We start from the raw sequence: 59,315 nt of genomic DNA on the forward strand, positions 1-59,315 counted from the left end.
AGGGGATAAAAGGTCCTCCATAAAGTTTGGTATCGTAACAACAATTTCGATCAAAGTTGGAGTATTTTTCACTCTTTTCCCTTTTTTTTTTGTTTAATAACTCTCCAAATTTCACTTGAGCCACATGAATTGGGATAGAGTAATTAACACATATTATTTTAAAATAATGTAAAAAGTACTATAAAAATCATAATAATTAACAACTTCAAATATTTCAATAATTAAAAAAAAGAAAAATTGATTAGTTTCCAAATTTATATGTATCATATAAATAAAAACATAAAAAATAACATATATTGAGCTCGTACTAATATATACTCCTGTGTCTAGTTTGTGCTAGAAATTTCTATGACAAACTTAAATTTATTTGAATTTGTTAACCACCGTATGACTCATTAAAGGGTAGTTGACCACTAGTTGCGATGTGTTTAATACGTACATTCACTAAAATCCGAGATAGTACTCTACTTGGTGGACTTTCTGGAGAAGCTTTTACTAAGTCAGTGGTGGGGATTGATTTGCCTTGTCATTAAGCTATTAGTCATTCAAAATACAATATTAATTTAGTTAATTTTCTAAGTCAGTGGTGGGCTAAGGGTGCACTGTTAAGTATAAAATTGATATAAGAAAATCAGAAATTTTCAAAGAATTGTTTTCACATTCATCTATGTCGATTGTGATATAAAAAAAGTAAAAAAAGATCTATGTCGATTGCCTGTGTTTTTGTTAAACGCCAGCCATCCGTGACCCAAATTGGAAAGACTCTAGATGTCTCCTTTTTTTATTAATCACATTTTGAAAATTTAAAATTTGATATATGTAACACTGATAAGATATTATTCATGAAATTTGATTGAGGAATATTTTTGATGAAATGATGATTTTCGCTTAGAAAATTTTGCAACAATTGTATGAAGTATCCCTCACCTTGTCCATGAGCTCATATAACTATCAGAAAACATGAAATTAACAATGAAATTTGTTGGGAATTTCTAACTAATTAGTTGCTAAAAAGCTTTTAGCTAATTGATTTTTCTTGTATCCTGTTGCTTATTCATAGCTAAATGAAATCAACATAGAATTTTGACGTTTAGCTATAAAATTTTATCCGTTTATAATTTCTTGTTTTCTAATATATAGTATATGGTTAATATCATATTTATGACTATCTTTTACTTTTTCTCTATATAACATAATAAATAGAGACATAAAAGCTCATATTATAAAAACTTGAGTACACTTAAAAAATGTTCTCTTTTATGCATCCATCTTTTGATATATTGTAGCAACTCTTTTCCATTGATTTTATAACACTTGTACCAAGTATTTGTTCTTGAACATAGTGATTTTTGAAAAAATGAAAATAAATACTCGTTAAGTTGCTAGTAATACATGTTTTTCTTACTGAGACTTTTAGTAGATTAGTTAGCGGATTATCTAAATTTTTATTCATGAAATTTTGACCCATATTGTTGCGTTTACATTTAAGAGATTGTATGAAGAATCCCTCACCTTGACCAGAGCTCATATAATTATCAGAAAACATGAAATTAACAATGAAATTTGTTGGGAATTTCTGACTAATTCGTTGCTAAAAAACTTTTAGCTAATTGATTTTTCTTATAACCTATTGCTTATCCATAGCTAAATGAGATCAACATAGAATTTTGATGTTTAGCTATAAAGTTTTATCTGTTTATAATTTCTTGTTTTCTAATAGTATATGATTAATATCATGTTTATGACTATCTTTTGCTTTTTCTCTATATAACATAATAAATAGAGACATAAAAACTCATATTATAAACACTTGAATACACTTAAAAACGTTCTCTCTTATGCATTCATCTTTTGATATATTGTAGCAATTCTTTTCCAGATTTTATAACACTTGTACCAAGTATTTGTTCTTGAACATAGTGATTTTTGAAAAAATGAAAATAAATACTCGTTAAATTGCTAGTAATACAAGTTTTTCTTACGGAGACTTTTAGTAGATTAGGTAGTTGATTATCTAAATTTTTACCTTATTGTCAAGCGTTCGATTATTCTTAATCTCCTTCCTTGTTCCCTTTTTCCTACCCAAAAATATTCTGTTTTATTTTCAAGAAAATAGAAATACCAAGTTGTCTTTTAAAAGTGTGATAGCAACTAGCAAGTCCAGTGGCAAGATTTTGGTGCCCTAGGCAGAGCCGCATCGAAAGTCTTCGTTATGAATTAAATAGTAAGGAAGAAAATTCTCCACATCACATGTGAAATTTTGACCCATATTGTTGCGTTTACTTTTGAGAGAAATATATATCCTGATTGAATTCGAATGGCATACTGCAAAGTTTATTCGGATATAACCCTTTCAATAATTTGTTTTTATATTTAAGGCTCGAACACGAAACATTTAATTAATGATAAAACAATCATTAACACCATAAGTCCATAATTTTTGAATATAAGTAATTTATATATTGCGATCCATCCAGGGATGACATTATTCCCAACATAATCTTCTTTATATTTAGGGTTTGAACACGAGACCTCTAATTAATAATGAAACAATCATTACCACCATAATATATGAATATGATGTAGTTTATATATTGTTTAAATGAAAGAAGTTTTTCTAAATTCTATTCCCACCGCTTTTGACGGAAGAAAAAGATCCTTTCACACTAACAAAAACTCCGTACAAATTACAGTCAAATGATCAATGGTTAGTCTAATATACAACAACATTAGATACTTAACAGTTTTTTTTTGTAATTGTATCTCTAAATTTCAGTTTTCGTAAATTAATAAACCACCCATTTCAGGAAAAAAAAACAGCAAAAAAAAAAAGAAAAAGAAACGAAGAGGCCTAAAAGAATTACCAAAGTATATATCTCTCGAGATTACTAAAAAAGTATTCCCCTTCCTATTCATCTTATATTTTTTAAAAATGTTTTTGGACATCTTAAGAAATCACTCACCCCTAAAAAGTAAAAAGTGTTTACACTAAATTATCTTTGATTTAATATGCTTTCTTGATTAATAACTTTTTGATTTAGTAAAAAAATAATTTATTTTAAAAGAAATATTAAAATTAAAACACCATATAACATAGGCAAAACAAAAAAAGTAGATATTCTACCGACCACTGTTCAACTCTCAAAATAATATTAAATTTATTATATTTAAAAATAATATAATAAGATTATTATCTTATTTATTATATTCTTTAATAAGTGTGCTAAGTAAGTATTGAATCAGTAGCGAGGGACGAAAGACTAATAAAATCTGAGTTCACCTAGTTTCATTTTTATCAGCGTGTGATCACTTACTACTATACGTGTGAGTTCAGACGGTATCAAGAAATATCAAAGATTATGCCTAATAATTTATCTCCATCTAAATTATATATGTACTTATTATATTAAAAATAAATTTTAATTTTACTTGTTCACTTTTATATATTAAAAAAAAGTAAATTTATTTTTTTATTTTATTTTTATTAGTAACTATCTATTGTAAATGATATTTGAAGTCCACTAAATACATTATTTATCAATCAATAAAATATCATGATAAAATATGTATTTCATTTATTATTTTTTAAATAATATACAAAGTCTATGGTCAACAAAAGCAAGGTGAAAGAGGATATCGTTTTCAATTTGCTTATTTTGTTTTAACTTGATAGAAAGCTTAAAGCAATTAAAAAGACTTTTAAATTTTATAATTTTAAATTAAAAATATGTTAAATATATTAAATTATTTTGTAATAGTATGATATTAAATATCCACATAAAAAATAAATTATATATATTTTTTAAAATAGAGTAATATCTTTTGAATTGGATTAGAACAAAAGGGAGGACCATTTTATTTTATTACGCGCAAATATATGAATGTCACGTGTTCACATGTATCCTTATAATTCGGTTGATAAGTGTACGGCTTGTTAAGGACCCATCATTCATGAGAAGAACACGCTACTCACCGACCTAGTCTACGCGGCGCATCATTCTTTTTCATATGCTTCCTTTATTTCTAGTTATCTTGATTTTTTTTTAAATAAAAATATTTAAAAGAATTTTAACTAATATTTTATGATATATTTTTTCATCATATTTATATCAAAAAAATTATAATTTATAGGAGTACTACTTTTTATATAGTTTAATTTTTTATTTAAAAATATTAAATTAATATAAGATAATTTAACTTAACAAATCAATCAAATTAATTTTTTAAAAAATGCAACAATTAAAAATAGACACCCAAAAAAATTATAATTTATAATTCTTTTTATATATTTAAAATATTAAATTAATATAGACGTGGCGGGAAATAATAATCAACCAACATCTTTTGGTCTTTAATTGAGAAAAGATTACTAATGTTGGGTCCCATTTCCCAATTCCAATTCCTTTATAAATCCAAACACCATTCCCCCTAATTTACTCATATCCCCCCAACAACCCATTTCAAATGGCAGCACTCAAACTTATACTGCTAGCAGCTTTCCTCTCTCTCTTCAATTTCAGTGCAAATTCAACCGCACTGCCCACAAGCTTTATCAAAAGTTCATGCAAAATCACCACATACCCACAAGTATGCGTTACTTCCCTAGCAGTTTACGCACCAAACATCAAACGTAGCCCGCAGCAGCTAGCACAAACAGCCTTGTCAGTAAGTCTGGACAGGGCACAATCCGCCCACACTTTCATCACCAAACTAAACAAGTTTAAAGGTTTGAAACAAAGAGAATACGCAGCTCTAAAAGATTGTTTGGAGGAAATGAGTGAGACAATTGATAGGATCAATAAATCTGTTAAAGAACTTAAAAGTATGGGGAGTGCACGTGGGAAGGATTTTCAGTGGCGTATGAGTAATATTGAGACATGGATTAGTGCGGCTATTACAAATGAAAATACCTGTGCAGATGGGTTCGCTGGAAGGGCTTTGAATGGTAGGATTAAGACTTCGATTAGAGCCAGAGTTACTCATGTAACTCAGGTTACTAGCAATGCTTTGGCGTTGATTAACCAATTTGCTGCAAAGCATTAAGAGCTATAGTTTAATTTATGTTTTCACATTTTGAGCTTATGTGGTTTGGGTTTTTTTTTTTTTTCCTTTTTTGTGTAAAAGTTTTGGTTTGATGGAAACTATATTTATATAAGTGAGAATGAAATTTTACTAGTATAAAATGGGTCATGATGTGGATGCTTTAATCTCTTTGTCCCTTTAACTTTTGTGCGTAGATAGTGGGCAAATACACCGATGTTTATCGGAAAAATAGTACAATTGAATTTATATAAGGTCAAAAACACACCTTTTTTAATTTATCAGGTTAGCTTTGATTATTTACAATTAAATATATCTGAAAAGAGAAGTAAAAGCGAAATAAAGATAATAAAGAAAATAAAAAGAGTTGAATGAAGCTTTAATACTCCGATGATGAATGTTTTCACTGGATCCAGTGTTATTAAAGTGTTTTTGAGCTTTAGATCTAAAAATGATTAGTAGATAATGTAGAAAACCTCACGTCTAGGATTAGAGAAATCAATGATTGTATTGATAAAAATAATGTTGAGTTACAACCTCCTTATATAGGAGAGAATTGTAGAGTCCTAAGTTAACTATACTTAGAGTCGTACTACAATACCTATTATTACTATATAATAATAATAATGCAAATACAAATAATCTAATCCTAGTTGTACTATAATCCTAATCATAATCTAATCCTAGTCGTTATATAATCCTAATTAATTAAGTAGTCTAATCCTAGTGCGACTCTAATTCTAGAGCAGTGTTGTAAACTCGTCAATCAGCTTCGTTGGACCTGTTCCTTTGACTTGTTCCAATCGTCAGCTTCCTTCTTCATCAACACTTGCGGCAGACACGTCAGTCAGCTTCGTTGAACCTGTTCCTTTGACATGTTCCAATCGTCAACTTCGTCCTTCTTCAACGGATAAATGATGTAAAATGAAGTAAATTGCTATTGTATTCCTTGATATCAAATGCCTTACAATTGTGTACAAACTACTTATTTATAGGTTGTAAATGTAACACATTAAGCAATAAAAAAAATGTTATCTCTCAATACACACAAGTGTATTTGATCGTAATAAAGTGATTGTAAACAATCTAGTTAATCGATCCCACAAAGACTTAATTATTGACAAGCTATTGATTTAACTATTATGATTATGCCAACAAACGATGTCCAATTCAAGAGATTTGTTTGGTTATTTATACTAGGGGTACTAATTATGACTAAAACAAGAATAGTAAATAAGATTAACGTCGTATGATTTTTTCCACAGAGAAGACAGAGCCAATTGTTAGGGTTTTGCTCTGATTTTCTTACCTTATTTGAAGTTTATTTTTTCCTTAAAGAAAAGTCAAAGTATTACCATAAATGCTTTAACTTTTTCTAAAAGGAAAATATAATTTTCTTCCATATTTAGTTTATTCTTTCCTTAGAGGAAATGTTTGGAGATTTATAAATTGAAGATCCCTATTCTCATAGCATAACACAATAGTATCCACAATGTAGACATTTAAAGAGTTTAGTTTATGGGGAGATTTATTCTCTCAACAGTTATAATATTTTTCTTTTAAATTAGTTTTCATATTAATCATATTATGTTTTAGTATCACTTTATTTGTCATCTAATTTATCACTGTCTTGATTGCAATTGTAAGTTTTCGCATGACGCCCTAATCAACCTTCAGAACCCAACACCAATGATTATGGTGCTAATTACCTAATTTCATTATATCTAATTACAATTATTAAGCTAATTAATTAAGACAACTACAGAATAGCATAACTCATTGTATAAATGTTAAGACTTCTACTGTTTCGAAGTATCCAACGAAAATAATGATTGATTGCTTGAATGCAGGGCCATCTACTAGCGAATCAACCCGGTCTGAGACATGTAGTTCTCATTTCCTCTGTTGTAGCTAGGTATAAAGGTTCTGAGTGCGTTTATTTCTCCTCCTCCATTTATTTTCAGAATTGAGTATGTGATTGACAAGTATTAAGACAATTGCTAAAAGGTGCATTTGTTTCCCTTGACATTCAATTTAGGCTTATGTGATTATATCGTCCTTTTCCCTGTTTTCTGTTTCAAGCCGTAGTCAGTTTAAAGTTAAAATATGGGCTTCCATAATTCAGCAGCAGTAATGGGCTTCAAACTCAAAAATAGACTAGGACAGGGATATAGTCTTTGGGCCAAAGGCCTGAACACAATACTGATTGGGCCTAGAACCTAATTGGGTCCCCTCTCTCTTCCTTTAAGTAAAACTTACAAAAATTCCACTAATTTAGTACGTACCTAACTACCTTCCTTCCATCTACTTTTCATTATTACGAAACTTCCCATTATTTTCCCCTCAGATAATGTATTTGTTGCGTCTAAATACATGTATCTGAGATAGATTTCAATCAACGTTCTAATTAAGGGGACAATATCTATTTGATTAATCTAACCATTTTCCCTGCATTTATCTGAGAACTTTTTCATCTATGTACCAACTACACTTACATCCTTGCATGTATCATATGTCTATCTTATAAAATGTGCATGCATCCAAGGTTATTTTTCTTTAAATGATTTCCTAAAGTATATTTGTATTTACTTTACATGATCATGTATCTGAGTTATATCCTTTAAATACACTTGTATATAAAAATATATATAACAACAATATCTAAAAGTGAATAATTTAGATACACATGTATCTATTGTACATTTATATTAACTGTGCAGTAGGTATATGTATATCGTATAAATGTATATAGTATTCAGATTGTACCATTCTTTTAAAAGGCTGTTTCGATATCTTGATCAATCAAGCCCTAAGTCGAAATTTAATTATAATTACATCTTCCGTTCCTGGAAAACTCAAAGTACTCATCTTCTAAACGTACCAAACGCAAAATTCAACGCTATTTTAGAAAATTCACCTTCAATCCCTAGCTTTAGGTCCACTTAATTACTTGATTGGGAGTATTGTAAGAACTATATAAATCTGAAAAATTATTTATAAGGCGGCTTTGAATGTAAAAAGTATAGCAATTAAGAATTAAGAATAAGGTGTAATGTAAAAATAAATAAATCACAGATTGGCACTCTCAAGTGCGTACACATTACAGATCAGGTTTAGGAAAACAATTCTAGTAGTTAAAGTGATACGTATTCCATGATCGGTTGAGGATTGCGTAGCAGGAACGTACAAGCACATGGACAATCCCCTAATACATGGCATATTAGACATCTGGGGGTTTCCACTTAAGTGGAAATGATCATTGCGGAATTATTATTAAAATATTATTATATGGTACTGGTTATATAATAACTTTAGTCAATATTTGATATGTGTCGATAAATTGGATATAAAATTCTAATTATTTTTTTAAAGATTTTTTTTTCATTGAACTCATTATATTTTAAAAATTATGGATTCATATCTACTGGTCTCTTTCCTTTTTAAAAGAAGCATGCTTTTGCAATGTTTTTTTCTTCTCACATAAAATTTACAACCCCCAAATTCCTAACTCTGACATGTCTTCCTTCAAGCTTGAGCATCAAGTTAATTATCAAAGATATGTATGGAGGACACTCAACACATAAAGACGGTTCCTTGTGTCAATTCTTAGGGTTGACGTAAACAAGCAGGTAGCCGCCAAATCCATATTAATCATATCAGAGGGAGAACAAGTGTATATGCAATTAATTCATGTAATGGAAACCCTTTTCTTCATTAAAATATATAGGGTTAGCGCATAGAACGCTAAGCAATTCAGCAAGGTCAATCTACACGCTGTAGAAAGATTTATATTTACATTGAAAGACTGCTACCATAATTTAAATATTATACCAAGATTTTCTTTGACATTACCAACTATTCACGTTATAAATTATTTGTTCTGTCTCAATTTATGTGACACCTTATAAGTTCGTTAAGAAAAAATCCTTATCTTTTATAATTAGCCATAAATAAACTTTAATAATCTCCTTTGTATATTCACACAAATGGTCAATGAGTGTTTTAGACCACAAATTTCAATAGTTTTTCTTTTCTTTTTTAAACTTTATACCAAATCAAATGATGTCACATAAATTAAGATAGAAGAAATACAAATTTAACTAGTAATTTTAAAGTGCGGCTTCTCATGGATCATGGATATAGACGGATGTAACCTAGGTAAATGTTATTGGGACATGGGTATATATAGGTAAAATATCACTATATATAATCTTATTAAAAACATTATGTTTTGAATTGATGATAGTTTCATATAAATATAATAATTATCACGAAGAATTTGTAAAAGTTAAATTTGAATGATCAATTCATGGACGCAGCAATATAAGACCAGAAAGGGCACACCCCCTCCCACCAGATATATTGAGTACATTTGCCGTGATCGACAGAAGCAAGGATCTCAAAATGAAGTAAAGACACTATTGTTTTGAATATCAACCTTGACTTTAATTATATCTTGTGATTGCATTTCTTGCTTCACATTTCAATAAGCCAACTGACATTTGACATTAGACATTCCTTTACAAAATTAATTTGTTTTCCACTTAGTATAAAAAGACACCAACCCCATCATTAAATGATCCTTCATTCCTATTTCCAAAATACTTCTAAACAACAAAACACAACACAAAACAACATACTACTGTACCACAATGACAACTTATAATTATAAGCTAGTACTCTTTATATTCTTTTCCTTCTCTTTCTTCCTACACCAATCCTATTCCATTGAAGAATCCACAAGTGATGATATTAGCTGGTGGTGTAGCACCACTCCTCATCCTGAACCATGCAAGTATTTCATGTCCGACGCCACACTCCAACGTACTTACAAGCCAAAATGTAAAGCCGATTTTCTAACCATGACTACAGAAGTTGCCCTGGAACAAGCTCTTCTAGTACAAAACCATTCCAAAAATAACGGCCAACACTTTCGTGGAAAACGAAAGAAACTAGTCTGGATGGATTGTGACAAGCTTATCGACGATACCATCCATCAATTAAACCGTACTCTTCATGGCATTGGATCTAACTCAACTTCTTGTACCGAATTCGATGCTCAAACTTGGCTTAGTGCCTCGTTAACAAATATTGAGACATGTCTATCGGGTTCAACTCAGCTCAACGTTTCAAATGTACTACACCCAACTTTATCCGCTAATGTCTCACAGCTTATTAGCAACTCTTTGGCTATAAATGGAGAGTTAGTTAATTCACAAAACTCAACAGAAATTGGTGGATTTCCAAGTTGGGTTACGTCTAGGGAAAGAAAGTTGTTACAATCTTCGACGAGGAGCTTGGCTTCCAAGGCAATTTACGTGGTGGCACAAGATGGATCGGGAAATTTCCGATCCATTCAGGCTGCAGTTAATGCGGCCGCAAACAAAGTTTCAGATGAGAGGACAATTATATATATTAAAAAAGGTGTTTATAGAGAAAATGTGGCGATAGGACCTTCAATGAGTAAGATCATGTTAGTTGGTGCTGGTTTGAGATACACAATAATTACAGGCAGCCGAAGTGCAGCAGGAGGTTTCACAACTTACAGTACTGCAACTGTTGGTAAGCTCCCATCTCTGTTCCTAATTCATCCTTATTGTACTAGTTTAAACAAAAAATCATGAATTCACGTGTACCATTATTTTTAGAATAGATATATCCCCGTTAATATCAGGTCATTTAAAGTGTAACTTTCAATATGACCCCGTTAATATGAGGCTCCTCCTTCATCTTTCATTTGGTGTGACTGTTTTTTATTAATACCGATTTAGTGATCAAGAAGAAAATGCCGTAATAAAATTGGTGAAACCTATTCTCACCTCTTCCTCTCATTCCTAGTAACAATAGGTTAAAATACAATATTCCTTCAATTTCAGTTTATATGACATAATTCAGATTGCGAGAGTTAAATTTCTTAATTTTGATCGTGAATTTTGACATATATTAAATCTTTAGAGTCTTTAAAAAAAATTAACATATATATACATAAAAGTATTATAAGTCACAATAGTAACAATTCAAACTATTTTAAATATATATGAAAAACTAGCGGTAAAAGAAAAATTCATTAACTTTTGAAATTTGAAAGATGTCATTAAATTTGGCATGGATGAAGTACTACTTCTTCTGTTCAACGATAGTTGTCCACTATTGACTTGGCATAGGGGTAATTTCACTAAATCACCCTTATTAAATATAAGTCATCTAAACATTGAAAAATGAATAGTATTTAATAGCAAGGGTAAAATAAACACAAAATGATAAATTATTCAATGATTTTATAATGTTGGACATCTCAAAATAATTTAGTGAACAAGTAAAGATAGACGGACGGAGTAATAATTTTTAAAAAGATCTTACCCTTTACTTCTTTTTATTTTTACTTTTTTGGGTGAATTAATTCTTTAATATTTTTAGCATGGATACTAATTACTAATCAAGAGTTGAATAGTATTAGAGAAGTTGCAAGTAATTAGGCAAGCTCTAATTTACTTCAAGTACTTGAAGTCTTGAAGTAAAGCTAAAGATATGCTATATACTTTAATTTGGCGGGCCACTTTGCTGCAATATTTGCATGCTTCACGTGTTACCATTCTAATTAGGCTTCTTTCCGAAGGCAATTATTTTCAAGTTATTCAAATATAATCTTTGATATTTTTCAAACAAAAAGCACGTATTTACTGATTGATTTCATAAGAAGTTTTATTTCTTTAAAGCAACAAAACAATTATGAATAGTGTCGTCAATTTTGTCCCCAATGAACTACGTAAAAAGGAAAATTCCTTAATTTGTCGATAGTTTCAGTTATAACTTTTTGGCAAATATCGAAGAGGGGAAACTTTAAATTTCAGCCAAATGAACTTTCCTTTAAATTGACCACTTTTTGTGAAGTACTCCACTTTTAATTGAATTAGTCTTACTTTCTTTTTTTTTTGTCTATTTATGAAAATAATATCACTTTCTACATTTAGTAAGTAATTCTTTGGACAAAAATCTTACATACAGTAGTGTGTGTATATATATATACACCACAGATTCAAAAGATATTTGATATATTACACAAATCTTTAATTTAACATCATAAAATTTAAAAATCTTTTTTATTTTCTTAATTTTTTTAACAGTCAAACTAAAACAACCAGGCCAATATATTGACACTAATATCAAGGCAATTTAGCAATGTTGTCATTTCATCACCTTATAAGGTCGGTTTAGAAAATGTTATTCTATGCAATTTATATTTGACATTATTGTTATTGCATGCCAAGTTTTGTCCTACTTCCAAGTGAAGGATCCTCATACTAATGATCAAAGTACGTAATAATGACCTGGAACATAAATAATTTCAGCATTATTATATTTTGCTTCTACATCAATTTATTCCCACGAGTCGTAACCTTACTTTGTCCAACTAATACAAGTTTTTAGTCCACGTTAACCATTTCTCTAAAATAACACAACTTCTTTAATTAATTACTTATTTTCCAAAATAACGTTATTTTAATTCCAGGTGTTGATGGAAGTGGATTCATTGCGCGTGGCATCACATTCCGAAACACAGCCGGTCCGAAAAATGGTCAAGCAGTCGCTCTCCGATCAGCCTCTGATCTTTCGGTATTCTACGCATGTGGTTTCGAAGGATATCAAGACACAATATTTGTCCAATCCCAACGACAATTTTACAAAACATGTCATGTTTATGGCACGATAGATTTTATATTCGGTAACGCTGCAGTTGTTTTCCAAAATTGTGTCATCTACGTCCGAAGACCCTTAGTAGGTCAAGTCAATGTGATCACAGCACAAGGCAGGGGTGATCCTTTTCAGAACACTGGTATATCAATTCACAATTCAAGAATAACAGCAGCACCTGATCTTGCGCCTGTGGTTCGAGCATTTAAGACATATATGGGACGTCCGTGGCAGGAATATTCAAGGACAGTTATATTGAGGTCTTATATTGATCGTTTGGTTAGTCCATCAGGATGGTTACCCTGGCTAAATTCGGATTTCGCATTCAAAACTTTGTATTATGGAGAGTATGGTAACTTTGGACCAGGGGCTTCAACTAGGTATAGGGTAAAATGGCCTGGTTACCATGTTATTACCGATGCAAAAGAGGCTTCAAAGTTTACTGTTGCAAATCTTGTAGGTGGTCGATCATGGTTGCCTTCTACTGGTGTGCCATTCACTTCAGGGCTCTGAATTTGGTCTATTTATTTATTTGTATAATAATTATTATATCCATTCATTATTTTGTACATGTGTGTAATGACATTATCTAAAAGTTATGTACACGAGTATAATATTGATTTTATCTATTACTTTCTCTAGCTCAATTTATATACTAACTCTTATGATTAATTATTGGGCTTTCAGTTAAGTTTCAATTCATAGCTGAGAAAGGAGAAGCTGAGAAACTATATTGAAATCATATTGTTTCATTATTACAAAATATCTATTCTACATTACATAAATAGTACATCTCACCGACTCAAGACCTTGACCATCTAGGTTAGTTAACTTAACTTAACTGTACCTAACTGTAACTAACTCTATTACTAATTTTGTGACTTTGTTGTTCACTGTAAGTAACTCTTAGCTCCATTGTTCATAACACTCCTCCTCAAGCTGGTGGTTGAAATATATCTTTCAATCCCATCGTAGCTTGGTCATTGGTGGGAGAATACTTTCCAGCTCGTCGCCGTTTTTGTTCCAAGTTCGCTGCCTGCAAAAAGGTAAAAACCTCTCATTTTAGTTCTGCTCATTTAACCTTAAGCTGTTCTGTGTTTCTTTTGTTCAGGTGTTTGCCGGAGATCCTTTGTTTACATCCCTACTCTATTTAAATAAGGTAAAACGTTGCGGTGACTCGAAAAATAATCAATTAATTCAATTCTTAAAAAAATTTAAGAAAAAAAAGAGTTTTAAAGGAGTCGCCACCTAATTTTAGGAAAAACTAGGAAACCAATTAAAAATGTCTACGAAACCATTAGATTCTAGGTAAGGGATTCAAGTCATTCCAAAGGGAAGGTGTTAGGTCGAAATCCACAATTATGGGTCCCGACTGAATTCATTTTTTTTCAAATTGAGGAGGAGATAAAAACAAATATACAAGTAATTTACACAAATAATAAAATAAAACAATAATAAGAAACGACCTAAGTTTGCCTGACGTCAATAATATACACAATAATAAATAAAAATTATAATTCGAACTCCGTTCGAATAGCTTCAATGGGAAGCAAATCTGGATACCTGTAAAGACACTTAGTAAAAGTGTTAGTACTAAATAAATATGAACAAAAATAAACGAATTAAATAATAATTAAAAAATAAAAATCCGTCTTATTAACATGGAAGGCCTTGGAAATCAACGGTAATTTCTTCATCGACCAATTTTAACATACAACATATATAAACTTTAACTAAATTTCTGTCTTTAAAAAAAAAGGGAGGCCTCGAAAATAGACGGAGAAATTTTTTCATTGGCCAATTTAACATTTACTACTAGAGATCAATTTAACAAAGAACCAAAAGAAACAAAAAATAATAATTAAGATAACAAATAGTCTAAATTAATCCTAAATGTGGTTCTAACATTTTTAACAAAAGTTTTGCAAATATTTTCTATTAAATTAACGACAAATTACAGTGAGCAAAGAACGTGGACATTCATCAACAATAATATATTAAAATAATGAAGATTTGAAGCAACATTGATAGCCACCAAATTGGACAGTAACAAACAAAACTTATATATTCACCATAACAAATAATAATAATAATAATAAAAAAAATAATAAAAAGTAATAATAACAATCATAATAATAGAATAGTAATAAAAAGCAACAACAGTAATATGATAATAAAACTAACAGTAATATATACAATTTAACAAATAGTAAACTTTAACAAATCACCATACGATATATTTATCAAATAAAACAAAACTAAAACATAAGTGTACTCATCCAAACAACATAACAACAATAAAATTAGTCTAATAAAAAATAGAACATCAAAGGTGGTGATTCCATCAAAAATCCAAAATTTCTCGAAATTATAAAAAATGAATAACATGAACCATAAGAACCACAGTATCACAAAATAAACATAGAAATAATATAAAAAGGAAGCAACACAGTCAATAAAAAATATATAAATAAATACTACAGCATCCTAAAACAAAACCAAACAAATTTGTATGAAATTAGAACTAAAATAGAAAACAATAGTGATATTATTGGAGTTTCAAACCTCTGTTGGCAGTCCTATTTTCGGATTTCACCAGAATGAAGCTGTTGTTGTCGTTGTTGGTTGGAGTTTAATGGAACTTGAAGCTCTAGTTCGCCGGAATGTGCAGATTTGAACACCTACAAAATAAACAAAATATCGCAAAAGGGGAAAGGGGAAGGGACTAGTAGCGTCTTGGGTCTGCTTTGCTCCGGTTCATCGGAGTTTGAAACTCCTCACCGGAGTTATTGTTGGTGAGTCGTGAGTTTAGCTCGCTTGAACTTGGAAAAGAGGGGAAATGGGGTTTTGTTCGGGTTCCTGGGTTTTAGCCGGAGATCTGGTTGTGAGCTTTGAGCTCGATGGCTTGCTGGTTTCAGGTGGGTATTTGGATGTTGCCGGAGTGGCGGCTGATGGTCGTTTTCTAGTGGGTTTTTCGCTGAAAAAGGTGAAAAATGAGTGGGGTTTTGGGTAGTGAGCTTTTAACTCGATTGTGTGGTGGTTACTTATGGTTTCATGGTTGTAGGTGGCTGGACAGTGGTTGGACAGTGGTGGCATTTGGTGGCGTGGAGAAAGTGGTGGTTTGCTACTGATTTGGTTTTCCGGTGGTTTAGGAGGTTGTTTTCGGTGGGGTTTGGGTTGGGGTCGCTGGTGGCTTTTGGAGGTCATCGGTGCTTTGCTGGTTGTTCACCGAGATGTGGACTAGTGTTTCGCTGGTTCATGGAGTTCACCGGATCTCGAAGCTCGCTGTGTTGGGTTGTTTCTGGTGTGTTGGTTGTTGTTGGTCGAAAAACATAGAAAAATGGGGTCGTTTTGGTCTATTGTTGGCTGGAGAAAGAAGAAGATTAGCTTTGGGGTTTTGGGTTTGGTTCGGTGACTTTTCACCGGAAAAAAATCAGAAAGGGAACATGTCAGAGCAATTGGGATCTTTTGGGTGGTGGTGGCTCGTTGGAAAATGCTCCGGCGAGGGTGGTTGCCCAAAAAGGCAATGAACAGTAAAGAAACCCTAAAAATCTGAAAATTATTAAATCTTATCTCAAATATTTTATCCACCCTTTGCTTTTGACCTAATAATTACTTAAATAGGCAATTGTAATACAATGGGCTCAAATGATGGGCTCGAGATTGTGGCCCAAATTCATTGGTCAATCTGTGTATGCAAATCTTATCCATATTTGAATGAATTTCTAGAATGTGCAAAATATCAAAATAAATATTAACAAATGTAACAAATTAAATGAATATTAAAAAATGTATTGAACGTAACTAATGACATGTAAAAATTGAATTTAAAATTAACTGATAAAAAATCCTAAATTTTGATAAATAAGGATAGTTATCGATAAACTTATTTTAAAATTATAAAAAAATTATTTTGAATTATTAAATAAATAAAACTTAAAAGTTACGAATTTTGAAAATGTTAGGCCAAAATTGGGTGTCAACAACTGTCCCTTTCGTTGGATATGATTGATGAAAGAAATCGTGGACAACAAAAATTGACAACCCAATTTTGGCCGAACACATGACCTTTATATAAAAGTGTGGTTGGAATGTGGTGGAAGTCGATCCCGGACTTGCCTCCAAAAGGTTTAACGCTGTGTTGCATCCTTGTTGAAGTAGTCCGCACCTGTGGCTCAACTGAGAATGCATCCTCTTGGATGTTCTCGAAAAAACAAAGATGAAACTCATTAGTAGAGACAAAATTACAGGGAAAAAGGTAGCATCTCTTACGATACGACAAATTAAGATAATCCATTGGTAGGATAAAAATGCATGTCCATCGGTAGAACGAATGAAGAAAGATGATCCATCAATAGGATTTTGAATGTATGTCCAACGGTAGGATGAATAAAAATTCTTTCAACGCAAGTCTCCTCCGACTTGAACATTGAATGGATAGGGTGCACATCCTTCACCTTCGAATAGATGCGACTTAAATGCAAATATCTTTCAACGCATGTTTCCACCAACTTAAACGTTGAATAAAGAGGGTGCACATCCTTCACCTCCGAATAATGCGACTTAAATGCAAATATCTTTCAACACAGGTTTCCACCGACCTGAACATTGAATAAATAGGGTGCACATCCTTCACCTCTGAATAAATGCGACTTAAATGCAAATATCTTTCAACGAAAGTTTTCTTCGACTTGAACGTTAAATAGATAGGGTGTACATCCTTTACCTCTGAATAGATTTGACTTAAATCCAAAAATCTTTCAGCGCAAGTTTCCACCGACTTGAATGTTGAATAGATAGGGTGCATATCCTTCACCTCCGAATAGATGCGACTTAAATGCAAATATCTTTCAATGCAACTTTTCACCGATTTGAACGTTGAATAGATAGGGTGCACATCCTTCACCTTCGAATAGATGCGACTTAAATGCAAATATCTTTCAACGCAAGTTTCTACCGACTTGAACGTTGAATAGATATGGTGCGCATCCTTTACCTCCGAATAGATGCGACTTAGATGCAAATATCTTTCAACGCAAGTTTCCACCGATTTGAACGTTGAATAGATATGGTGCGCATCTGTCACGACCCGAGCCTACACCCTGGACGTGGCCGGCACTCGAAGACCATCGCTGGTCCCCAAGCGAACCCTCATCCTGGCTGACTACAAGCGGAAAACTGATTCAAGCATACAAAGCTTAAAAACTGAAATAAAAGTTCATAAAACTTAAATACAAACTTTAAGTCCAAAGAAAACTCTGTATAATAAAATATATACAACTCGCCATAAAAAGGCAACTTTAGTCTTTAAAACATTTAACAAAATAAATGAAGACTTCTAAAACTCTACTGTCTATCTATGAAGACTCTAAGTGACAATGATGGAAGTCTGGACAATACCCACGACCTTCTAACAACTGAAAGTAAATGGAATCCTCCGGAAGCAATGAGGCTCACCATAGCTAACTCGAACTCTCGGATGTATCAACGAAGCTCCTGTTGATGATCCTGAATACCTGTGTCTGCATCATGAAAAGATGCAGGCCAAATGGCTCAGTACGTGGAATGTACGAGCATGTAAGGGGAATTCTAAAACATAAACATAAGCTTGAAACTTGATAAAAAGGAAACATACTTGCCTCTTTTCAATCTTACTCAACTCAAGGAATACTCCAAACTACTCAAACTTACTCAACTCAGAAGTACTCAAGGATAAGATACTCAACTCAGAGATTAGATACTCAACTCAAGGATATGATATTCGACTCAAAGATATGATATTCGACTCTGGATACTCAACTCTGGATACTCAACTTTGAATACTCAACTCAATATGACTGAACTCATTTCAACATAAAGCAATTTAAAACAAGTGCAATATAAAGAAACAAACTGTTTAAAAACATGCTGTGAAATCTGTGTGTATGCAAGGATACAACATAACTCTGAAATGTATATAAAAATACAATAAACTGATGTATATAAAAATACAATAACTTCTGTGGGAGTTTCTCTAACCGACAACCATCACATAAGAGCTATAGTGATGATACAGCGATCTACCTCACGCTGCCAGCGCATCCTATACCCGGCCAAAGGTATAGGACCTGAACTGCCTAATGGATCCACTAGTCTATTTCGAAAAAGGTTCATCTAAAAAGTATGACCCTTTTCTACCCATGGTGGCTACATGGTTTATGGAGGCTGTGAGTTGTCTAAACTCTCCCCCATATCGGTGCTCAATACTACTCCCAAAAATATACTAGCTCTTATGTTTTAAAAACATACTTCTTTCTGCTGATTTGAGATAATTGCTCAAAAACTTAGCTCAAAGGCTATCTTGGAAATCTCAGTTTCCCTGCTTGCTTCATTTAGAAAGCTATTACTCTTTTCTGAAAACTAGCCCGAAGGCCCTTTGGAAATCTCAGTTTCCGTTCTTATTTAAATGTGAAAACATTTATAAACTCTTTGGGAATACTTAGTCCCCATATACTTTTGAAGAAAAAGACTTCAAACTTTACTCTTTACTCTTTACTGAACTCAAAACTTAAGTCTTAAAACAAAGTTAAAACGTTTGTAAAAGACTTCTTAAAATATGGTTCATACCGAATTATGGACATGAACTACTCAATGCAAGGTTTTCAATAACCATAGATAGAACTCAAATACTTGGAACTCAAGAACTTCAATGATATTACTAATTTCAAGAATGCTCAACTCAGAGGGTTCGTGCGGAATTATAAGCATGAACGACTCAACTCAAAGACTCAAAGATACTTCTCTTCTCAAGACTGCTCGACTTATAGGATTCATGCGGAATTATGGGCATGAACAATTCAACTCAAAGACTTTATGGGTAACATGTAATAGTCCCATGCTTAGAAATATAATCTCAAAGGGGATTAGGAACTCAATACTCAAGACTTAGAACTTGAAGATACTACTCCTCTCAAAGATACTCAACTTCTGGAGTTCATGCGGAATTTATGGGCATGAACGACTTGACTCGTAGGTCTACATAACATTATGAAACTCATGTATGTGACTCTTCTCATTCTCTGACTTACTTCCTCAAAACTTAGTTCAAATCGATAGTTGATCTCAAAGGATTCACAATTGAACTCAAAGGCTTCCTTGAACTCTACTCTTAACTCTCTCTTGAATTTGAATTATGAATTCAAGAGTTATGATTCATGATATGAAGGATCTCAATAACAATATAGCTATTCGATAATTAGGAATATAACTTTTAAAAGAAACGTGAATTCAAGAACTCAAAATCAACTTATCTCAAGAATACTCAAATCTAGGGAAAGTTTCCTAGATTACTCTTTTACTGATCTGAAAGTAGATGTAGGGTGTGAGGACGAACTAGTCCAACACTATGATAGCCTTACATACCTAGAAGAACAAGATTATTGAAGAATCTTGAAGAATCTTTAAGAATCTTGAAGAAGAACTTGATTAGAAGCCTTGAAACCCTAGCTTGAAGGTAAACAATCAAGAAGACCTTTCTTGAGATTCTCGAGTTAGTTTCTTAAAATCTCTATAGCCAAAAATTATGATTTTCATGAGTGAAGATGAAAATCTGATTGTTTTGAGCTTTTTATTAGTCAAGAAATTCGTTGATGGTTTTCTTGGAGGTAAAAAGACAAAAACCGATTATTTTCAATATTTTCCCGTCGGCTAATTCGTAACAGCACTGTATAGGTTACTAAAATAGTCATAACTTTTTACTCAGATATTGGATTGACGTGAAATTGGTGGGGTTGGAAAGTAGATTCAATTACCTTTAATTGGATAGGTTATGGCTCACGTAACTCTTAATATTCTAAGAGATATGGTCGTTTAAAGTTGACCTAAGCAGAATCTTACTTCAAAACTTAATAAACTTCAAGAACTCATCAAGAACTTAAATCCATAAATTTCAAGAACGAAATTACGCTGAATAAATCATGATTGGCGTGTGGGTGAAAGAACCCAACACTATGGAAGCTTACATACCTCTTAGGGATCAAATCCATGGCGAAAATCCGCTACAACACGCAAAAATCTCGACGAACGCTTGATCCTCTCCTCTTTTCTCCTCTTTCTCCTCTTTTCTCTTCTTGAACTCTCAACTAAAACCCTAGGTGTATTTTAGAATTATAAAACTGAACCTAATCAGATTAGACCCCTAAAATATTACTAAAAATGAATTAAATCTGTTTTGGTAAGGAAAAGACCAAAATACCCCTCTAAAACCCGGTTTTGACTTTCCTTAACTGGACAGCCTAACTTCAAAAGGCCATAGCTCACTCATCCGACCTTGAAACTTATCAAACTCGGCGGCGTTGGAAAGATAATTCAAAGATGTTTCCTACGGTAACTGGTAGAACACCTAAATCATCCTGAGCTAGGAGTTATGGTCGTTTGAATTCAACCCAAAACTCATACTTAGCTTAACTTGTAAAATTTTAGATTTTGCTATTTCCAATTTAATTCTTTTTGGAACTCAAGGTGCTACATCTATTGACCTTAACACTTAAGAAATTTTAATTCCTCGGTAAAATCTCACTCACTATGATGAACGGTTCGAGTCTTAGTTAAAAATTTTTTTTGGGGTGTTACAGCATCATTCACCTTTGAATAGATGTGGCTTAAATGCAATGGCCTTCTCGGTGAATGAAAATGCAATGGCCCTCTCGGCAAATGAAAAATGCAATGGCCCTCTCGGAAAATAAAAAATTGCAATGACTCAATGATTGTCCACTGTAACGAGGTAGATGGTTTGATGATTGTCCACTGTAACGAGGTGGATGACTCGATGATTGTCCACTGTAACGAGGTGGATGACTCGATGACTGCCCACTGTAATGAGGTGGATGACTCGATGATTGTCCACTGTAACGAGGTGGATAACACGATGATTGTCCACTGTAACGAGGTGGATAGCTCGTGTGTCTTGAAAATGATATCATCTTGATGCTTTCATCTGTCCCTGTACTAGGAAATGAATGATTAGTAGACACAATATCGCTTCAACTAGCGACTTGATCAAGAAAAGTTTAAAGGGAGATTATGTACAAAATACCCGATCACTTCGACAAATGTGAGCAATCATCACTTTACTCTTGACCATTTTATGTTTATTGTGACTCATGTCTTATTGGAGATTTGTACGATGAGTTGCTGGTGGCTCACATCCCAAATTTATTTTGGTTCTGTCATAATAATGCTGGAAATTCTGACGTCGACTTTGAACTTCAACCGATACCAGAGATCATTTGAAGTTGACTATTGGACTTCTGACAGCACTTGTTGGAATTTTTGTGGTCTTCCTCAATAATTCTGTCCCAGTTAGAACTTTTGACAAGTCTCTAATGATCTCTAATATTGACTTGTTGGAGATAACATCTTTATTGTGATTTTTTGAGATATTCTCAAAAATTCTGTCTCAGTTTTTATTACAAGGAGAAAAGAAAATCACATTGGGTATATGATCGAGTTGTCGTGGCACCTACATATCCTGTCGAGCCAGGAATCAGGTCAAATGTAGTTCAAATCCTGTAGATGATGAATACTACAAAGAATCTAAGACAAGATCATCAATAGAAAATACACAATATCAACATGATTAAATAGGAAGATAATATTCTCCGCGATATTCAAAGCCTAAAGACAAGATATATCACATTTTTGGGACGGACAACCCAATTAAGTAAAATATGCGTCTCACACTGACAGGATTAACCTAATGACACTTTTTCAATGTACAACCCAAAAAGGAAAGACAAAATCTTTTGTTTTTTTTAATGGAAAGAATTTTAAAAAAATGTTTTGGAAAATATTAAAGAGTGGGTTCTTGTCTTTTTTTTTTAAAAAAATATAAATAATATAAAGAGACAGTCAATTCTTGACTACAATTGGTACTAGGAGTTAGGATCGCATGTAAATCTCGCTTTTTTTTTCTTTTTCTAACTAAGATTGAATTCAAGATAACTCCTACAACTTCAAGTGATACCTCAAACATACTTAAGTATCAACAAGATTTGTTCACCTTGCTTCAAACAAAGGTTTTGAATTATACCAATCCTCATGTCTCAATTGCCCTCACAACAAGAAAAGTCTTATTTCACACATATTTGAAGCATATTATTTGAGGATATTTTTGAAGTGCACTCATACTCACAAGAATGTTCAATGCATGTAGCTGTGATACCATATGCTTTGCCCTTATGTAAATCTCCACTAATGTGAGAACATTTGGAGTGAGATCATGTAGGGCATGTCATTGACTTGTAATGTAGGATTAGAGATGGGTAGGATATTTATTTGGAATAAGGGTGACTTAATTTCATCTTGAGCGTCACACTGAATTCGTGCTTTTGACAATTGATACGCCTTTGACGTATGATCCTCTTCGGTGTCCCATTTTTTATTACGACTTCTTTTGAATCCTTATTCGTTGGAGCTTTTCATTTTTTCACCCCTTCATTTCGACTTCTTTTAAATCCTTATTCATTGGAGCTTTTCATTTTTTCACCCCTTCATTTCGACTTCTTTTGAGTCCTTTTGTTTGAAACTTTTCTTTTATTTCACCCCTTTCTTTTGAATTTTTCTCCTCTTTTGTTGGAGTATTTTACTTTCCATCTTTCATTGACCTTGTAAGGGTGTTTTTGTCTTTCTTTATTTCTTTCCATCCTTTTTTCTTCTTTTTCTAGAAGTCATTTTTTTTTGTTTCTTTGACTTTGGGAGACTTTGTCTCTTTCGCCTTTGGCATCTTTAAATTTGGATCATCTGTTATATTTTGCACATCTTTGGTGCGCTAAAAAAGGTTGGGCCAAAAGAGGGATAGTGCATGTAAGCACTCAAAAGGGGAAGTGGCTAAAATGTGGTTGTCCAAAGAAGAGGCTTCAGACTCAAAGTGGGAAAACTAGGGATTAATATTATTTGGTAGGCTTTGAAAGGCACAATCGGGTCAAAAAAGGCCTACAATCCTTTCCCATACCAAACATACTCAGAATTTCGCTTAGAAAAACATTTAGGCCAAGTTCTAAATCAACAGTGCAATGCAATTGAATTTCGATCTAAAAAATCTCCACACCATGCACATGAGAAACCATGAGGTTGATTTTATTCTTATCTTGAATGCCTGCAAGAGAATTTTCAAGCATCACAAAATTACAAATGAGAGGTACCCAAAGAATCTATGGTTGACCAAAAAGTCAGTCCTCTTCATCATATCAAATATTTTTACATGCTCTTAACTGCATTGGTCCCAACTGAGCCGAAAACATGACTCTTACAATATGTACACGATAATTTTTTTTTGAAAGAATAAATACCGAACCCAAGAAGGGCTGCATACGTATCTCATCAAGATGAGAATCAGGTGTGCGTAGTTCATGCAGATATTTCTTTGAAAATATGCACAAACTATTTGAATTTTTTTTTTAATTTAAAAGTATGAATACCGAACCCAAGAAGGGTTGCCTACGCATCTCACCGAGATGAGAATCAGGTTCGCGTAGTTTGTGTAGATATGTCTTTGAAAATATGCACAAACTATATTATTATTTTGATTTTTTTTTGATTGTTTCTTTTTGAAACTCGAAAGAATAAATATCGAACCCAAGAAGGACTGCCTACGTATCTCATCGAGATGAGAATCAGGTTCGCGTAGTTCATTCAGATAAGACATAAAATAATTTCAAGATTTAGACAAACTCGGAGCAATTCTTATATCCTCTTAACTGTCGATCTTTGCACTGCTTGTTAAATGTGGCCTCCGAATTTCTACAATAACCACTTGTTGTTGTATTCTTTTTGAATGTCTCTCGACACTGTGTCTTCTCCCAATTATCTACGAGAACCACAAATTGTTATGACCATCCCTGACTGTTGTCGGGGACGATTTTCCTGAAAAAATATGAGAAATGTGTGAGAGCAGGACCAACATGCAAAGTAATAAAAAAAATGAGTGCGACCTCATAGTCAAATACTCCCCTGATTTATCTTTTTGACTTGATATTAATGTCTTGTGAAATACAAAGACTTGAGTTTTGCGAATCCTCTTGTCCCTTGCAACTTCAGTCGAACAATGACTTTCAAATTCTGACATATATCAACTTCTCGCTTAAAAAGAAGAAAAACTCAGAAGGTAAAAGTGTTAGTTCATATTTATAATGGTTAATGCAAAATATAACACAAATAATTAAGTAAACACATGAGCACTACTTTGATTGAAGACAAACTCAATTATATCACATAACATACAAATAGTCATTGCGCGTCCTATACAAATATTTGACCTTTTTTTTGTGCCAAGGGTAGACTTAGTGATTTGAAGGATGTATAGCGTCATTTGACAACATTACATCGTCCCCTAAAACACTCAGTACAAATTTTATGAATCAATCAAATAGAATTACAAAATAAGAGAAAAAATAATAATATAAATAATCAATCCCACGCAGGGGCATCATCCTAAACTAAGCCTTCGTGGTCTTTCTTGAACTTCTTGTTATCTTCAAATGCCAACACCTTTTGGGTGGAATGGTAGCTTGTGGAGTTCCTTCTACGACTAGAGTAAGCTATTAAATTAAACTCCTTACCCCGAGTGACAATGAATTGCCAAATGGCGTATACATTCTTCAAATTTGAATACACAATTATGATCGTCCATTTAGGCCAGAGGCTATTTTGAACTCAAGGTAGACTTTTTAATGGGCCCAACATGCCTTGGGTGTTGGGTCATTTTAGGTCAATGCGCTAAATCAAGGTTTTGGCTTCGTTCTACTCTAGTTGACTACGAGTGGGCTTTATTTGAAGTGAACCGGTTACCCAAGTGGACAACTTGGGTTGGAAAAGTTAACGACTGTTGACTATCCAGTGGCCAACTACATTCAACAGGGTACCCCGATAAATAATTTGGATAATGAACGACTGTGGCCCACATAATCGTCCTTTAAGTATGAAATTTAAAAGGCCAAATGGCGAAAATTATGTCATGATGCAATGCCAATATATATACAATTATACAAATAATGAATAAACAACAAGTAATTATATACAAATAATCAACAAAATATACAAGATATAATGAATAACTCCTCAATTTGAAAAAATTAAACTCATAATAGTAAGAACCTGCAAATCTCCAATGGAATCACCATTTTGTTTACACCCCTACTCTATTTAAATACTGCGAAACGTCGCGGTGACTCGAAAAATAATCAATTAATTCAATTTTTAAAACAATTTAAGAAAAAAGGGGTTTTATAGGAGTCGCCACCTAATTTTAGGAAAAACTAGAAAACCAATTTAAAATGTCTACGAAACCATTAGATTCTAGGTAAGGGGTTCAAGTCATTCCGAAGGGAAGGTGTTAAGCATCTTTTGAAACCCACAATTGTGGGTTCCGACTGAATTCATTTTTTATTTCAAATTGAGGAGGAGATAAAAAATAAATATACAAGTAGTTTACACAGATAATAAAATAAAACAATAATAAGAAATGACCTAAGTTTGCCTGACGTCAATAATATACAGAATAATAAATAAAAATTATAATTCGAACTCCGTTCGAATAGCTTCAATGGGAAGCAAATCTGGATACCTGTAAATACACTTAGTAAAAGTGTTAGTACTAAATAAATATGAACAAAAATAAATGAATTAAATAATAACTAAAAAATAAAAAATCTGTCTTATTAACATGGAAGACCTTGGAAAACAATGATAATTTCTTTATCGGCCAATTTTAACATACAACATATATATATACTTTAACTAAATTTCCGTCTTTAAAACAAACATAGAAATAATATAAAAAGGAAGCAACTCAATCAATAAAAAAAATATAACTAAATACTACAACATCCTAAAACAAAACCAAACAAATTTGTAAGAAATTAGAGTTCAAAACCTCCGTTGGTAGTCCTATTTTTTGGATTTCACTGGAACGAAGCTACTGTTGGCGTTGTTGGTTGGAGTTTAATGGAAGTTGAAGCTCTAGTTCATCGGAATGTGGAGATTTGAACACCTACAAAATAAACAAAATATCGCAAAAGGGGAAAGGGGAAGGGACTAGTGGTGTCTTGAGTCTGCTTTGCTCCGGTTCATCAAAGTTTGAAACTCCTCACCAGAGTTGTTGCTAGTGAGTCGCGAGTTTAGCTCGCTGTAACTTGGAAAAGAGGGGAAATGGGGTTTTGTTCGGGTTCCAGGGTTTCAGCCGGAGATCTGGTTGTGATCTTCGAGCTCGATGGCTTGTTGGTTTCAAGCGGGTATTTGGATGTTGTCAGAGTGGCGGATGATGGTCGTTTTCTGGTGGGTTTTTTGTTGGAAAAGATGAAAAACGAGTGGGGTTTTGGGTAGTGAGCTTTGAGCTCGATTGTGTGGTGGTTACTTATGGTTTCATAGTTGTAGGTAGCTGGACAGTAGTGGCATTTGGTGGCGTGGAGAAAGTGGTGATTTGCTACTGATTTGGTTTTTCGGTGGTTTAGAAGGTTGTTTCCGGTGGGGTTTGAGTTGGGGTCGCTGGTGGCTTTTGGAGGTCGTTGGCACTTTGCTGGTTGTTCGCCGAGATGGGGACTAGTGTTTCACTGGTCCTTGGAGTTAACCGGAACTCGAAGCTCGCCGTGGTGGGCTGTTTCTGGTTTGTTGGTCGAAAAACATGGAAAAATGAGGTCGTTTTGGTCTGTTGTTCGCTGTAGAAAGAAGAAGATTAGCTTTGGGGTTTTTGGTTTGGTTCGATGACTTTTCATCGAAAAATATCAGAAAGGGAACAGGTCAGAGAAACTGGGGTCTTTTGGGTGGTGGTGGCTCGTCGAAAAATGCTCTGGCGAGAGTGGTTGCCGGAAAAGGCAATGAACAGTAAAGAAACCCTAAAAAATTGAAAATTATTAAACCTTATCTCAAATATTTTAGTCTCCCTTTGCTTTTGACCTAATAATTTTTTAAATAGGCAATTGTAATACAATGGGCTTGGAATTGTGGCCCAAATTCATTGATCAATCTGTGTATGCTAATCTTATCCATATTTGAATGAATTTCTGGAATGTGCAAAATATCAAAATAAATATTAACAAATGTAACAAATAAAATGAATATTAAAATTTGTATTGAACGTAACTAGTAACATGTAAAAATTGCATTTAAAAATTAACTGATAAAAAATCATAAATTTTGATAAATAAGTATCGACAAACTTATTTTAAAATTATAAAAAATTTATTTTGAACTATTAAATAAATAAAACTTAAAAGTTATGAACTTTGAAAATGTTAGGCCAAAATTGGGTGTTAACACCCTTCATATTAGTTTGGATCAAAATTATCTTGTTGTTTGGTTTGCTGAAGTATGGATATGCCTATTTAGTTTCTTTCTTCGTTCTTTTCTTTGGCTGTTATTAGTCTCCTTGTGCAATTTTAGAAGGTTTAAAACTATTTATTGATTAGTTCATCTTCTTGTGTTTATCTGACTATGTTCATAAAATTAGTTAAGTCGGTCTGATGTGTCTTAATTTGATCTTGTTATGAATCAATATGTTCTTCAGTCCATGGTTCAGTTAGTTTCCCCTTCTCCCTGAGTTTGATTTCTGACTGTTTTCAGCATGTCTAAATCTGGATTTTCTTTGCACTTAGCATGTCTTGGTGGGCTGTCTCAATGTCTTATTTTGTTTAAGTTTCGATTCAATGGTTCTTTTCTTTATGATTTGTTTTCTTCCCTTCGGGTTTGATGTCAAATTGTTTGTTGTATTAATGACTATGTGTTGAACATCTGATCTAGTTTGTCAAAAATAAAGCATGTTTACCCTTTGTCATTGATTTGTTTGTTTGTCTTGTTTATGTTTAAGGTATACAATTTCTGTAATATTAAATAGATTTGTTGATACCTCTCTGGCTTCTCTGATCGGACAAGAGCATGATATTCATCTTTGCCTTATCGTTTGAAAACTCATTGTATGTTAGAAAGAAGGGGTCGTTTATTTGTATTGCTCTGTTGTGATATATTAGTGTTTGTTTATCATGATTTATTCTCTTGAAATTTCAGTTTTTCTTTTAATCTCACATGTTTCCATTTTGGATCTTAGTGATGTTGATTCATGCTTTGGCCATTTGCTCTCTGTTATGCACTATTACTAGAATATATTGGCTCTTTAATGCTAATTATTGCCTTACTGTTTGGTATGAATGGTTGTCCAAAATCATATGGTTACTAGTTGATTATGGTTTGAAAATTTTAGATCAGGTATTGATTCATTTATTACTGGAGCTTTAAGTCTACTTAATTTTGACTATAGTTTTTAGTAGTTTAAGGTCATCAAAGTATCATTTGTATTGATTTAAAGGCTCATGTGATATGCCTTGTCCTTTATTTATAGTGTTTGAATTAAAGTGCAGTAGTATATGAGTTCAATTTATACGACTCCTTTTTACATTAAATCAATGATCTTCACTTACTTATTTCTGTTTTGTGTTACATGTGAAATCTGTCCGAGTTTACTATGAACTCCTATCACTTTTCCCTTGCATTTCGAGAGAGCCATAAAGGCTCAAATTCCACCTTTATTGAGTTTGCTAGCCGTAAAAATCGAAGAGATCCCCCGAAAGATTGATAGACGGAGTTACAGCTAATATACAAAGATATACATCTATATACACTAAAGGGTAGGCCCTATTAAAATAAATAGTCCATGTATTATATATGGTATTATGTATTCCATGTTTGGTAGGAAATTGGGTCTATGTATAACTAATCCATGGATTAGTTATACCTCCTACATGGTATTATATGATGTATTACTAATACCTTCCAGTTGGAGGTATTAGTAATACATGGGATATAATACCATGGAATAAGTTTATTTAAAGACAAAAATATCCCTCAAATCATTTTAATTATTTTCTAGTAAATTTATTTAAATAAATTAGCTTACAAATTATTTAGAGAGAGGTGTTTGTTACTAAATAAATCCAATACAAATTAATACAATATTTGAAATGTGAGTTGTTACTATATGTTTGTGCGGTTTTTTAATTATTTGTATTTTGAACAATTTATAAAATTGAATACATATTAAAATTACAACTTGCAATTTTTATGTGTAAATGTAGATGGTTTATTCAATTTTACTATTGTTTACCATGTTTTCAATTTTAAAGTTGATAGTTTATCTTCTTTTTTTTTTAAATTGAAAAATTGACATTTTGTAAGTGATCAATTTACTAAGATGACAATTATTTATCTTCAAATAATTTAAATGAAAAAAGACAAACATGACAACAAAATTGTTCTTCTCATAGCTAATTAGAAGACCATAAGCAAATAATATTGTCCGACAATTATTTACCTTAACCCAATTGCATAATAATTCAAGGGTATAATTGGAAAGAAGTTTTTTATAAAGGATTAACCCAAACACAAGATGAAGTGGGAAACAATGAACTAAACACTTGGTAAAAATAATCCTTGCATTACAAAAGCCCACCTTTATTTTCAGAGCCGTATTTTGTTACTTTTGGTCCTAAACCCCTTTATTTGAATTTTTATTGTCTTGATAGTTCTTAGGACAAGTGAAAATTTGGGCCTAAAGCCCAAATGAAAAGATCAATTTTTTTTGTGCTAGACTAGGACATGTACAAGTGATTTAAATGGGCCAAAGGTCCAAAATGAAATTAGGCCCAAGTACTAGCTCAGGCGCAGAAAACCAGACTTGGGCCCAAAGCCCTCTCTCTCTCTCTTTATTTGATATGTTTTCGTGTTTGTTTAATTATTTAATTCTAAGGTTCTTCCTTAATTTAATTCCCCAAAATATGAATCAAACCATAACTGTTAAAAGCAAATAAGTATATTTTATTTTACTTGAATTTAAAACATCTAGTATTTTCTACTTTAAGTAACATCCTTATTTCTGTCCCCCCTAAGAAAAAAAAATGAGTTCAAAAGTTGTTTACTTACTCTATTTATTCAAGTATGCGTATTTTCTTAAAATCGTTTAGCCAAATAATTAATTATTGGATAACCGCGAGTTAACAAATGTTTTAGATGCCTTTAAAACCTTCCTAAAATATTAATATGAACCCTGAACCCATTCTTTTAATATTTTCATTAGATTTTCTATTTTAAATCTTTTGAAAAATAGTTTTCTTAATTTTACTTTAAAAATTAAGTAGTGACTCTAAAAACCTCGTTTCGCTTTTTAAAATAAAATAACTACAACCCAACTAAACAATACTAACCAAAGGACAAGTATTTAAAGATGTGGAAACATGTTTATATAATCAATTTAAAAGTTGAGTTTCCATAAACTCAGTAAGTTATTAAAAACAAATATAAACAAGCAGAGATTCAACTTCTAAAACCTGAAAGTCATTGTACCAAAACTTCTAACTTAACTGTCTAAGATAAGGGGATGCAACCCCAAAATAACATAACATAAAGTAAAGAGCATGAAAGATCTAAGTTTGAAAGAAATGGACTAAGATCCTAGATGAATCCATGGTAACCTGAAGGAACTGATTCACCCTTGAACTCTACAAGTCAGTGATCTCCTAGTTGAGGTCTCTCAACAACCGCTTGAAGATGCCCTATATTCAAAAAAGAAAGAGCAAGTGCAGTATTAGTACACAAACAACGGTGTACTGGTAGGATCACGCGACGTTTCCAGTAAGTGAGACATACACAAGTAACTACAACATAGTAACCAACACATATACATAAAGAATAACAATTTACCAGTTCATGCTCAATATATCAGTTTTACAGTATCAATCTCAAATGCAACAGTCAATGATGGTTCTCTCATGGAGCCCACACTTAAACTGTTAGTGTATCAGAACGTGACACTTGATACAATATGTATTAAAACGTGACACCCGATCCAATCAACCACATTCACAAATACAATCAGTACCATAATGAATGATTTATACACTAGTATCATACAATCAGGTAACAGGTTCATCGTATGCTACATAATTACAAATAGTCATTTCATTAGATTCATTTCATCTTTTCCTATTTACATACATGCATGAATACAATGGATCAGTTAACAAGCATATATAACACAGATGAGAAATCAAACCATCACCTACCTAGATGATGAGTCCACGATTTGGACTCATTTAGGGCTTTATTTGGATAGATTTTGTGTCCTCAAATGCTTGTTTTATGTCAATAACTAATGTAAAGTTCTTGATTTTCAGGATTCTGGATGAAAGAGCAAAGCATGGACACTAAGTTTCAAAAGAAACAAAGTGAGCTGAAAGAACGAAGAAATAAAGGCCTGGTGATCGCCGAGTCCCTTTGGCGAGTCGCCTAATGGCCTTCTTACCTCTAAAAGTTCCAGTGTGCCAAGCCCTGAAGGAGAAAATCAATTTGGCGAGAGAAAGGAGCAGTCGGCGAGTGGTTCCGCGATGCAGTATCGGATCGCCCAAAGTTATAGGACGTGGGGATGCTGAAGGCCAAAGGAAGAAAGGCGAAGAAATGAGTCAAAGGGCGGATCACCGACCGGATCGGCGAGCCCCACTTACTGCGCTGAATGGACTTTCGCAGCATATTTTTGATGACTATAAATACATTTTCAAACATTAAGTTTATGAGCTTTTTTATTATCAAGTATTTTTACTTCTAGAATTTTTGAGTTTGGAACTATGCGTATTGAGACAAAACATTTTCCTTAGCTTTGAAGATTTGAAGTTTTCCATTTTTGAGAAATTGGAAGTGAGTCTTCGAGATTCTTCAACTTGGACCTTTGTAAAGAAGAAATTAATCTTACCCAATTGATAGAAACACAATTTGGTAATGATTTCTAGCTTTTTATGATGTCTAGCTAAAACCCTAGTTCTTGGGGTGTGATTATGCTGTTACAAGTTGATTTAGCTTGTGGGTATTGCTAACTGTTAGTTTAAATGATGTTTAAATGTGATTTCAATTAATAATTGTGCAATTTAAAGGGTTGTAGTTGCAAATGCAACTCTACCTTCGTGTTTTTGGCTTGCTCGAGAGAGAGGTATTAAAACCAAGATTACTGAATTGTTGGTCTGTGGGTATTGAGTTGTCATAGATTCATCTTGAGAGAGTGAATCCTAAACCTTCTCCACACATTCAGCTCGAGAGAGTGAATGAACTAAAGCGTATGTTGTTCTTATTTGCATGCTTGTTGGTGTTCGAGAGAAATCAACTTGATTCAGGGTAAATTATTCGAGAGAAAGTTTATCCCTACTAAAGTCTAGCTTATTCAATGATTTACATCTATTTACTAACAGTTGCAATCACCCACATGTTTACCTTTGCCTATAATCTAATCACATCCCAAGAACCCGTCTCAATATTGTTACTTTTATGTTGTTTGCTGCTGTTGTAGTTGATAATTACAATAAAAAAACCCTATTATTTGACACTCGTGTCATCCCCTGATTTACATTATGTTTTTATTCATAAATGTCTATTCCTATGACTGATTTGAAATTATTCACACTTGACTGCTGAATCTTGACCACGTACCACTCTCCGTGGGAATGATCCCAACCCAATTGGTTGGGTTATATACTGACTAACGATCGTTGACTCTGAGAACTGGATTAAGTTTCTTTGATAACGTTATTCGATCAAAATAGCGCTGCTGCCGGGGAGTGGTGTTGGTTAAGCTTCTTTAGTTAAGTTAAATTTTGTTCTTTTTAGTTATAGTTGAATCTACTTAATTTTAGTTTTGGTTTTCATGTTGCTTGTTGAGTAGAGAAAAAGAGCATGTCTTGTTGCCCCGGTGACCAAATGGACCACTCTTCTTTGAGAATGATGATTCTTAGGGATAACATCCTAAGTTTCAAGCAATTGGAGGGTGAGTCAATCCATGAGTTGTGGATAAGATTTAAGTCTCTCTTGCTGCAATGCCCAACTCATGGAATCTTAGACAACATGCTGCTGGACTCCTTCTATAGAGGTCTTGGTCCGGAGAACAGGGTAGTGGCTGACCAAATTTCTTCAGGTGGTCTCACACGACTACTATATGCAATAGTAGCCCAACTCCTTGATCATATGGTCAAGACAAACAAAGAGATTGAGAAGGACCAGGTCTTGGCCACACTGTTGACTCAGCTGGATCTAGTGGCCTAAAAGATCATGGAAATGGAAGCACCGGACAAAAAGAAAGACTGGTACATTCCCCCTCACGAGCGTATAAAGCCCAAGATGTACGAGGGTGGACAACTAGAAGAGATACTCTCACTCATTTTCATAAAGTCGAAGAACACGACAAAATGTTAAATGAAATAAAAGAGAATGTCTCACTGCTGAATCAGATGGCTGCTTCCCAGTCCATATCTATTCAGTTGCTGGAGACCCAAATGGGTCATGTGTTGTCTTGTCTCTACCCTAGAAACTAAAATTGAGTGTGGACTTGTATCGTGCCACGACGTTAAATAAAACACTTCTTGGGAGGCAACCTAAGATCTTATTTTCTTTCTTTTTGTTTTTGTGAAATAATGGTGTGTTGATTGTGCAGACAAAAGTGTGGAAAGTGTTTGAAAAGTGCAGGGTGGTGAGCCAAAAGTCCAGTCGGCGAATCGCCGAAGAGGTCGGTGAGCTCGACTCAGACCATTGTTGGGCTCAAGAAACCCTAGGGGTTGAGCCTGTAAAACTCGGCGAGCCCAGGAGCATATTGGCGAGTCGCCAATCAGTTCGGCGAGCTTAAATTTGTCCGCAGTTTGGACCCCCACAATAACTGGAGGTCCTGTAAAACTTAGTGAGGTAAGTTCTCACTCGGCGTGTCACCGAGTGGGTCAGCGAGCTATACTAATGTCGCCGAATGGGCGAGAACTGGACGTGTTTTAAAGGCCAAAGGTTTAAACTTTCAAACTTCTTCACATTCCCTCACTTTTGAAGTTCCCAAACTCACACCTGCACAATATTTTCCATATTTTTGCACTTTATCGTGTTTCTAGTCGTCAATTGTTGTTCGGAGTTGGATTTCATTGCCGCTTAGCTTTACAATTTGATTATTCGGCTTAAAAGGTTGGTTTCCGAACCCCAAATTCGTTCTTTTAGAAATTTATACTAATTTTCAATGATTTTAATCTTAGTGATGTGTGTTAGGCCTCTCTGATCGTAATTGTATATGTGTGTGTCTGTTTTAATTTGAATATCATGCACGTAATGCTTATATTGATTAATTCCTTAGATTTTGTACCTTAAAATTAATTAAAATTGTGGGGTTGTGCTTGCATGTTGTTGAGTCTAGTCGGGTGAAGTCTAAGTAACCCGCATTTGTGCCAAATGACGTAATTTGCCCGTTGATAAAGCGGTTGGCGTCATTCTTAAGGACAAAAGTCGTCAAATGGCCAAATTTGGCTAACCGAGAGAAGCCTAAGTATCTTGGGGTAATGGGTAGTATAGGTCTTGGTTTAATTGTACATGTGCATGGTTGAATTTTGTTTTTGGGGGTTGCGGGGTTGAATTTGGGAAGTTAGGTTGAAAGTAGGCACGTTGGGTTGTTTGGCGAGCTGGGTTGAGCTCGTCGAACCACTCGGCGGTTCACCGAATCACCCCTTAAGGCCTTTAATTTCGTGCTTAATCTTGAGTTTGGTTCTGTTAATTTCGGCGAAAAGCCTGAGTTCGCCGAGTGCACTCGACGACTCGCAGAAAGTCCTTCTTGATCGCCCTTTCTGCGCCACTAACCCCTAAAATGCACTGTTATTTTCGACGCGATAGTCCTTGCTTGCCAAATGCTGTCGGCGATTCGCCGAAAGGCCCTTACCAACGCCGACATGCCAAAATATTTTGGGATCTTTAAGCCAATCCTTTCGGCGAGCCCGATTCAGCTCGCCAAACCGATTCGATGACTCGTCGATTGGTTCGACGAGTCTTTCTGCAACTCTTCTCTTATGTGCTTTTGCTTTAGTACTTCTAACTTTTCCTGATGTTTTGCGGACATGGCAAGGAAAAACATCGACATGCCACCCCGCAAATGAGCATGTGGTATTGTGATAAATGAATAGGGAGTGAATCCTGCCAAAAAGGGAAGAACAGAGCCTCCAACGGGAGGTCATAGCAAAGAGAAGAGGCCCACATCTAAAAGAGTGGTTGCTGACTCTCGGGCTACTTTATTTGAGCTTGAGGACAACTAGCCATTACAGTCTCGGAGGCCTAGATCCATGCTAGATCTTGCCTTGACTCAGCTAGAGTCCCTTCAGCTTCTACCCTAGTAGATTTAGTGCTAGCTCCGGCACCCCCTGCGGCTCCAATGCCACCAGTAGTCCCTCCTCCAAGGCTTCTCAATAGACTAAAAGTTGATGGGTTACAGACTATTCTTGAGGAGAAGCTGGTATCTACAGAGGGCCTTGAGGGCAGATACTCAGGAGTGTTGGAGACACTTCAGTACCATCGTTTTGGGTAGTTTACCAGGCCTCGGGGTCCATACATCCCTACATGGGTCCAGATGATTTACTCAACCTATGGTGATCTGGTTCCTAAAAGCAAGAAGAAAGCTAGTGAGTCGGTGGGTCCATTATGGTACGAGGGATAGTAGTGCATTGTAGCCGTAATCACATCAATGTGGTACTTGACAGGGGTCAGACTTTGACTACCCAAATCTGGCTACCTCTACAACATCATTAGATGACATCAAGGGCTAGCTGGCTCCCCTCATCTCTGACACCACCTCAAGGTGGATTGAGGCAGAAGTCCCGATCGAGAAGAGGGACTTGAGTGTAGTTGCACGATATTGGTTTGGATTTATCAACAGCTCAGTTATGCCATCCCATAATGAGTCCATTCTCCACCATCCTAAGGCGGCCTGCCTCGGGTCGATTATATCTAGGAAGAGCTTCAACATGGGACTTATTATTGAGCAAGAGATGGCCATGAGGGCCAAACAGAGGCAGACCTCCCTACCATTCCCGGTGCTGATCATGGAGTTGTGCTAGCGTGCTGGAGTGCCTCGGGATGATACGAGAGATATTGAGGTCACTCCCTCCTTATCCATAAATATCAGGCATATAGAGGCAGAATACACTCGAGAAGAGGCTGGCAGAAGGAGAGCAACTCCGGTAGATACATCCCCAGCGGTGGACATTGATTCCATACCTGCAGAGGCATCTTGCCTACTCCGGCCTTCAAGTACAACTGCTCCTACTTCTACTTCATAGGCTCCAGGTACTTCCACCTTTTCCCAGCCCACCAGGATCACTCAGGCTATGATCTTGAAGATGGGGTACCTGGCCCATTCACCTGATGTGAGGGCCACTAGATTGGAGGCTGTTGTACCTTGGATGATTGAGGCTGCCATCCTTGCTGCACTGACCCCTCTCCTTACTTCTAATAATGAGTTGACTTCGAGAGTCACAACTTGTGAGAGTAGACTTAGGGAGTCTTTTGAGGTGACGACTTTGAGAGCCGAGGAAAGATGTGAACTCTCTCAAGTCTACAGAGTTCACCATATTGTTTGAGGTAGCTGAGACAGAGGATGCTCCTGCTACATTTGAGACTCCTCTACCTGCAACCGGAGATGTACAGATGGATGACATAGCAGCTGGCGAGTCGGAGGCAGACACCGACGAGGAGTAGATAGAGATGTGGGATGCTGAGGTATATGATGATTTCACAGACTTAAAAGATGTGATGTTTCAGACCGCTCGCCAGATCTCTATGAGAAACACCACCATGGCTGGAGCCAGTGGAGCTGGTACTTCTAGGGAGACTCCAGGTACTGATGTCCAGACAGATGGAGTGACTTTTTAGACAAAATTTCTCTTTACCTCCCTCTCTGTCTTGTTTTTATTGACTTTTGGATATTTTATTTCTTGTATTTGAGGACAAATAGCTTTTGTTTATGGTGGGGTGAGGCCCACTTTTGTGTGACTATTGATATGTCTATATATTTGGGTTTTGTGATATATATATTATGTTTTGCATTGTTTTTGTGGATGATTGAGCTTGTGGCTCCTTGTTTAATTGTAAATGAGTTTTAGACCCTTCCGAAAAATTTGTGCCACCTCTTGTTTGAGTTGAATGTGGCTGTTCTCTTGCAAATTTGAATATTGGTCTTGATCAATATCGATGACTTGAATAGTTCTTATAATCGAACAAAAATGAATGTGCGGCTACGATGAGGCCAAATGAAGTTGCATAGGCAATATGTGAATTTTTTGCATCTTCTTGTGACTAGCCAATTATCAAATTGAGTCTCTTGTGATAAGCATTACACACTAGAGAAAATGTGGACTCTTGTTTGACATTGGTGTCAATACCTTGTGTGTGATGAGCTTACCATGAACCATGTGTGATGACACCTAGAATTTGCCCCATTGGTCCGGTTGACTAAGTGATGCAAATCTCTTGAAATGATCTTAGGCAACCTTAAAGAGTAATACGATTTGACATTATACCTCTTTTGTGACCTACCTTGTGAGTGTGTGATCCTTGCATGAACACCCTTTGACATTATACCTCTTTTGTGACCTACCTTATCCCTTCACCCTTAATCTTCATGAGATGTGGTTTGTGTAAATAGCCAACTTAGGCCAAAATCCTAAGTTGGGGGTGTGGTGAAAAGAGAAGGTAAATCAAGAAATGCAAAAGAATCCCCCTTTATGCATGGTTTTTGAAATGATGGAACCCCTCTATATAGAAAAAGAGAAAAAGAGAAAAAGAAAAGATGAATGAAAAAAGAAAAAGAACGAAAATGTTTTCAAAATAAAGTTGCAAAAGAAATGAGGTGTCCAAAGTTTATTGAAAATGAATAATGGGGTGAATAGGAAAATGATGAAGAAAAGGGAAACAAGTGTTGTTCACACCACATTTCATGAGGATAGAAGTCACTGAGCCCAAATGAGCATACCTTTACACTCAGTCCCATTACAAGCCTTGAAAAGACCTTTTTGATCTTGAGTGAGCTGAAACAAGTGTTAATTGGAAAATAAGGGCAAACTTATGGGTGGATTCAATGCATGTGTTTATCTTTTTGAGTGTGAGAGTTGTATTTGATTTCAGAGCTATAAATTGTTGAACCATTGTGTGTGATTATGGAATCATTCCTTGTGTGAGGGCATTTGAGTACCTTTGTTGAGCTTGAACTTGCATGTGAAGCAAGTATTGTGAACTTGAGAATCTTTGGTAATGGTGAGTCACAACTTGAATTTTTGAATGCACAATTGATCCTTGCATGAGTAAGTTGTGTCTTTTTGTGTGCATTCATGATTGAGTCTTGTGTAGCACTATTTGAGACATCATTTTTGAACTGCCGAACTTGAGTTTTACTTGAGGACAAACAAAAGTTTAAGTTGGGGGTGTTGATGAGTCCATGATTTGGACTCATTTAGGGCTTTATTTGGATAGATTTTGTGTCCTCAAATGCTTGTTTTATGCCAATAACTGATGTAAAGTCCTTGATTTTAAGGATTTTGGATGAAGGAGCAAAGCATGGACACTAAGTTGCAAAAGGAACAAAGTGAGCTGAAAGAATGAAGAAATGAAGGCCTGGTGATCGCCGAGTCACTTTGGTGAGTCACCTAATGGCCTCCTTACCGCTTAAAGTTCCAGTGTGCCAAGCCCTGAAGGAGAAAATAAATTTGGCGAGAGAAATGAGCAGTCAGTGAGTGGTTCTGTGATGCAGTTCGCCCAAAGTTACAAGACGCGATGATGCTGAAGGCCAAAGGCGAAAGGGCGATGAAATGAGTCAAAAGGTGGATCACCGACTAGATCGGCGAGCCCGACTTACTGCGCTGAATGGACCTTCGCAACATATTTTGACGACTATAAATACATTTTCATACATTAAGTTTAGGAGCTTTTTCATTATCAAGTATTTTTATTTTTAGAATTTTTGAGTTTGGAACTCTGAGTATTGAGACAAAACATTTTCCTTAGGTTTGAAGATTTGAAGTTTTCCATTTTTGAGAAATTGGATGTGGGTCTTCGAGAATCTTCAACTTAGACCTTTGTAAAGAAGAAATTAATCTTACCCAGTTGATGGAAACACAATTTGGTAACAATTTCTATCTTTTTATGATGTCTAGCTAAAACCCCAATTCTTGGGGTGTGATTATGTGGTTATATATTGATTTAGCTTGTGGGTATTGCTAATTGTTAGTTTAGATGCTGTTTAAATGTGAATTCAATCAGTAATTGTGGTGCAATTTAAAGGGTTGTAGTTGCAAATGCAACTCTACCTTCTTGTTTTTGGATTGCTCGAGAGAGATGTTTTAAAACCAAGATTACTGAATTGATGGTCTGTGGGTATTAGGTTGTCATGGGTTCAACTCAAGAGAGTGAATCCTAAACCCTTTTCCACACATTCAGCTCAAGAGAGTGAATAGACTAAAGCGTAGGCTGTTCTTATTTGGATGCTTGTTGGTGTTTGAGAGAAACCGACTTGATTCGGGATAAATTGTTCGAGAGAAAGTTTATACCCACTAAAGATTAGCTTATTCACTGATTTACAGCTATTTACTAATAGTTGCAATCAACCACATGTCTACCTTAGCCTATTATTCAATCAGATCCTAAGAAACCGTCTCAATATTATTATTTCAGGTTGTTTGCTACTATTGTAGTTGATAATTACAATCAAAACCCCCCAGTTATTTGACACTCGTGTCATCCCCTAATTTACATTATGTTTTTATTCGTAAATGTCTATTCCTATGATTGATTCAAACTTATTCACACTTGACTGCTGAATCTTGACCATGTACCACTTTCTGTGGGAACGATCTCAATCCAATTGGTTGGGTTATATACTGACTAACGATCGTTGACTTTTAGAACTTGATTAAGTGTCTTTGATAGCGTTATTCGATAACTAGACACCAAGACTGAACACTCTTAAGGAGCTTGAGCTTTCCTTTCTGGAGTCTCTCAGCTTGTTCTTGGTCTAAAATAAGTAATTAATGCAACAGATCAATAATAGTGGCCTAGCTTACCCAGATTATATCCAAATACTAACCCTTGGCCATCCCATGATCCTAACACATAACTAGGGCTTTTTCTAGCATTAAATTCAAGCCAAAATCCTCCCCCAAGAATAAATAGCAAGGATTCTAAGTACTAAAAATTAATTTATGAATTAGGAGAGTAATTAACTTACCTTTAGCACGAGAATTAGTGAAAACCAGAAGAAATATCCCTAGGTCTCCATTTTTCTCTCCAAGAATGAAGTTTGTAGAAAAACAATATTTTTGGGACTTTCCCTCTTTTTACTCGCGACTTGCCTGCCATGGAAGGAATAATCCCTTCGTGGTGGGTTGCAGAGAGACTGAAACTGAGACTCAGAATTTGTGTTTGAAGTCTCTATTTCACAACACACCCTCAAACCTTGATGTTCTAAATCCATCATTCATGCTAAGATCAATTACGAGTGTTTTACTCGCCTAATTCAATTATGTAAAGCCGTACACGCTCCTTATCGTCTAGGCTAGTCACTCAAATGATCAAATTCATAATCAAATCCACCATCCATTACCGGATTACCCTAGACCTCACCTTACTCATATTTCATCGAAGTCTGGCCTAGGCTTGAAATTTCCAAGTTACTACTCAGAAGTTTTCTGGCCCAAATTCCTTCCCCATTGGCTTATTCATAATGAGGGGATTAGGTCGTTAAATTAAGCTTACGATGATCAGTAAAGACTTCACAATGCACACCATAAAGATAATGCTTCCATAACTTCAAAACGAAGACCATTCTCGCAAACTCTAAATCATGAGTAAAATAGTTTTTCTCATGCACGTTCAGCTGTCGATAAACATAGTTTATGACTCTCCCCTTTTGCATCAATTCATCCAAAGCATCACAAAATACCACAAAAACCACACCCTCTTGGGTATGCTAAGATAGGTGTTGAGGTCAATAACTTTTCGAGGTTTTGAAAGTTCCCCTCGCACTCATTAGTTCACAGAAATACCACCATCTTCTGAGTGAACATAGTCAATGTAGCAGCTATAAAGGAGAAAATCTGAACAAACTAACAATAATAACTTACAAACCCAACAAAACTCTGAATCTTAGTAGGGGAAGTAAGTCTCTCCCAATCACAAACTGCAACAACCTTGGACGGATTAACTAAAATACCTTCCTTGGTCATCACATGACCCAAGAATGCTACAGACTCAAGCCAAAACTCGTACTTAGAAAATTTTGCATACAATTTCTACTCTCTAAATCTCTGAAGTATGGTCCTCAAGTTATGATCGACCTTATTCTTGGAATAAACCAAGATATCATCAATAAACACAATCACGAAGGAATCTAAATAAGGCCAAAATATTCGGTTCATAAACTCTATAAAAGTGGTTGGGGCATTAGTTAGTCAAAATGGCATGACTACAAACTCATAATGCCCATAATAAGTCCTGAAAGCAGTCTTTGAGATATCAGAATCCCTAACTCTCAATTGATGGTAGTCTCACCTCATGTCAATCTTGGAGAACACTAATTCACCCTAAAATTGATCAAATAAATCATCGATATGAGGATGAGGAAACTTATTCTTGATTGTGGCCTTGTTCAACTATTGATAATCAATACATATCCTCTTACTATTGTCTTTCTTCTTTACAAATAAGATCGATACTCCCCACGATGAAACACTAGGCCAAATAAACCCTTTCTTCAACAACAAGTCCTCTAATTAAGTCTTCAATTCCACCGAGGATATCTGGTAAGGAGAGATGGAAATGGGATTAGTGCCCAGCTCCAAGTCAATCACAAAATTGATGTCATAATTTGGAGGAACACCTGATAAGTTAGTAGAAACCACATATATGAACTCTTTAACCACTCTCGTTGTTTCTAAAAAAAGATGGTTCTTTGGTAAGATCACTAATATGGACCAATAAGATTATAAAGCCCCTTCTCCATCATATGCCGGTCACAAAAAAAAAGATGTCACTCCCTTCAAATATGAACTAGGAGCACTCTTCCACACTAATCGATGTCAACTAGGGCAAGCTAATGTCACAATCTTAGCATAACAATTACGGATCACATGATAGGGAGATAACCAATCCATACCCAATATCACATCAAAATATAACATATCAAGTAAATAGGTCTGCCTGAAAACATATAAAAGTTGGAAGACACTCCATGTTCCTCTAAGATACCCATGTTGAACAACCTGAGAGGTTCCAATCTAAAAAATCTCTCAAAGCTCTTCTGTTTGACAACTGATATATATGGCTGCACTAGCAGAAACAAGTGCAACTGCAAATATCGTAGGTTTCATAGAAGGTAGTGATGAGGAATTAGGAGTCTGAAATCCCACACTAAGTGTAACGACCCGTAAAATGAATAAATGAAACTAGAGCCTAACTAGTGAGTTTGTGAGTTTGTCATGAGATTTGAGGTATTTTGATGTTGTCTCGAGTCATGGTTAAGGGGTTTAGGGGTTAAATGTCAAGGTACAACTCCCCAAGGACCACCCTAAGGGTCCTTGAGGAGGACCCTAAGCCTAACCCCCAAGACCCATTGAAGCCAAAATGTTGCCAAAATGAGGGTGACCTACGGAAGGGGGTCCACGCCCCGTAGGTTCATCCATGCCCCGTGGATGGCTTTCGTAGGTCAAGACCCCTAATTGAGAGCCTCTGAACGAAACCACGGTTGGAAAGTACGTCTCGTGGTCCCACCTACGGACCGTAGGTGAGTGGTTTGTAGATGATACCTGCAAAAGCTGCAATGGGTTCGGCCTAGTGTAGGGTGAATTGGTAAATTCACCCTAAGTCTTGTTTGGTTAGGGGACGGTTATTTTATGTTATTTATGGTATTTTAAGAGTATTAAAAGTGTTAAACTCTATTTTTAATCTCATTACTTCAAAACCCAAAATCAAAACATCCCCTCCCCTCCAAAAGTCTCTCTCTAGAAGCCTCCATTGGAGGTGAAGACTTCAAGCTTCCAAGGTCAATCTTCAAGGTTTTCAAAGGATTTTCAAGGTAATTTTGTAGGAATCTATAGCAAGGTATGGTAGTCTTCATCCTTGTCTAACTTTTCATTCAAGGAGCCAATTCAAAGGTGATTTCAAAGTATGAAAAATCTAGGGTTTTACTCAATCTCATGGGTTCTTTCATCAAACATTTTCAAATGGTTTATAATGACAAATTATGATTGTATTAGTGTTTAATTGATGATTTTTGATGAAAATACTCTATGAACCCATGAATTCTCTCAATTCCTAAATTGTGCCTTTATGAAGTGGGTTTGTTGATTAGAATGAATGTTGATGGATTATGCCTAGATTGATTTAGATTGTTGAATTATTGATGTTTATGTTGAATTAAGTGATTGAATCATGTCAATTTCCTATTCTATTGTAGTAGTTTGGATTTATGGGTTGATGTTGGTTCATGGACTTGAAAGGCAAGTTATGACCTAATTACTTGTTGAAGTAGAAATGTGCCTGAGCTATTGATCCACTTGAAAGGTGGAGGTGTTTACTTACTATGTATATTATGATATTGAATTGATGGATATCTTCCTTGTACCTCTATATATGAAGGATCTATGTGTGATAATGATGTAAAGTATGTGTGTGATTTCAATGGATGTATAATGACAATGTTTAGAATGAAAATGTGTTATGATTGAATGTTATTTCTCAATTAACACCTATGGATGATGAGGCTATATGTGAAAGGTTATTCTCAAATACACACATTCATGAATGAATAATGAATGAAGTTTCTATGATAATGTTAATGATGATGGGTTAATTGAAAGGCTATTCTCAATTGTACTCTAATGAATGATAATGACTTGTTGTGAAAGGACTTTCTCACAATAAGGGGATTCTTAGGTGAAAGGCTATTCTCATCTTTGAATCTATGAGCTTTCCAATGAATGAATGTTTGGATGGGATGGATTCTCATCCGGGAGTTGAGGCAGAGATCTAGTAACAATCCCTATATCCCGTTTTAATGAATGTTGGGTTTGAGATGGATACTCATATATGAGTTGAGGCGGAGTTTCTAGTAACAATCTCTTATCCCATAATGAATTAAAGTAATGAATGTAATGTACTCCGTGGGGAATAATGCTAAGCACCAAATGGATATGAATTGGATGGATGTTCATGCGGGAGTTGAGGTGGGGTATCTAGTAACAATCTCTTGAGATGGATGCTCATTCGTGAGTTGAGGCGGGGTATCTAGTAGCAATCTCCCTATCCCATAACTATGTGCCCACAAAGGTCTAGCTAGTGGATCCATTTAAGCTATAAAATAATGGCTCTACCTTAGACAAGTAGGAATCCCTTATCCGGTGAGGGTGACACCGGGATTCCATGAATTGCTCACATGGTCTATGTTGGTTAAGGCTTACCCTCACAAAGAATGTTAATGAACTATGGCTTCTTAAGAATACACTTCTTAGTGTGGGTGGTAGTATGAGACGCCATCTATGCATTGCATAAGTAGTCTTTGAGAGAGGTTGAGTGTAATGAATGTGCTCTTATGATGATGTTAATGAAGAATGTTGATCTAATGTCTAATGAATGAATGTGCTCTTAATGAAATGAAGCTAATGAAGAATGTTGACTCTTATATGCTTAAATGTAGAGATGCATGCTATACTTGGATTGTATTGTGAGTTACCTCCTTGTTATGACTTATTGAGTATGAATGTGCCTTGCTTATGGTTACTTCAAATGAGTACTTAGTGTGAGTAGTAGTATGGGATGCTACTTGCACATTGCACGAGTATGACTTAGGGTTGTCCTAGGTGAGGGTCCTTATGTGATAATTTAACTTATGAAAGATTTATGTCTCTTAATTTTGAGTATTGATGTGAAGATGGAAAAGTTGAATGGTAAGTTCACTTTTGGTGATGTTAAGGTGGTACTTTAGTGTGGATGGTGGTATAAGATGTTATCCATATATTGCACAAAGTATATCTGGAGGGTTACTTGAGGTGAAGGCTAAATGTAAAGGTAAAGGGTTACATGTTGATTGTGTTCTAATGTGGTTAAATGACTTGTATGTTGGTTGTGTTTGAATATTATGCCTCTTATGTTCATATTCATGAAGTTTTATTAAAATGGCATAAAAGCATGACTTTCAAATAAATGTCAGTTTTAAGCATGATTTTTGCATGACTTCCATACTTAGTACATCTAATGTGCTAACCCATATTTCTTCTCCATTTTTACCAAAGTGTAGGTTTTGGAGATATTGGTGTTCTATGCTTAATGAATAGGTTTCTAAGGAGCTTGGAGATGAAGACTTGGTGAGTCCTCATAGTTTCGAGGACAAGACCCACTATGTTCCCTTTATGTCTTTTAGTTTATGTTAAAGCTTTTGTATGGGCTAAGTCCCAATGTTGTATTCAGAGTATTAGATGGTTTGAGACAGTCTAGAAAGTCATCCATTTGCTTTTTAATGAAAATGTCTTCGATTGTAAAGAAAGTTTTAATTCTTCTCTATTTTCCTATGTTCTTATGTTCAAGAATGCTATGAGGCATGTATTAGACCCCTTCGGGGTTGAGTACGCCGTGTTGCATCCGAGGTGTACCCCCGGGTCATGACACTAAGCCCTTGAGCTGGCAACATATCATCAACTGTAATAGGAGAGCCTACCGTACCCGGAAGAATACAAGAAGGAGAGGCATTATCCAATCTAGCCAATAAACTAACGATCAACTCCTGAAGCATCAAAGTGTTGTCGGGAACCAAAAGAGGTTGGGCTGGTCCTCTCTCTTCAGTATGATCCTCAACAACATCATCATGCTCATAAATGGGTTCAGGTGATGCCTCCTTAGTTCGTCCTCGAGCAGGTGTTGCTCCTTTTGCTCATCCACGACCCCTAACTCTAATATGTCCCCTGCCTTTCCCACGGACTGGGGCTCGGGAAGAAGGTACGACCTCGCCCTTTGAGATACTGGCTCTAGTAATCTCTATTTGTGAAGAGAGAATAGATTAGAGGTATTCAACACTTGATATAAATAATTCACATGAAAGTAATCAAAGAAAAAATTTCACCTACGAGGTATCTTATAGCCTCTCGAAGATAAGTACGGACGTCTACATATAGATTCGAAAGACTTTACTAGTCACCCTACTCTTTAATTTATGAAATCGGTGAACCTGACTCTATGATACCAATTTTTCATGACTCAAAATCTGAGTTCATGATGACACACTCTTTGAGAACCCAATTTTTGTGTGTAAGCCTAAAAAAATTAGTAACACAGACGAGACCCCCAAAGAGAAGTCAGGTCACAAACAAAGAGAAATGAAGAACAACAAAATATTTCCCAAAAACTGGTATCATAGGCATAAATAACATCTACTGCATTTCAAGAATCATGAATACATCCCAAGTATCAAAAATAAATTAAAGAGTGTAAAAGATAGATGGAAACAAATGACAATCTAGAAAACCGAATTTCACGACAACTTCGAATGAGAAGAAATTGCTAGATCCAGGGAATTACTACGAAGATCACCCTGACTAGGATCTGCAACAAAAGTAGGGGTGCACACAATCTACATGTACTCAGTAGCTAGACCAACAGAGCATAAACAACTAAATAGACTTAAGAAATAAATTAGGAAGTGCTTCCACTTGCACACAGAAAAGACTATCTAGCTCGTGGTCAAGGATAAATATAAGGTGTCTCATTTTTTTTCTCAAAAATAATATTTCTCCCCTTTGTCATATACCTGTGAACCATGATATATTGAACGAGGATGAATACATCACAACACAAGACATAATCTATTACTCGAGGATTTGACTAACATAAAGTTTCCAAACTCAATAACTCATGAAAAAGTCCTCATATGATAAGGTTGTAGAAGAAACTATTTGAAAAACATTTATTTCATTTAAAGATGATCAAATATTGATTCAAGCCCCTATCTCGAGCATATCAATGTCAAGTATAAAAAATGTCACACAAACCTGTCACACGGGTAATTTCTCAAATAATACAGGTTTTCAACAATAATTAAGATATCACACAAGGCCTCCATACAGGCTAAGCATCACAAAAAGACCTCACATGGGCTAAACAATAAAATCAATACATAGAACCTCTAAAATTTGTACTCCAACTCATTTCACAATTGAACTTTTAAGAAAGATTAACTACTCATCTTAGTCTAAAAGAGGAATATCCAAACATACCTCGAAGGCCAAAACTTCACCCAAACAACTCTATCGGAGCATTCCCTCAACCAAATGATTATTGAAATAATCCCCAACTATCAAGAATCGAAAGAGTTCATCAATAAGAGTGCAACGATACCCATATTAATAAGATTAGAATCCAGGGTAAAATAGTCCAAAAATCCCTTTGAAAACCGGAAGGCTAAAAAATCAAATTTTTATTTGAAAACACAATCTACAACCAAAGAGAAAATCATGGTTGAAAAACTTATTAAAATCGATCAAGAAACAAGCTTCAATTCATGAAAATACAAATTTTGAAATTTTGGGAGATATCCCTAAAATCCACATTGAAATCATGATTTAAAGATGTTTTTGGAAGATAAAAGTACAAGGAATCAATAAAGAATTGGGAGGGAAAGCTTACCGACATGAGTTTTCACAAAAATTCTCCCAAGAATCGCCTCCCCAAAGCTCCAACAGATTGAAAATGGTGGAAATGAAGAAAATGGATAGAATCCCAAATTTAGGTTTTGTTCATGTAAAAATTGGTCATCGCGGTTGGTAGCCACTAACTCTCTTGATCGTGAATGACACAGAGGTTCACGTAACGATCATGAGACCCCTATCGACGATCGCGAATGCTAAAGGATGGGTTCAACGCAAACGCGAGCCAGATGGCTGCGATCGCAGAGGCCACAAAGAAGATACATTGCGATCATGAGCTTACATTCTGTGATTACGAAGGTCAAAGTTACATGCACTTGAAACCATAAACCACCAGCTCAACTCAAGGAAAAAGTACCCGAATGGACTTTCGAGACATCTTTCGGGATTCGATAAAAAAACTAGACATGCTACCCCACTAAATTTGATATTTCAAACTCAATAGAATTGTCCAATTTCCGAGAAAAGCTCAAATGAAGGAAATACTCTCTTAGACCTTTCTTAAAGTTTAAAATTCAACTTCCCACCTAAATACCCAAAACTCAATCTAAGGCCTCAAAACCTTGACAAACCACCTTAATAGCTCAAACTCGGTGTTTCAAACATGATAGAACTGACATAAATCCTATTCAACACTCGTAATTTAAAATGTTGACCAAAATTAAACATATTAATAACATTTAACTAGAAAAGATCAAAATCACCAAATCACTCCTGATCTCATTGGGGACCATGCTAACCATTCCAAAAAACAGACTAAGCATAAAAACACTAAGGAAAAGAAAAAAATGGTCATTTTACAAATAAAAACAATTTCATGACAAGAAATGGGACATTGCATTTACATTTTTATGAATTTCCTCATACTTAGAACATTCACTGTACTAATGCATATTTGTTCCTATATTGTCTCATAATATAGTATCCGATGCTCCTCCACCTAGATGGACTTTGCTGGATTGCTCTACTGTTTACTACTTGGATTGGAATGTCCTCATGATTCGAGGGCAAGGTCGTGGACACTTATAGTGCTTTCATATATTTTTAATTTAAAGATTATGTTCGTGACCTAGGGGTTTGTCCTAGCCACATCTATGATAGTTGAAGGCTTATGATAAACTTAGTAGTATTCCTCATATTCTCTTATGTAATCTGTTGGTATCTTTTATTTTATCTTATGAGTTGAGTCTTACATTACTTATTGTCTTTTATTTTGTTTCTTTTACATCATGCCGATGTCAAGTGGATTTTTTAGGACCTCTAGGGTCATATTTTCCATGTCACATATAGGGTATACTTTGAGCCATGAAATAAGTGAGCATAACAGTGGGACATGTCATAATATTTTTTGAGTCCAGTTAGCCAATTTGTAACACGTTGGATTTGAAAAGATGGGAAAAGTGTAGCTTTCCAATATCTGGTGGCAGAACCAACGAAAGCCACCGACGGTCCGTGGTCTGACACATGCTAGTTTTCCAAAATTTTAAAGTTTCAGTACTTAGTGACGGTTCACCAGGACGACCCGTCGTCCTATCCATGAGTCGTATGTAGGTCTCGTAAGTGAGTACCATGCTTAGAGAAATTTTGGGGTCAAAAGTCAAGACCCACAGTCGAGACCCACGATCCCTCGATGGACCCACGTACTGTAGGTAGGTCCCGTCGTTTGAAGGCCTAGAGAACTAGTCTCTGAGACCATCAATGGTCGATCAGGACGGTCTGTGGTCTGACTAACGGACCGTTGGTCTACACCGTCGATGTAGGCCTAATTATTTTATCTCAAAACTACATCATTTTACTCAATCTAAGCCTAATAATCTAGTCAGAAACTACCTTAAACCCTCATTCTCTTAAAGTCACCCAATTTAGAACGAAAAGAAAAAGAAGAGTCGACCTGTTCTCCCAAGAACAAGTAGAAGTGTTCTTCGAAGTTCAACCCCAAAATCTAAAAGATTTCTCCATAGTTTTTGTCACCAGGTATGTGGGATTTAACTAGTGGGTTCCTTTCACCCATTAGGTCCCTAGAGTTCAGTTAGTTCTTTAGATTTTCATAAACTGTTCAGACCTAGATGTTTCTAGATTTTTAAGATTTATTGTGATTATGGTTCCTTTGATCCAAATAACTTGTTTCTTGATAATTTAGTATAATTCCATGCATAGCACTCAGAATCCTAGCTTGTGAAAATTTATCCTAGTTCATGAATTATACTTATTAGGCCAACCAGATAGAAATTCATTCTTAAGATTTAAAATGTCATATTCTCAGTATATAAATGTTGCATTCTCAGTTAGCATGTCAGTGTTTTGATCTATTCAGTATTTAGTGAATTTTAGCTTCATGAATATTCAGTTAGGAGTAGACTTAGAACTGAATTGGACTAGGGTTCAGCGTACCCTCAAAGTCCCAGAACTACGTGCCTGCGTAGGTTTATAAGTCCCCTCGATTGGGCATCAAATTTAGTGATCACGCCACAGTCATGCATCTATACCCTTGAAAAGGTAGATTGGGTCCTCTCAATGGGCCGTATACATCGGACTCCATTTTTAGCTCGCATAGTTTATGTCGGTTAATAGTAGCTCCCATAGTCAGACTCTTATTGCATTGACCATGTTTTCAACATTTACTTCAATATACAATTCATCATGTTATCTTCATGATTAGTACTTGGTCATTGAATCCAACTAAGTTTTAAGTTATACTTCAGTACAATTTATTTCTTTGTTTAGCTTACACATATATTGTTCAACTTACCATATCGATATCTTGCATGTTCAGTACTAACACATACTTTTATGCTACATCATTTTATGATGTAGGTTATGGCGTTCAGCATCCAGATCACACTTAGTTCGACTCCCAGTCTTTATTCAGCAACTTCAGTTTTGAGTCATCATACTTCGAGGACAATAGACATGCTTTACTTTTCAATCTTTATTTCAGTTTTTAGTATTGTTATAGTTAGTTGGGGCATGTCTTAGCAACTCAATTCAGTTAGAGGCTTTTCAGACAGAGTAGTAGATTCATCTCAAGTTGTTAAGTGTTGTTTCAATCATCACTAAACTTTTATTATATCTTATATATTCAGACTAGTTGGGTTTTTCCCCATTTTAGATATCCATTGTTTTTAGCTTCCGCATAGTACATGATTTTCTTAGTTATATTTAAGTATGTTTGTGATATGCCAGACTCAAGGTTAGCTAGGGGTCACTTGTGATCCTAGGTCCGTGTTACGTCTAAGGGGTAGCTTCGGGGCGTGAAAAACTTGGTATCAAAGCATTATGTTCAAGAGTCCTAGGGTGTATGAAAACTGTACTAAGTAGAGTCTCTTTCATTGGTGTGAAGAGTGCCACATCTTTGAAGGGGAGGCTACGAAGTGTTTTAAGAAAAAATTTGCTCCCTTTTCTATTTTTATCGTGCATGAGTTGTCATTCAACTTCTCCTTTCTAATCCATCGTTATACATTTCAGATCATGTCTCCTCGTAGAGCTAATGCATAGAATGTTAATGCCCGCAATGCTAATGTAGTTTCTTTAGTCCTGAATCATGAGGTTATGAATGTAAAATTTTGTAAGACGATCCAACTATTGGCTCAAATAGTATCCAACCAGGCAAATCAGTAGGGCCCAATTCCTACAAACCATTTTGGTGGATCAGCTGGAGCTAGGGTTCGAGACTTTGTTCGTAGGAATTTGCCAGAGTTTCTAGGGTTGAAGGTTGGTGAGGACCCACATAACTTTATTGATGAGGTCAAGAAGATTCTTGAGGTATTGCAAGTGAATGGTACTGATAGTGTTGAACTAATATCCTATATACTTAAGGATGTGGCTCATATCTGGTTTACGCAGTGAAAAGACAACAGGGGTGCAAATGCAACTCTGTGAGTTGGGATTGATTTACCAGAGCTTTTCTGGACAGGTTCTTGCCAGGAGAGTTGAGAGAGGCTAAGGCCCATAAATTTATGAACTTAAAGTAGGGTTCAATGTCTGTCCAAGAATACGAGTTGAAGTTCACCCAACTCTCGAGGTATGCTTTACATATGGTTGCTGATTTGAGGGTACAAATAACTAAGTTCTTGTTTGGAGTATCCGATCTGGTGAAGACCGAGTGCAGGAATGCTATGTTGCTAGGGGATATGGATACCTCCAAACTAATGGCACATGCTCAGCAGGTTGAGGGAGATAAGTTTAGGGAAATGGCTAAGGACAACAAAAAAGGCTAGAACGGGTAATTATGAATACTCTCAGCAAAGGTTGGGTGGTAAAAATTGCTCATAGTTTCAACAGGGGCTGTAGCCCTAACACCTTCATCAGCTAGCACTTCGTCCCCCAGGTTTCGATAGGATCAAAAATCAAGGACATCAGGCTCTAAGTCTCAGGGAAGTACTTCAGGTATCAAGACTTTTCCATCTTATCCAAAGTGTAGTAAGAACCATTCGGTGAGTGTCTTGTTGGCAAAGAGAGGTGTTTTTTATGCAGTCAGTATGGTTATAGGTTAAAGGATTGCCCTTCTGCCAGGCAAGGACAAAGAGGTAACATGGCTCAGTCTACTACTTCAACAGTGCCAACAGGCCGCCTCATTCAGCAGGGTGCCTCGTTTGGTACAGGTGGTAGTCAACGCTAGAACAGGTTGTATGCTCTCCAGGCTCGCCAAGACCAATAAGATTCTCCCCATGTGGTCACTGGTACATTGAGAGTCTTCCATTTAGATGTTTATGCATTGTTAGATCTAGGGGCTACACTTTCTTTTGTAACTTCGTATATAGCAGTAAATTTTGATGTTAGTCCAGAAACTCTCTCAGAACCGTTGTCAGTCTCTACTCCAGTTGGTGACCTAGTTATAGCTAGACGAGCATACAAAACTTGCCCAGTCACAGTTTCCCAGAAATTCACCTCAACAGACCTTGTAGAGTTAGAAATGGTAGATTTTTATGTCATTCTAGGCATGTATTGATTACATTTCTGTTATGCCTCAATCGATTGTAGAACTAGGCTCATTCAGTTTTAGTTTCCAAATGAGCCAATCTTAGAGTAGAAGAGTAGTAACTCAGTGCCTATAGGTCGATTTAACTTTTACCTTAAGGTCAGAAAAATGATTTCTAAAGGGTATATCTATCATCTTGTTTCGTTTAAGGATTAAACCCCAACTCTGGAGTCAGTCCCTGTCGTAAATCAGTTTCCAGAAGTGTTCCTAGAAGACTTTCTCAGAGTTCCTCCCAAAAGGGAAATCAACTTAGGAATAGATCTCCTTCCAAATACCCAACCCATTTCGATTCCTGCTTATAGAATGGCTCCAGCTGAGCTAAAGAGATTGAAAGAACAGTTGAAAGACCTTCTAGATAAAGGCTTAATCAGACCCAACATCTCTCCAAGGGGTGCTCGAGTATTGGTCATGTGAAAGAAAGACGATTCTCTCAGAATGTACTTTGACTATCGTAAGGTAAACAAAGTAACAATCAAGAATAAGTATCCCATCCCCAGGATTGATGACTTGTTCGATCAACTTCAAGGTGCTAGTTGTTTTTCTAAGATAGACCTCAGATCCGGGTACCAACAACTCAGAGTCAGAGATAGTGATATCTCGAACACAGCCTTCAGGACTTGGTATAGCCATTTTGAATTAGTAGTTATGTCTTTTGGACTAATAAATACTCACGCAACTTTCATAGACTTAATGAACATGGTGTTCAAACAGTAGTTGGATTTGTTTGTCACTGTTTTTATTGATGATAATTTCATTTATTCTCGGAGTGAGGAAGAGCATGCGACTCATCTGAAAGTTGTTCTGCAAACTCTCAAAAATTGCCAGTTATTCACTAAGTTTAGCAAATGTGAATTTTTGTTATAGTCTATATCTTTCCTTGGTCATGTGGTATCCAGCAAAGCGATCCAAATAGATTCTCAGAAAATTGAGGAAGTAAAACACTGGCCTAGACCCACATCTCTGACTGATATCACAAGTTTCTTGGGTTCGACTGGTTATTACAGGAGGTTTATTGAAGGATTTTCATCTATAGCTTCCCCATTGACCAAGTTAACTCAGGAAAAGGTCAAGTTTCAGTGGTCAGATAAGTGTGAGAAAAACATCTTAGAACTGAAGACCAGGTTGACTACAATTATGGTCTTGACTCTACTAAAGGGTTCTACCAGTTTTGTGATTTATTGTGATGTAACTAGGGTCGGCCTAGGTTGTGTATTGATGCAACAAGGTAAGTTCATAGCTTGCAGTCGTAGTGTTTGCTCTAAAGATTTGGGGACATTACTTGTATGGTGTTCATGTTATTATGTTCACAAATCATAAGAGCCTCCAATATATATTCACCCAGAGAGATCTAAATCTTCGTTAAAGGAGATAGCTTGAATTCCTCAAAGACTATGACATGAATATGCTTTACCATCCGGATAAGGCCAATGTAGTGGCTGATGCTCTCAACAGACTTTCTATGGGCAGTGTAGCACATGCTGAGGAAGAAAAGAAAAAGTTAGCCAAAGATGTTCACCAACTTGCTCGCTTAGGAATTTGCCTTATAGCCACGTCAGATGGTGGTGTGATAGTTCAAAATGGATCAGAATCCTCATTGGTAGCGAAGGTTAAGGAAAAATAGGATAGTAATCCTATATTACTTCAGCTGAAAGGTGTAGTTCATCAGAAAAAAGTTGAGGTTTTCTCCCAAGGAGGAGATGGTGTACTTCGTTACCAGGGTCGCTTATGTGTTCCAAATATGGTTGAGTTTAGGCAGCAGATCCTAACAGAAGCCTATAATTCCAGATATTATATGCATTCGGGTGCCACTGAGATGTACCGTGATCTAAGGGAAGTCTATTAGTGAAACGGCATGAAGAGGGGCATCACAGATTTTGTGGCTAAGTGTCCTAACTGGCAACAGGTTAAAGTAGAACATCAGAAACATGGAGGTGTGACTCAAGACATTTGCATTCCTACATGGAAGTGGGAAGTGATAAACATGGACTTTATTACAGGTTTACCTCGTGCTTGCAGACAACATGACTACATTTGAGTGATATAGACAGAGTTACTAAGTCAGCTCACTTTTTGGCCATCAAAATTACAGATTCGGTGAAGGACTACGCCAAACTCTACATCAATGAGATAGTCAGGTTGCATGGGGTTCCCTTGTCTATCATCTCACATAGAGGTTTTGAGTTTGCATCCTATTTCTGAAAGTTGTTTCAGAAAGGTCTTAGTACTTAAGTAAATCTTAGTATAACATTTCAGCCACAAACGGATGGTCAAGCAGAGTGTACCATTCAGACCTTAGATGACATGTTGAGAGCTTGCATAATCAATTTTAAGGGTAATTGAGATGATCACCTACCTCTCATAGAGTTCGCCTATAATAACAACTTCCATTCCAGTATTCAGATGGCCCCTTATGAGGCACTGTATAGGTGTAGATGCATATCTCTGGTTGGTTGGTTCGAAGTAGGTGAAACAAGTTTGATTAGGATAGATTCGATTTATGAGGCTATGGAAAAAGTTCAACTCATTAGAGATAGACTAAGGACAGCTTAAAGTCGTCAGAAGTCCTATGCAGATATAAAGAGAAGAGGCTTAGAGTTTGAAATTGATGATTGTTTTTCTTGAATTTGAAATCGATGATTGGTTTTCCTGAAGGTGTCACCCATGAAGAGGTGATGATATTTGGCAAGAAAAGGAAGCTCAGTACAAATTATGTATATCCTTACAGAATCATGAAAAGGGTTGGTAATGTTGCTTATGAGTTAGAGCTGCCAATAGAACTAGCATCAATTCATCCAGTCTTTCACATTTCCTTGTTGAAGAAGTGTGTGGATGATTCGGCATCGATAGTAACTTTAAAGAGTGTGGTTGTGAAGGATAGCCTCACCTATGAGGAGATTCCAATTGAGATTTTTGACCGTCAGGTTCGTAGGTTGAGAAATAAGGAAGTCTATTCCGTAAAGGTTTTGTGGAAGAGTCAGTCCGTAGAGGGAGCTACTTGGGAAGCAGAAGCAGCCATGATGGCTAGGTATCCTCACCTCTTTCCTTCTGATTTCATTCAGCTTGAGGTAATAGTTCCTCTTACGTCTCTCAGTTTACTCTTATGTAATTCAGTATCACTATCATGTTCCCTCAGTTATCATTGCATTTAAGCATATTTTTATCATCCATGTAACTCAGTTTAGTGAAATATTAGTTTCTAGTACTCATTTGGTAGGGATTGCAACTCTTTCCCTCTAAACTCAGCTTGTTTAGACTTCATTCGAGGACGAATGTTCCCAAGGGGAGATATTATAACACCTCAAATTTGGGAATATGGGAAAAGTGCAGCTTTTAAAGATCTAGCGTCAGAACCAACAGAAGCCATCGATGGTCCGTGGTCTGACACACGGTCCGTAGGTAGGCCCGTGTTGGCTAATCCCAGTTTTCCAAAATTTTAAAGTTTTAGTACTTAGTGATAGTTCACCAAGACGGCCCGTCCCCCTACCCAGGAGTCGTAGGTAGATCTCGTAGGTGAGTCCTAGGCTTAGAAAAATTTCAGGGTCAAAAGTAGAGACCCACAATTTGTTTATGGACCCACGGACCGTAGGTGGGCCCCATCATTTGAGGGCCTAGAGAACTAGTCTCTGAGACCATCAACGGTCGACCAGGACGTTGTAACACCCCAGAAATTTTTTGAACTAAGACCCAAACCATCCTTCATTATAAGTAGGATTTTACCGAGGAATTTAAAATTTCTTGAGTGTTAAGTTCACGGGAGGGAGCACCTTGAGTTCCAAAAAGAACTAAAGAAAGTTCATTCAAGTCATTCCTAAGTTCCTTTAAGTTTTGGGCTAACTTCAAACAACCATAACCTTCAGTACAGAATGAGTTAGGTGGCCCATAAAATATCAAATGAAAGGTCTTTAAATTATTATTCCAACGCCATCGAGCTTGCTAAATTTCGAGCTCGTATGATGGAGATATGCCCATTTGAAGTCAGGCTGTCCAAATAAGGAAAGTTACCCAAATATAAAAAGGGGTATTTTGGTCTTTTCTTTACCCAATTAGATTTAATTCGTTTTAGTAAGGTTTTAGGGGTCTAATATGATTAGGTTCAGATTTATAATCCTAATATACGCCTAGGGTTTTAGTTGAAAGTTCAAGAAGAGAAAATAATAGAAAAGAGGATAAAAGAGGAGAGGATCATAGCGTTCATTGAGGTTCTTGAATTTTGTTGCGGATTTTTGCCATGAGTTTAATCCCTAAGAGGTATGTAAGAATCCATAGTATTGGGTTCGTTCACCCACATGCCAATCACGTTATTTTTAGCGTAATTTGATTCTCAAAAGTTGAAGGAATTGAGTTATTGATAACTGTTCTTGAAGTTCATCCTAAATCTTATTTTGTTGGGGTTTTGATGAATTCTTGGGATGAAAGTTATTGATTTGAGTGTTGTTTTGAGTAGATTAGTGTGTACTTAGGTTGGGCAATTGAATCTAAGGAAAACTTGGGAAAATAAATCGATTAGAAGTGACGTAGGATCACAAAATGAGTAGAAAAATTCATCGGGTCATTTTGGGGAGGGCTGGTGCACCGCGCCAATAGTGCACCAAGATTGAACCACTAAACTTCAAGGGCTGGCGCCCTGCGCTAGGGTCGCCTGCCCCCACCCATTTTTCATCGTTTAGCTCGTCTAACTCCTTCTAAACTGCACTAACACTTCCTATTGATTGTAACTACTTTAAATGAATTCTAAACGTCTAGAAATCATCCATAAACATGAATCATAACCTTTAATCCATAAATTCAAATTCAAGGTGGAGCTAAGAGTCAAGTCTTGAGAGTTCTTTCAAGTCTTTTGAGAAAGTCCCTTTGAGTCTTTTGAGGAGACTTGTACAAATTCTAATAATTTGTTTAAAGACTCGAGCAAGTGAGTATGAGAATGAGGAGAAGGTATTCATGAGTCTACATTCTCATCACGAGATCCTTCATATCATGAACGATAACTTTTGAATTCATAATTCAAACTCAAGAGAGAGTTAAGAGTAAAGTCCAAGAAAGTCTTTAAGTTCAATTGTGAATCCTTTGAAATCAACTAACTAAGTTTTGAGGAAGTAAGTATGAGAATGATAAGGTTCGTTTACACAAGTTCCATGTTATTATGTAGACCCTCGAGTTGAGTCTTCAGGCCTATAAATTCTGCATGAATTCCATAAGTTGAGTATCTTTGAGAGGAGTAGTATCTTCAAGTTCTAAATCTTGAGTATTGAGTTCCTAACCCTTTTGAGATTATATTTCTAATCATGGGACTATTAGATGTTATCCGTGAAGTCCTTGAGTTGAGTTGTTCATGCTTATAATTCCGCATGAACCCTCTACGTTGAGCATTCTTAAAATGAGTAGTATCATTAAAGTTATTGAGTTCCAAGTATTGAGTTCTATCTATGGTTATTGAAAACCTTGAATTGATCCGTTCACATCCATAATTCGGCATGAACATGTAACACTCTGGAAATGTGTAAACTTAACTAAAACTTAAATGAAAGGGGTAAAAGTCTAGGAAGAGGGCAAGGGCCTAAACTTCAAAGAAAGAGGGAAGGAAAACATGTTCTTCCTTTGGACCTTTTGGTGAGGGGGCAGCATGGTCGCCCAAGGGACTTGGCGAGTCTCCCATGTCCCCTGGGGTCTCCTAGTGGACTGTCCCCATGACCTAGCCGCTGGAAATTTAGGCGAGCTAGGTCGGGGCTTGCCTACTATGTTGGCGCATCGCCCATAGACCCTCTCTATCACCTAAGTGATCTACCCCTTGAGGGAGAATTTTGGAAATTTAGGCGAGCCAAGGGACCATTAGGTGTGTCGCCTAGTGCCCTTGGCGAGCTAAGTGGCGCAAGTTGGCGAGCTAAAGCGTGCTAGTAGGCTGATATTAAATTCAAGTCTAAGGGTCTTTAGTTATTCTTCCTCATTTAATTCTACAATGTTTTACTCTTTTCCTAGTAAGTATATAAGCTTTTTAGACTCAAATTTCCCCCAATTAAGTCATTCTCATAGAATAAAAAAGAAGACCCAAGAATTCATCTTCCTCACAATATTTCTCT

The 59,315-nt window shown here is 35.5% G+C and overlaps 2 protein-coding genes across 2 annotated transcripts; both read left to right on the forward strand.

Moving 5' to 3' along the window:
* The first annotated feature begins 4,427 nt into the window (after positions 1-4,427).
* On the forward strand, positions 4,428-5,183 carry LOC125875039 (21 kDa protein-like). The gene has a single exon (XM_049556097.1). The coding sequence runs from the start codon at positions 4,465-4,467 to the stop codon at positions 5,041-5,043; it is 579 nt and encodes a 192-aa protein (XP_049412054.1). The 5' UTR covers positions 4,428-4,464; the 3' UTR covers positions 5,044-5,183.
* A 4,509-nt stretch (positions 5,184-9,692) lies between these two features.
* LOC125875038 (probable pectinesterase/pectinesterase inhibitor 33) lies at positions 9,693-13,346 on the forward strand. Its single transcript, XM_049556096.1, has 2 exons — positions 9,693-10,602; positions 12,551-13,346. The coding sequence occupies exons 1-2, from the start codon at positions 9,693-9,695 to the stop codon at positions 13,243-13,245; spliced, it is 1,605 nt and encodes a 534-aa protein (XP_049412053.1). The 3' UTR covers positions 13,246-13,346.
* The last annotated feature ends 45,969 nt before the right edge of the window (positions 13,347-59,315 follow it).

The sequence above is a fragment of the Solanum stenotomum genome, chromosome 8 (assembly GCF_019186545.1).
Source record: "Solanum stenotomum isolate F172 chromosome 8, ASM1918654v1, whole genome shotgun sequence".
In the NCBI taxonomy this organism is placed as follows: Eukaryota; Viridiplantae; Streptophyta; class Magnoliopsida; order Solanales; family Solanaceae; genus Solanum; species Solanum stenotomum.

Bases quoted from the DNA above. Each gene is read 5' to 3' on its own strand.
- LOC125875039 (XM_049556097.1), top strand. From the start codon at position 4,465: ATGGCAGCACTCAAACTTATACTGCTAGCAGCTTTCCTCTCTCTCTTC.
- LOC125875038 (XM_049556096.1), top strand. From the start codon at position 9,693: ATGACAACTTATAATTATAAGCTAGTACTCTTTATATTCTTTTCCTTC. The intron at 10,603-12,550 runs GTAAGCTCCCAT...TTTTAATTCCAG, and splicing joins TTACAGTACTGCAACTGTTG to GTGTTGATGGAAGTGGATTC.